The sequence below is a fragment of the Dreissena polymorpha genome, chromosome 1, assembly GCF_020536995.1.
Source record: "Dreissena polymorpha isolate Duluth1 chromosome 1, UMN_Dpol_1.0, whole genome shotgun sequence".
NCBI lineage: Eukaryota > Metazoa > Mollusca > Bivalvia > Myida > Dreissenidae > Dreissena > Dreissena polymorpha.
The window spans coordinates 144,372,459-144,444,547 of record NC_068355.1 but is presented as its reverse complement, the minus strand read 5'-3'; the positions used below and the strand labels follow the sequence as shown (position 1 = coordinate 144,444,547).

Genomic DNA, 72,089 nt, shown 5'->3' with positions numbered 1-72,089 from the left:
TTTTTAAGTGACGCATCATCAACCATTAACTACAAACAAAGACTTTCAATATACATGTATATTGATAAGTCTTTGCTACAAATTACGCTTAAATGATAGTGTTTAAGAACAAAATTTAATTGCCACAGTATGCTCAACGCAATACCGATAACACAAATACTCGCTAGTCAAATTTGACTTACGCGGTTTTCGAAGAACAGCGACGCAGTCCTTAATTTGTCTGTTTGACTGTGTGTTTGTTTTTTCAATACAATAATCAGTAAACAAGATAACACATCTTTTCACACTTTACTCAATTCATTAATACAATAGTTATAATTGTTTAATTTGTAACATGCAGTTCCATTTAAAATGACTATGTGACTATGTCAAAGAACATCAAAGCTGTGCTTTTACTCAATTTTTCAATGAGCTCAATTAATGCAAGACAAATTTCATGCACTTATAAAAAAATTATTATTAGATCTATTTAATTGGTAAAATTTGTTTAGAGGCTTCCCTAAACAACCATATAATATCTTTAAATAATATTTTAATCAGTCAAGACTCAACTTACATCTATTTTATTTTTAAATCATTTATTATAAAGACAAATTAAATGCACTCAATTTTAATACTAATCGATAAAGTAAATTTGTTTTCACTTTATTACAAATAACTACTGCTAATATATATTTACATATTATGCAGACGTTTCACCCCAAAAATGGGGGTGAAACGTCTTGCGAGGAAACGTCTTGGGGGGGGGGGGGGGGGACGTCTGCCACTAGCTGAAATAATTCGCGTTCAGAATAAATCTGAACCAAGAGTCTGCCAAAGCAAAACTCATCAAAAGACTCTAAGGCGGCAATTTATATTGACTAGTCTGCCACCCGCTAGGCACTACTCACCCGTTGGAACCCGTCCCTAGCGGAAGAGTGAACATCCGACATTTGAAACAACTTAAAGGATTAGTCCAACTTGATGACGCTCTCAAATATTAAGCTACTTTTTATATGGACGCCTTAATAACATACATCATTATGTACACACCGGTCTAACTGACAATACCGTAGTGACGTCACCATCTATGTATAGAATGTAACATACATATACGTATGTTAGTGCACAAAAGTTATATGTTTTAAGTTTAGATGATGAGTTTACGTCGAAATGCCAGGTTTTATGATAACTATCTATAATTCGCCTTTTAACAATTTCCAGAGTGGTTAAATCTAAATTTTCTGTATTCCAAATTTCCCCAAAACCGTTTGTTTCGAGGCATTCCCTAATATTTGATAACCAATTGTTTTTGTCGTGAATTCTGTTTCTTAGCGTATCTCTCTTTAGCATGTTATACACTTTTTACGATATGATCGTTATGTAAATTAATCAATTTGTACCAGTATTTCAGCGCATTAATTTGGCGACATGCATGGAAAGCGATCCTACCGAGTTCTCCGTACAGTGCGGATGAGTTTGTAGATTTTTTAACTCCAAGAAGTGATCTCAAAAATTTAGTATGGATTAATTCAATTGCTTTTACTTGATGGAAGCCCCATATCTCAGAGCAAAAATTAAGGATTGGGGTAACAAGGGAGTCAAATAATTTTATTCTTTGCTGGGTTGGTAAATCAATTGCATCAAATATCTGAAATAATTTACTTAATGAAAAGGATGCGTAATGTGCGATCAATTTTTGGGATCTGTAAAAGTTACCATTTTTGAACAAATTTATACCAAGGTATTTGAACGAACTTACAGTTTCGACTAAGGTATTGTATATATATAACTCAAATGTTGTTGCCCTTCCTCTTTCAAATACCATAGCTTTAGTTTTTGAGACATTAATTTTCAGCCCCCATGTGTTGCAATAGTTTTCTACATCTTTTAACATAATTCTTAGTGTTTCTGGTGATTTGGCGAACAATACCATATCATCTGCATATAATAAAAGAAATAATTTCAGAGTATCAATACATACAATTCCTGGGAGGTTGTTGTGGGAAACATTATATATAATATCATTTATAAAAAAACATGGCTAACAGTGGAGAGCTGGGGTCTCCCTGTTTAACACCAATTGAACAGTCAAAAAATGCAGAAAGTGAATTTTTATAACGTACACATGATTTTACACCGTTGTACATAGCTTTTAATGTGTTCACAAAGTGACCGCTCACATTTTCTGTTAAAAGCTTTTGCCATAGCATGTTATGATCAATACGGTCAAAAAATTGTTGGTAATCTAGAAATACACAATATAATTTTTCTTTTTCGCTCACAACTTTTGTAATAATTGAATGTAACATGAATATACAATCAGAAATTGATTTTCCTTCTTAAAATCCAAATTGATTAAGTATTAATGTATCATGTTGTGTAGACCAGTTTTTTAATCGATTCAAGAGTATTTGAGAGTATATTTTTCCAAGTATGTTAATTAATGTGATACCTCTGTAATTTTTGGGGTCATTTGCATCACCTTTCTTAAAAATAGGTGTAATGATTCCTTTACCCCATGACTCTGGATACTCGTGAGTAAAGAATATATGGTTGTATAACGTTTTTAGAAACGGGATTATAATATCAATACTTGATTTAAACATTTCTGCTGTAAGTTCATCTATACCAGGACTCTTATTGTTGTTTTGAGCGTTTACCGCAGAACGTATTTCTAACTCGGATATTTCTACGTCCAATACATTATCAAATATATCGTTTATATTTATATTCTGATATTCACGGTTGTTATCGGATGGTAAAAGCTCACCGAGCATTTCCCTAAAATGATTATAGAGATCGTCGGTTGTAAGCGAATCAGCCGAATCAACCTTTTTTGTTGAACAATTTCTAATTGATTTCCAGAAGGAGCGCGGATTAGTTTTGGCGAGATTGTTAATGTTGAAACCTTCTTTTTTCTTAAATGTAGCGCGAGCTTTTCTTTTTGTTTTATTGTATTTTGACCTCGCAAGTACTAAATTTTCTCTATTTTCTATCGTTTTATCCCTGCAGTAAATATTGCGCAGCCTTTTAAAATTATTTCTTTCATCATAACATTCCTTATTGAACCATTTTTGCTTTTTTGGTTTCGCTGTGCTAGAATTCGCGCAGTTTATTGGCTTTCCGAATATGGGTTTTACAGTAGCCATAAATAACTCGGTGAATTCCTGAACGACGTCATCGTTAGGCCGTATGTTCAGCGAAGCGGTAAGGTTATTTAATAGATCAGTTTCGCGGATCAGTCTATTTTGAAAAACGGGGATTTTATCAGTGTCGTTAAGAAATCGTTCAGTACGTGTCATATATCAATGGGTAAAATGTGATAACAATGACCTAACCAAGTGTTTACTTACATTAATTAACTTTAATGTGACGCCAGTCTGTAATCTTTATTCACGGTCCGCACATCATAGGTGTCAAAGTGGTCATGATACTACCATTGTTGATATAGCAATTATTGAATTAATGATATTTATTGAAAGATTGTACTTCAAAAAGATGTTTGCGTATTATTAAGACTTTTTATTGTTGCTACCTAATTTGCCAGAAACACACGTTTTACTAGTAAATTTAAGTTCATTGTTATATAAATACTATTTCTTTGCTACTATATAAATATAACTTCTGATTTCAGGTAACATCAGTGAACGGTACTGATCCTCATTCGCACGAAGCAGATCATCACATGATTGAGGCGAACAAATTACGATTTTATATATGTTTATTAATGTAAATATGTGATATAAAATCGAGCTGTGTGTATAAATGTACACGTGTTTTCTTTCGTTTGTATGCGCTTTCGTTTGCGTATTGTGTGGGTATATATGATTATAAATGCCATATAAATGTCATATCATAAATACAAATGAAATAAAGAACAACATTTCATCTATGCGGTTTTCATGTTTATTCCATTCGCAGAATGGCACCTTTTCCAATATATGTAATGTAGGAACGAGTGTTCCATGTTGAATCGGCTTACTTAACAAGTCGGTAATTTTAATTGTCGGTTAATTATAGGTGTTAGCCTTTGATTGGCCTATACTACGTTTTGCCGGGGAGTTAAAATAATGTAGGAGCGACTGTCCGGGTTGACAAAAGAATGTAGGAGCGATTGCCCGGGTTGGCATAAAAATGTAGGAGCGACTGTCCGCCCTGTCAAAACATCGTAGGAGCGACTGACCGCCCTGTCAAAATATCGTAAGAGCGACTCTCCGCCCTATCAAATTTAGCGTAGGAGCGATTGTCCGTAGGAGCGATTGTGCGGGATTCGGAATCGAATACGTTTGTGACATTATTATGAGATCAATAAATCATTTCGGCGGTTAATATATTTCTGTTTTGTTTTTGAACTTGCAATAGCTATCGTTTTATTGTGATTTGGTGTATTTCGACGGTGTGAGGTGTATTTTTCAAAGTGGCATTCGTTTTCGCGACCTAGTAACCTAGTGTACGTGAACGAAGGATTTGTGTTTACTTTTCACTTCAAGTTTAACTGTGTGTTTTATTACCCTTTCGTGATCTGTTAAAAACACGTGCTTCGCGCATTTGGACACTTTAAGTGCAATAATTGACGCTTTTACGTGTTCAAAGTGATATTTGCAATTTAACACTGACCAGTGTATTGCAATTTTAACACTTATTGATTATTGAAAACTAGTGCTTTTTCACTTGTGTGACCTTAATTTTTCTTGAAGTGTGATTGACAAGTAGTGCGTTCAGTTACAGCGAACGTTCGCTATAGTTCGCGAACGGTTGCGAACGTTCGCTATTGAACGCTCGGTTCGCCGCGAACGTTCGCGAATCGAAGCGAACCCTCTCGGGAGGTAGTTCGCTATAGTTCGCTAGCGAAACAAAGATGGCGGACAAATAAATATGTTGCATTTTTTCAGTGTAACTTCGATATTTTTTCCTTTCTTTTGTAGTACATAAAACGAATTGGACAATAAACCAATTGTATAGGAGGTTTTGGGGAATCCGATAATGACGCCACGTTTGCGCATCCTTAAATTTTGGCCGTCAACATTACGGCCATTGTTTGCGTTTGATGATCCGCATCGTGATTATGTTTCAATCATATTCGGGACCCTTTTATGAACAACACAATTCTCAGAAATTGAAATTCTTTCAGATTAAATAGAATCCAATGAATGAACACAAAGAAGGACGAAAACAAACAACAAAGTGATTGATTCATAACAAACAAAACAATTTGAACTTATATGTCCGTAAAAACTTTCCTTGTTACAGATTAATTATATCCTCTTGATACATGTAATGTTTTTATTTAATTGTTAACACCAATTTTGACACTCCTTATTTCAGCATTTTTAACCACCCATGGTTTAATTGCCCCTTTGTTCATCACAAACCGATTATCTCGGGAGGCGGAAAACTACAACGGGCGAGGCATGGTCAGGGGTGATAACCCCAAAAAAGGGTTAGGGTAAGGGTTGGGGTTAGGGGTCGGGTTAGGGTTAGGGTTGGGTTGAGGCTAACCCAAACCCTAACCCAACCCCTAACACTAACCCAAACCCTAACCCTCAACCCCCCCCCCCCTTGCGAAATACCATACCATGCCTCGCCCGTTGTCGTTTTCCGCCTCCGATCTCGATATGATCGGATACTGTCCAGACTAAGAAAACAGGGTGTCATAAACCCAGGGACCTATATTTGTATGACTCAGTATGGGGTAATTAACCACATGTGTCTGGTCATTAAGCACAATTTATGATACCTCCGTGTCATCTCTTAGCATATTAAGCCAAAAACTTAACAGTTACTTTAGTAAAATATTTGAACATATTTAAAAAAATAGTAGGCGTACATTTGTCCGAAATGGATTAACAGGAACTATTAAGTATATATATTGGCCAGTATATACATAATACTGAAGTGTTTCATAATGACAATACATTTAAAAATATTGTACAAATTTACTGCTACACAATTATCGTATTAAACGGGTACCTGCAAATGTAAACCGATATAATAACGTGTAAAGATCGTGCGTTACTGCAGTGTTCGAAACATCATCGTGAAAACAAGCAATCGCGTTTGATCATAATATGGATATAACATACTTGGGTAAAATAAATGTATAGATTTATGGTATAATAAAATGCAAGATTTGTATCGCTCATTATCACTACAAAAGAGTTTTCAATATACATGTACATTCAAAGACAGTTCAATTCGCAAAATATGCAGGTGTTTTTTTCCATGTGAATGCTAAAATTTATTAATATTTCCATTAAATGTAAACGAAACGAAAATTCATTCAATGTTAAACAAAATTACAACTACATTTGAAGATTGTAATGTATTGCGCTATTTTAGGGCTTTGTTTTATAACTGATTCAATGCACCTCTTACACTAAATTTCGATCGCTAATGAAAAATAACACTATCGCATCCACATCACTTATAATAATAATCAAATTATTATAGGTTTTTATTTTTAAAATATCTGTTGGTTAGGTACTTTCTGTGTTATTACGCCATCAAAATCGCAATCAATTTTCTGGGAGCCGCCATCTTGAAACGTTCGCGCCGAACTTATCGTCGTTCAATAAGACCGAATCGGAAACGAACGATCATTGGCGAACGTTCGCTGTAACTGAACGCACTACAGTTTTGATCGTATTCTTTTTGTAGTTAGACACACTGTACGCTAAAGTTTCTTTAGCTAAACAGGATGCAGCGTTGTGTTGGGAAGCGTTTACCTTTCATTTTTTCAGGTGCCCAAGACAGGAAAAAAGTGAACCTTATTGCTGAGGACTCCAAAGTTCATCGGATTATGGATACTGTGAAACCATTATTATTCGTCAGACATTAATTTTCGTCTTTTTCTTCCTTCGACCGATGGACGATTTCAAGATCCTAACGAACAATCATGTCCCATATTTGAAACAAATAAGACTGAATTACCGTAGGCATGAGGCATTTAAATCCAGCGTAATCCACGCATATACACAGGGCTCGAAATTAACACTCGCACACTCGCAAACTGCGAGAAAAAAAGATTGCAAGGTAAGTTATAAGCCACTAGTATTTTTTGCAATTAAATAAATAGTGTAAAAAACGAGTTATATTGCTAAATGCGTTTGACGGCGTGAACGCTAAACCGTAGGTCAATTTTTTGAACGTCCGAATACCCATATGTGGAAGCGCGCACCTTGTTTGTAGACTGGTATTCTTATAGTACAGATACCCGGATGGTATTGATACAAAAAACATGAAACAGTCGACTATTCACACTCAAGTTAAATCCGGTTTCGACAAAAAGGGGTGTACATTATACAGTGTACTGACAACTGACATTTCCTGTAAAACGCGAATGCAATAAGGCTGTATAGAATGCGTCGACTTCGTTTAGGTATAATAGTGTTGATTAGCGCTAATTGTTAACAACTTTTTTACCCATTGTGTGTATTGTGTTTTTCAGGGGTGTTGCAGATTATACAGCCAACACGCGGCGAATCCGGATTAAAGACAATACTATTAAACGCAATTAAAATATGAAGATGTGTGATCAACACCTGACTAAAATATATTCTGCGCTTTTACTACAAATTAATAAAGAAAATATTGATTTGTGTTTGGTTTTCCGTGATTGTAATGGAAAAATACTAATTGGCAATTGGCTTCGTTGTTTAAAACACGCGTTAACGGTTATTCAGTCCCACTTATCCGCTAATCATAACAAAGAACGTGTCAATGACATAAAATAATAAGGGACAGTTGCTATCACCTGAAATAACAGACTTGTTAATTGGCATATGCCAAACAAGGCCCACCTCCTGCAAGCGACTACCAAGTGTCACCCCTCTTTCCCCAGCACGATTTATTCGCAACCGCGTTTTACATGTATTACAAACATTGCAAACAAATCGGACCCTTTTTTCAAAACCAGAAATGGACGAATTTAAGTGCTGACGAAATAGTCAATTTTTTTAAAAAGGACGAAAATTCGTGCTGACGAAAATAAATGGTTTCACAGTATTCTTCCTAACGATATAGCTGTCAAATGCCTGCCAATCTCTGGTGAGAATATGTAATGGAAATCGTATAGAACAGTTATTACAGTTACACATTTGTTTCTATAAATGATATAATTATTTCATTTCTTAATACTTAATCAATTAAGATTTGAATTCCTAAGCTTCTTATGATTTAAAAGATACAATTTATTCTTCTTTGACATTTATATATGAAATATTGTACATTTGTATCAAAATTGTCGCAATTTGCACAATAATTGTGAACCACATATATTATTGTATGTATATATCACAATAAAGTTATAATATAAGAACAATACACACACATGTATGGCACACACAAACAGCTGTGTTAAAACATGTTGAATAAATAAGTATATATAGCATTTAAAAAGAAAACTATTTTACACCTAGGGGTGCGCTTATTATGGATTTATTGGTATCAATTGTTGGACAGTACCTTCCAAAAAATAAAAATAATACAATATAAACCACAATCATCACCTTTGTCATAAAGACTAATTTGAACTTCAAGATTATTAATAATAGTTTATTGTACATCTAGAGGTGCAACATCATTACTTGAAGACTTATATTTATTGACTCTAAGTTATGTGTGATCAATCTTGTTTACAGTAAGATGTTAAAGTAAATACAAATTCTCTGTACGTGTGAAAACACATACTTTTATTACCTTCCAGGACAGGATGTACGACTTTCGACTGACGATACGACTATGGGCATTGACATTTATCACCGGGTTGAGTATCGCACAGCCCATTGTAAGGAACAACGTAGTCTTCATACCCGTAAACAAATTTTCCGCAACACAGTCAACATGAACGATAAGCTTTGTACTAGATCTAGATCCATATAACGACTTTCTAAATGCGTTAAGAGCAGACTTGACGGTAACAGAAAACTTAGCGACTTTGATGACGAACAAGTACCTACCCACTAATGCATATAAGTTTCTAGAATGATATCTAAGTTCTATTCAAGGGTTAAATGCTGAAATACAAAAACTGTATAGTGTTTACATTCAGCTTTTACACAAAGTAAACTCAAACAAGTTGATACGTCAGAAGCGAGCTTTGTTTGACTTTGGGTCGGATATATTAAGAGCAGTTTTTGGTGTTGCTAAAGATAGTGATATTCAGCAGATCCGTTCTGTTTTAAATACTCTTCATCAGAGACAATTACGTTAAATGCATGTTAGTTCCCAGTCTTTAACGCTATTGAATCTCACACAAAACGCTGTAAAAGAAAATCGCAACGCATTAAATGACGTAATAAATACTCTTAGTAAAGTTGAAGTAAGGTTACGTAACGTGACTGACGAGGTTAACGCCAGGTTACTTGAAACTAATAATTTTATGGTAGCATATTTTCATTTAGACCTTCTTATTCAAGAAGTAAGGTATTTAATGTCACGAGCAACCCTTATGTTTGAACATTTTGATAATCAACTCACGGCCTTAAGTTTAGGACATTTGTCACCAAATTTAATTCCTCCCTATCAGTTAAAGGATTTACTTTTAAAAATCAAGAATGAATTACCACCATTGAATACGTTACCGTTTGACGTCGAGAAGAAAATACTAGAGTACTATAAATACCTTCCATTATCGGGCGTTATCGGAAATAACAAAATGGTTATGGTAGTAAAAATACCATTAAATGAGCAGTATGAATACTATCAAATGTTCAGTATCATTAATATTCCGCTCACATTGGCGAATGCGACAAAAGGTCAATTAACGTCGAATATGGCCGTAGGGAAATGGGACATTTCATACGCAGGAATAGCGATAAACTCGAAACAAACAATATACGCGTTACTTGAGAGTAGAAAAATATCTAGTTGTGTCGGGGCCCCATTTTGTCAATTAATGAAACCTCTCCATCCGATTGAACTATCAAGCACATGTATTGTTCATATATTCATGAATAAACGAGACTTAATAGCTGAAAATTGCAGGAAATTGGTTAAACCCAATGTACAGCTACCTTACGCCGAATATATTACTAATGGTGTTTGGGTTGTGGCGACACACAAACCACTGAGGTTATCTATCACTTGCAAACGTGAAAATAATGTACAGTCTAGTTGGTCAACGGTTAACCCACCATTTGACATAATTACCACGCATCAAGGCTGTATTGCAATTCATGATCTAATTACGTTGTCGGCCACTTTTGATTACAAATCTAATGTTACTATTACTGATGACTTTGTACAAATCATGAAAAAGACGCTTAATATATATTCATTGTCAATATGGCAGGAGTACAATGAAACAGTGATTGATTATGGGACGATTGAAATACCCAAAACACTCCCTTCTGTAGATTTTATTCCCATGGATTCATTGTTAAATGAAATAGAAACCGCTAGGGAATATAGCAATAAAAGGAAATTGAACATACTTTCATTCTTAACTACGGGTGTGGTAACGTTAATTATCATAGGCATATTAGCCTATGTCATTAAGGCCAAATGTAAAAATAGGTGTAATAGGAAACTCATTAAGAAATTTAGGTACTTTGGCAAAAGGTCAAGGACCTAGATGGGTCCTGACGAGGTTTTGATGGCGAGCATGAATGCTTCAGCTCCGGTTAGGGAGAACTTCACCGATATGTTGGGGCCATCGAAAAATAAAACAAACCTCAATTACATTGCTTTGTATCCTAAAACTCAAGAAACCGAAACTTAGGAATTGTTTTACTCTGATATGTTAATTGTATATCTGTATATTTTCATAAACTGCGGGACACTGGAGACACGTGCAAGACGAGAACGGTTCATCACTAAGTCGCCAGGTGTTGTGACATTCCTGACCAGGCGATTGGTACTACGAAGGCGATTAGTGAACCTAGTGACATTTGTGGCACGTGTAGACTCTTGACTTCATAGTGAATTTGTGTGACTTACATCAGTGTTCCCGTTTATAGTAGGACTTTGTATTAGGACTTTGCATGTATAGTAGGACTTTGAATTATTATATTAGGACTTTGTTATACTATAGGACTTTGTTGTACTTTATACTAAATCAAATTCTACTTATTTACTTATTCATTGAAGGACTTAATGTTGTTTGTAAGGCTTTAAACATTGAAGAACTTAATGTTTATGTGTATAAGACTTATGAATTAAATGACACTACGGTGTGTTGTTTTGATTTTAAAATACCTATTATGTGTTGATGATATGTTGTTGTATGATTATGAATATTGATGTATTGTTGTTTGATGATACCTTGACGACGACACTGCACATAACTTCCCTGACAATGACTTTAAGGACGATTAAGATTTTTTTATGCTTAATTATTTTTTCTTAGAAAGGGGCGTATGTAACACTTTTTTGTCCCAGTAGATTATCATACATGTAAGGGTACATGTACTGGCATACGATGGGATGATCTAGTTTATGTTATGGACTCAAATCGGGACATCGTATGATGTGGTGCCCTTGGCGGTCACGGGTGTTGACCAGGCCACGAACTGCTGTTAATTTGGATTAAGATACTTTTTTGAAAGGATGATGGGGAGTTTGTTTACTGGCCTAGACCATCACGTTTTTCTACAACGTGACCGTTTATATAAACATTTATATACGCATTTTTATATAAGAATCAGTATAAAAGTGGGGTATTTTTAACAAACTTCGGTCCAAGCGGTTTTGAACTCGCACAGTGAACATCCCAATTTAACGGCTTCACGGGATAGTGCAAGAGAGACGGACATTTGGACATTTACTTATTGGACGGATTATATTTGTGTTGGAGTATCTTGTTTATTTTTGTCTATATCTTGTAACAATTATTTAAGAAGGATAATATACAGAACAATATAATCTATACGATCATTTAACCAAGAATAAAAGTTGGTATATTCTACAAAAATACTTGTTGCCTTATTACTTTGCAAACTTGATGGGTAGTTAAACGAACCTGGAACATTTAAGTCAAAACAAAAAATACACAACGCGACTTAAACGAACTTTGAGAACCAATAGATTACATATGGGCAGAAGTGCCACAGATATTCAATCGTTTCATTGATTTGCAGTATACAAATGACACGCTGACCCCAAAATATAAAACCTAGTGAAAAACTTCATAATAACGTTACAACTGAATTTTCATGAACTCACAGTAAGGATTGTTACGTTACTTTTCAGACAAGGTATAGTATCGTGCTATTTGCGAAAACAAAACCATATTTTTCAAAACTAAACATATTTTAATCAATAGATGTAAACAAGAGTGTATTTAAATTTATTGACCTTGGATTAAATGTCCTCAAATGTGTCAATCGCATCTTGTGAGTGATAGGTGACACGCGTGATTCAATCATCACTGGATAATTCTAGGTAGCAATTAGCTGCTGATAATATCAGCTTGATATACAGAAAACATACCTATGATAGTAGATTCGTGTATTTCAATACATTTAAATAAACATGTGTTGTAATAGACTGAAAGGAGGTATGATTTTTGAACTTTCGTAAAAATACTTTACATCAATATAATATGTTTGTGAATTTGTAATATATTCAATACCGTTTACGTAGTTGTTCACAAACAAATGGTAATAATGACTACAAATGAAAAAGTATACGTACAGAGGTACCAGTAAACCTATTGTAAATACTTGTAATTTAAAGAAATTGAAGAGGTGTGATCACAAAGAAGTCACAGGGGGCCAAAGTACTGACTCTGGAAAAGTGACATGCATAACTTTAGTGACAAATCTTTAAAAACAGACATAATAATACACACACTTAGTATTGCTAGTGGGACTTTTCAACACAAAATATGTATAAAAACCGTTTTTTATTTCTTATACTTCTCATATTAAGGATACATATGTAACAGTATTTATTGGGTTGAATTCCTAGATGTGTATTATTTTCGATCCCTGTGAGCATTGTTATCAATCTTTCACATATTCTCAATGACTTACTTTCACAATATTATAATACGGGACACTTGCAATAATCAAAATCTCAGCTATATGACACCCAGAGTCGGTAAACAAATGTACTCATAAAAGCTCCAATCATTCAAGAAGAACAAGGCAGAGTTACCAGGTATTGCAGAAAGAACTCCGCGGAAATCACCATACAAATCATTTTCCAAAATACTGCAAGTTGTTCCATAATTAATGAAACTGAGGCAATCGAAGGCGCATAACTGCATGTAACAATATATCATATTTGTCAGTTGCAAACATGACCTCATCTTCTTCTGAATGCATATGACAGCAACACAGGAAACCGTTTCATCTATCACAACCGCATACTTTGCAAGCTCATCGCTCATTTTGAATTCGTATCAACACCGACATTCGCAAAGTTTTATTAGAATTTCTAAACAAATGAATTCGCGTTGGATATGCTATTGCTTTTATATAACGGGTTCAGCGTTGCAAATTGCGATTCAGTACAATCTGGCATCTGCACTTTATCAATAGTGTAAAAAGCGCTACATTAAAAACTTCTTCAATCATGAATATCGTTCAAAGAAATTCTCTGCATCGCCCTATATTTTTTGCAAAAACAAACATCCATTGTTAAATATGTTCACGCATGCACGCATGCAATTAATAATGTGACCTGCACGCATGCAATTAATAATGTGAACTTCATTTAACTTCACTTCAAAGACGAACGTGTCCTGAGACTGAAACACTGAGTGTGTAATGGGAAAATGCCAATAATCATACCATCAGTGTGTTTATTTACAAGTATGACCATCCTAGATACATCTTGTCTGTGTTCTGTTTCAGTGTTGATTCCTAAAATTGAATGTCATAAACAAAGTCAAAAAATAAAATATATGATCGTTCATAATCCGATTTTTAATCCAATCGGTTCATGCTTTTGTTTAAAATCCTAACATGGTGAGCTAATTGTTTGGATTCAACTCTAGTTTTAGTTTGTTTTTAATGGAACTTTCATTGATATTTGCATTTACAATCGCTAGAAATAATAAAATATGCAAAAAATGCATTCAAGTTGATATCAGTCAGTCAGGTTTTTAATATCAAAATAAGATACGAAATTGTATTGTTCTTCATGTAACTAAGCTTTAATTTTAGAAAATGTTTAGAGGAATCAAAGTTCATAGTTCTTAAGTTTGAAGTCATTTTTGTCACACAAACTGAGGTTGGCTGTTGCAATATATATATATATGACACATTATGGTGCACGTGTCGACTTGTTTGAGATATTTTGTATAGACTTTTTGTGAAACTGAAATAATGGAAACCTGCAACTTGCGATTGCCTTAATCGAACATAATTATCATCAAAAGCCTATTACTTTACGTGAATACTGTCAGATGACTAATGTGAGTTATACTGAAAAAGGATATGTGAAAATTTGTCACATGAACTTTGTACGGTATTTAACAATATGTTCGGAAAAATTAAACAGTATTCGCTTGCTTGCACATTTGAAACAAACAACTCTGAACCTTCCAAATGAAGTTGGTTCGTGCACATTGTTATAATTGGGTATACATGTGTTTGGTTCTGTTAGGAAAAAATTATTATATCAGTTAACGTTCGTTAATGAAATTGTATTCTATGCAAAAACTTCAATGGAGAAGATCGTTGGCTGTGCACGCTGCTGCTCCAGCAAGGATACCGCGTGGAGTACTGTGCGCCTCTGACGCTCTCACGTACGCATCGGAATGTAGGCTTATTGTTGTTTAGTTTAACTGTGATACAACGTATCAAACAAAATAAGATAAATAATAAGCAGTTTGCTGGTGTTTGTTTTAGAAACTAGAAAATAGTCAGAAACATTTCAAATAACTGAGCATGTAATTTAAAATAGAACAGCTATGTATTTGAAAATTGCAAATAATCAAAGATCTGTAAAACTTGATGTCCGCGTCATATAATACGAATTTTCTTATTTGTATATTAAAATGCTGTTTTTTGCCTAATGAAAAGATGCTCTTATTTCTCATAATATATTGTATAAAATACCCTTATTTGATCTTCGAAGGTTTCTATGATTTTTTATCAGGACGAAAAACTAGTTTGATTGTTGTTTTGTATTGTGATATATTTGACGTCTCAAAATCCTCTTTTGTTGGTATCATCTGGTTCTTGTCACCCGTTTCGGAAAGAGATCTTTTGCTTTTTCATTACTGTATCATACAGTGCACTATTTGGTTAAGCTATTTTTACATAGTAAATTATAATATCTCTTTAAAAGAACCATTGTTCACCATTTATCTGTATTCATTCATCTTATCCCAGATGTGCACGAATGCATCTGTGTGTCTACTTTACTTTAAAGGGGCCTTTTCACAGATTTTGGCATTTTTTTTAACTTATTCATTAAATGCTTTATATTGATAAATGTAAACATTGGATCATAAAAGCTCCAGTAAAAAATCAAGAAAAAAAATTAAAACAAGGAAAAGAACATTGCCCGGAGCAGGTTTCGAACCAGTGACCCCTGGAGTCCTGCCAGAGTCCTGAAGTAAAAACGCTTTAGCCTACTGAGCTATTCCGCCGAGTACACATTCTGGACGTATTTTATACCTTATATAAGCAATCTTCGTAGTTTCACAAAATTTAACGACAAAAACAGAACTCTCCAAATTATTCAATCGTTTCGCGTTGCAACGCTTTATAATTTTTAGGTTTTAAAATCGTCAAAAGATGCATATAATGGCTATATTAGAGCATGGTTAATGTTCAGTATTACTGTGTCCTCACAAATATCATAACTAAAACGAAAACTTACGAATCTGAAACAACTTTTTTCAATTTTGTCAATTTACCAAAGCGTGAAAAGATCCCTTTAAGTTCATTTTTATAACCATTCTTCTTATCGTGTATCCTATCGTCGGTCTCGAAACAGGTTTCTTCGAGTTCTACAACCAGCGCCGTCGCTGGACTCCCTCCACCATGGCGAACATCCTTGACCTGCTCATGGACTTCAATAACGTCACCAAGCGCAACAACTACATCTCCATGCTCGTCTGTTACCAGATGCTCCTCATGGTGTCCTGCATCCTCACGCCCGGGACCATCTTCCTCATGGTTCTCGGCGCAAACAACATGGCATACCCTCAGCTGTCTCTCTACTGGGTCCTCATACTAAACCTTATCCCTGTCACTACCTTTATGATTGTGTGTTTCGTTGCCAAGAGCGATACTCAAGTTAGTAGCCTGATAACATTTTATGAGCGTCTAAAATCGTAAAATGTGTACATGTTAAGTATTTGGCATTATTTCTTTTTTTTCCTTTGGGTGCAAATCTAGGGACAATGTTAACTTCGACGTGTCTTTGCATGCCTTGTATTGTCATTGTCAATAAAGAATCTTACGTTATTTAATTGAGTGTTCTTCCTTAACTTTTTATTTTAAATCTTTTTGTAGTTGTCTATTTCTTCAAAGGATCTAGCATCACATATAATTGCAAAGAGCAACAATACTGTTTTGTTTTATTTGTAGTCATGTCCTTTTCCAATATATTTAATACATTTTGCGAATAAATATGTGTTCATCATTTATAAAAAAGATACATCAACGCTTACGTAGGCCGCCATATTGTCCACGGCCTTCTCACATGTAATGCTGTCAGATTATACAACTGATATATACTTTTCTACAGCTTGTCTTTGCCACCATCTTGTCCACGATTTTCTCTTGAGAAATGCTCTCATATTATAGAAGTAAAACTTATTGTTTTCTAGTTTGCCTACGGCACCATCTTGTCCTAGACCTTCTCACCTGTAATGATGTCAGGATATTAAACTGCCGTGACCTGTTTACTAGCAAATTAACGCCACCAGTTTGTCCATTACCTCATCAATAAGGGTTATTTCTGTTTAAAACATGTTCACATGGTTAATAGCTTGCATTTGCCGCCATCTTATCGACGGTCTACTCGTTGGTGATGATGCTGGTGATAGTTGGTCTCATAAAGCAGGCGGCCGAGAACGGATTCTGCTCCGACAAAACCGTCTTCATTTGCTTTGTCACTGGCGGTTTTATCATTTCTGTTTTCTGTCATGCGCAGGTTAACGCCATTATATTAGTTACATGCGTAAGCAAACGCTTTTGTCGTTCTTCACTAAAAGCAGTTCCATTAAAACAGCTTCAGAAACTAAAGCCAGGTGTGTAAAGCTGGCAATCACATTAACGTCGACGATCGAAATTTGAATATCGATGTGGTCTGAATATCTTGCTAGCTCTGATTTCGACCTTTAAAGACGAAAGTGATATGATGCGAATATCATGCTAGCTCTGACATCAAATTCGAATGTCCAACGCGAATTTCGAGCTTGGTTGAGTTTTTAGACTGGTCAACGTTCAAAGGTGAAATGTCGCGCTTGTTCGAATATCGTGCTTTCATTGGGAATCTAGCTTCTCCTTAAATCAATATAATATACATGTACTCATGACACATCTATTTTATATAATACTATTTATATTTATGTATTCTTTTACTATATTAACAATAGTCATTATTAACCAGGTGGCGCAAGAGAGAAGAGAAAACGATTGCATTTCTGTTGGTAAAGTTAAATTTGATAAATACGTAACAAGTGTTATTTTATTTAAAATGCATATGCGAACAGACAGGGGACAGCACGAACGTGAGAACGTGAAATAACGACGATAATAATGCAACAACACAATACTTCAAGATATTACGTAAATCAACATGCTTTTACGTTTTGTTTCGTGTAAAATTTATGCATTGGTTGAGTTTTTCGGGGACTTATGTCCTAGCCGTTATATTATCGTCACGATAATAAGAATTGTTGTTAAAGATTAGTAACATACTGTATCAAAACGTTAAGCTTTCTTAAATAATAATACCTTAGTACCTTAGTATTTCAATAAATAATGTATATATTCTTTGTTGGCAAATCACTGATTTCATTAATTTTATTTATAAATTGTATTTACCTGCAAGTTATCCGGAATAAACAGATTGTAATACAGCACCGTTTAATTTGAAAGATTTGCACCGATGTTAACACTAGGGTAAAGTGTTGAATTATTGAATATTATGTACAAAAGCAGCAGATATCATACAGCAGCTACAAATTCGATTCTAAAAGTCAAAACAACGTGCGTGTGTTTCTTAACTGTTGTACATTGTCTATTTCCCCTTTGACGTCACCAGTAACAACTATTTTAAGGCTTGCTAAGAGATTGACACAATTTGATCTCAGAGATAGCACGCTATTTGCACATCGGCTTTGAATCTCGATGTAATTGATTGCTTGTAATTCCACCTACGGTCGATAACTTTCGATTAATGTTTGAAGTCCGGTCAAAGAGTTAATACGATTTTAAAAAGCTCGCTATTTGTAGTGAGTCTTTCAATATAAATGTTAGTGTTTGTTTGAAACTCAACAATATTATTCACGTATAACAATAATCACGGTTCATGTTGGAATTTCAATGTCACAGCTATTACGATATTCGCATCAGTTTGATATTCTTCGGCTTCCTTTGAATTGTGTTGCCAGTGCTGGATCAAAATTGAACTTAGAACGATATTCGCGTTTCATGTTTGAAATTCTTTTCGATTTCGATATCAGTGTTGGCTCAACATTCTACCTATCTCGATATTCGCGGTTCATGTTTAAATTTCGATTGTAGAGGTAACACGATATTCGCACCTGCTAGATATTCGTGACTTCATGTCGATGTCAGAGCTAGCACGATATTCGCGTCTGCTCAATATTCAAATTTCAACTTTAAACGTCGATCTCGAACTTCAATCTGGCTCAATATTCGCGCTTTAGGTTTGAAGTTTGATCTCAGAGTGAGCTTGGTATTTCCATAAGTTTGATATTCACAGTTCGCCTTTGAATTCATATGCAAAGAATTGCTCAGTATTCAACTTAGCTCCATATTGGCGATTCATTTTTGAATATCTATCTTCGATTTTTAATCTCATTTTCAACTTCACAAGCTTATAAACTCCTGCGATTTTTGTTTCAAAACCTAATGGTCACCACGTCGCCAACGGGTATTGATCAAATATATGTTAACTGTTCAAAGATTAATTGCCATTCCGATGTTATAAAAATATGCTTTGCTAAACAAATGAAATATTTGATGTTTGAGTGCAAAACCGAAATGCCAGTACAACGCAAAACATTTTAAGTTGGTTTTATTTTTATGGCATTTATATTGTGACATTTCATGCGCAGGAATTCTGGTGTATCGCTCACGGTTTCCTCTACTTCCTCGCTATCCCCTCCATGTCAATGCTGCTGATGCTCTATTCCATCGGGAACCTGCACGTAGTTTCCTGGGGAACCAGGGAGTCACCGAACCCCACTGCAGGTGCGACGCTAGGTGACTTGATCCAGGTTACGTCGCATTGACAGGGCTCAACATTAACCTAAAAACCAACTTGCCCTGCCGGGCAAGTACTTAGAAATCTACTTGCCCTGAACGTAAAGCCATTTGCCCAAACATGAAATATCACATTAACTGTAAACCTCATATTTTTAATAAAGATCAAAATGATACACCACAATATAAAGAAGTGAAACTTTTTTTACTTTTGCACATTTAACAAAATGATAACAGCAATTCAAGTCTAATTTAAGACAAAATGTAATGCTCTTTGTTCTTTTTTTGCACTTGCCTGCGCGGACAACTAGATTATAAAATAACTTGCCCGGACCCAACATTTACTTGCTAGGGGCAATAGGACAACTGTTAATGTTGAGCTCTGATTGATTAAACTAAGAAACATATAAGAGCTAATTTGATTAAGTAAAGACGCCATGACAAATACCAAAAAATATATGCCCACTAAAGTGTCTTAAACGACTTCAAAATGAGAATCTGTATCAATACATAAGTATTCCGGTTATATTCATTATGTACACAACTGACAGTCAAAGGAGCTTCTTGTGTTCAAAATATATATATATTGGTATCACTGTCCCAGTTTTTTTCCTGCGGTTTAATGTAAATTTTTAAGCCAATTTACGTAAATGCAGTTCAAATCCATCTTACATTTGTTTTACAAGATAAATTAGAACATCATCACATGTAATAAATGATGCGAATAAAACACAACCTTTCAGCAAAAAAACCCTAGACAAGTCTGTCAAAACCCCGCTTCCAAACAAAGGGGCTGTGCAAGAATGGCTAGAAAAAAATCGGAATGGCCGACAAGAAGAGGAAGTTGGGATATATGTTTGCTTTCGGTAATCTCTTTAGGTAAGTTTATCTTCGTCTGGATCATGGATAGGTAAACACATTTCAATTTCCACTTAAACATAACATCGTTATAACAACTATTAAGTGTGATTTCAAAACGGTGATATTGGTACTAGAAATACTAAGATGGCACCCGGTATGCTCCTTCGAAGGGGCGCCGTGCGGTTCAAGTGGTCGTGGGTTCGTTCAACGCACCATACGAACTTTTTCTCCTAGTTTTAATTCGAAATCGGAAGAATATGTATATCTGATTAAAAATAGATAAAAAAAAATAGATTGTTCACTTTCGAAACCTTTTGCATGAAAACAACCCCGGATACAATGAAATGTCGGTTAAGTCATTTGCATTTGAAATCCATATCATTTACAACTAAGTTATCCCGACTTGGATACTCTAAAATATTACTCTCGAGTTGTTTCCATGGAACACATCCTGACATTATTTATGTCCATAATTATTGCTTAAAGTGGTCATTACACTTGACATAATGGCAAAGTATATACTTGCATGCATGAACTTGGTATTCATATAACAATTGGAAAATATTGTTGACGTTGTAGGCCCTATTAGACTAAACAGGTCGTTATATGTTTACATGGGTCATTTTGTCTTGAAAACGAAACTATTAATCGTTTCCTTTCATCATATAGTGCTATAAAGCTACACTCTGTACAGACAGACAGACAGACAGACAGACAGACAGACAGACAGACAGACAGACAGACAGACAGACAGACAGACAGACAGGCAGACAGACAGACAGACAGACAGACAGACAGACAGACAGACACTCAGACAGATAGATAGATAGATAGATAGATAGATAGATAGATAGATAGATAGATGGATGGATGGATGGATGGATGGATGGATGGATGGATGGATGGATGGATGGATGGATGGATGGATGGATGGATGGATGGATGGATGGATGGATGGATGGATGGATGGATGGATGGATGGATGGATGGATGGATGGATGGATGGATGGATGGATGGATGGATGGATGGATGGATGGATGGATGGATGGACTGGACGGACTGGACTGGACTGGACGGACGGACGGACGGACGGACGGACGGCGGAGGACGGACGGACGGACGGACGGACGGACGGACGGACGGACGGACGGACGGACGGACGGACGGACGGACGGACGGACGGACGGACGGACGGACGGACGGACGGACGGACGGACGGACGGACGGACAGACGGACAGAAGACAGGACAGACAGACAGACAGACAGACAGACAGACAGACAGACAGACAGACAGACAGACAGACAGACAGACAGACAGACAGACAGACAGACAGACAGACAGACAGACAGACAGACAGACAGACAGACAGACAGACAGACAGACAGACAGACAGACAGACAGACAGACAGACAGACAGACAGACAGACAGACAGACAGACAGACAGACAGACAGACAGACAGACAGACAGACAGACAGACAGACAGACAGACAGACAGACAGACAGACAGACAGACAGACAGACAGACAGACAGACAGACAGACAGACAGACAGACAGACAGACAGACAGACAGACAGACAGACAGACAGACAGACAGACAGACAGACAGACAGACAGACAGACAGACAGACAGACAGACAGACAGACAGACAGACAGACAGACAGACAGATAGATAGATAGATAGATAGATAGATATGAAACTGAGCGCCATCTTGGAACGCCTGGATGACCTTGAAGCTAAACTCGTTGATCCGCCTGCCGATAACGTGACCATTGAAAACGAGTCGCGGGGTCACGTGACATTTTCGGAAGCATCGGACTTGTTCGAAAGTGCCAACAACAAAAGTATGATTTTCGCTTATTTTACAATGAATGTAGTTTTTAATTTAAAATAATAAATGCCCTTAAAATCAACAGCATTGTCTTGCAATATTATACGTTTTTCAATGCATGAGACATGTTTAATGTAGATTGTCAGTTGTGTTATTATTAAAAAAGATATGTAACATGAAGAAGTTGCTTTTAATAAGTTTTTTTAAAGTCATTCATTAATACAAGTTGAACATAATTTTCAAAGTATGTAATAAAATTGTGTTTCCTTTTTGTTTGTTTTGTAGGATTTATTATCATTAAAGAGTAAAGAGTAACTATGAAACTATAAAAAAAACTATTTCTGAACACAATCAGTTTGCTACTTACGAAATTAAAGCTCACTTCCTGTGCATGGTATAATGATAGCACAATTGCTGGACATCTTTATTTTCATACTCCTAGAATAATCAGTGTATGCAGAGGGTGTTTACGAAAATGTATATGCATTGCATGATATACCGATATATTTTAAAAGTATCTGATTATTTATTTCTCTTAACAACGACTATGCAAAACATATCTGTAAAATTACTCATTTAGCCTGGGCTAGTATTCAACTCGTCATCGAAATCTTATCTTGTCTATATACAAAGACACGACTATTTTTAATGCAAAAAATTGTCATATTTTTAATGCTCAAAGAGTGCTATTTCTTGCAAGACCAAACTCAGTCTGACGATTTTTATTGCAAAATTCAACCGTTTTTCAAACCACTATTGTTTTAAGGAAAATAAGCACTCATGTGTTTTATTGCAAACGCGCAGTTGTTGTTTTTTGCGCATAGGGCTTTTTTTTCAAATGCAAAAACGTGTCTTTTTAAAAGACGCAAACGACGTTAGCAACCGGACGCCACGCCCACCGCGCCACTGGACACAGAACCCATACTTCCGGGACAGTCTCTCCGAGAGCATCCCATTACCGGCAGTGGAGTTCTGGTGGGAGCTCATCGATACGTATTTGTTTCCAATGGTAGGCGATTTAAAGCAACAAGAGAAAACACAGGCGGAACTGATTAAACTCAGGTTTGATTTATTCTGGGTTTTTTGTGACAGCAGATGCTGCTGTTGTTGCTATAAAAAAAACTAGTTTCTTCTCTAATTAGACCCTTTATATAATAAGATAAGTGTTTAGATTACATCTTTAAAAAAAGATTTTATAAAAAATGATTGTTAATATACTAATTTTAGTGAAGCAAATTTTAATTATTAGCCATAGCGTACACACATTTTTTTTTTTGGGGGGGGGGACTTTTTAAATATCGTTGCCTTTCCAATAGTATCAATTTTGCTTCTAAAACTTTGTCTATTAAGTTTTCACAAACAAAGAAACAGTTTTTGTTTACTCTACACGCACAAAAAACAAAATCTTAACTTTAAACTGTTTACAAATAAGGTATGTCTTCTTGTTACTTTTCAACGGCAAATTGTAAATTCAATAAAAAATGTGTATCATAATGTGTCTTGGTGCTTCATTACCAGGAACAAGGTGTCTCTTTTCTTCCTCCTCGTGAACGCGCTCTTCGTGACGATCGTCTTCTCCCTTCAGCAAGTAAACGCCGACTCCGGCGGAAATATCTCTATAAAGCTGCCGTGCGCCACCGGGATCCGCGAGGGGTCCATTGAGCCCATCAGCATCGCATTCACCGCCGGGTTTGGGGTCCTTCTCGTATGTATACAACACATGTCTTTGTTCTTTGCAAAAACGCGCTATTTTTAATGAACGAACAATAGAACCATCACCGCGGCGTATAGTATAGGGCGTTTGCCTTTGGATTGGGAGGTCAATGTAGAATATAGCTCACCACATGTTCTGCTATTACCGGTTGTCCGGCCGATCTGCTGCTTAATACGATTTCCTTTCTCCCAACCGTCCGGCTTTTATGATAGAAATCTGGTATAAACATGACCATTAATAAAGGTGTCTCATAAAGTTATATATCGCGGAAATTTACATCGGGAGCTGCAACGATTTAGTAAACAAGCGCACCTATGAAGTTTGATGCACACAGCGACACAGCATTATTTTGTTTTGTGTTGTTAAATGTTTGGATGAAAACATCTTAGAACAAATCACCTTGTATATGTTGTACTGTATAAGAAGGCGCCTTTTATGTGATATGGACAGCGACAAATGGACAAAGAAACCTTAAGTACACAATGAAATGTAGTCTGGAGAAAAACGCATTAACTATTAATGGTTAAGTTGCAAACGCATTAAATATAAAAGTTCGCATTGAGATATTGACAAAGTCATAGTTTTGCATGGCAAATATGACAAAGATGTATAAAATATACATGGTTAAATTGAATTTTGGTCACAGAAGTTAAAAATGTTGCATTGAGATATGAACAATTTAACAATATTGCCTTTAAATAATGTGAAAGATGCATTAAGTACTCAAAATAACATGGCAATACGGACGTGGGGGCTTTAAATATAAAATTTTGCATAACAATATGAACGTGGACGCAATAAATATACATTTGTGCAATGCCATAATGACAATTTGGCATAGCATTACGTAACACTACTCATTATTAAATATTCAATATTGTTTGCAATCCATTCAAGACGTATATGGTTCACAATGCTGCCTTGTACATGTAGTGTTGACCAAGACCCATGTTATATACGATAATGCATAGGAGTATAAACAAAGACGAATCCAATATACATTGCCATTTATGCAAATCATCCGCAAAGACGCATTGAACATAAACATTTGCAATGTAATTGTCACAAATTAGACCAGAATGTACAATATTGCATTGCAATATAGACCCGTTCAAATCGAATGTAAATTGGATTTCTATTTGATTATAATTTAAATAAAACAAGTCCGTTTTGACAGGCCATTCAGTTTGTATGCATGCTCAATCACCGAATATCAACGTTCCTCCAAATACTTTCAATAACGGAAGTTGGACTATATGTATGCAAGCCGAAATTGAAGCTGAACTCCAAAGACTCCGATTTAACGTTCGAGCAATCACTGGAATTAGTTCGAAGCATGCAGGTTGGTTATTCTTTGTTTCAATACTAACCAACTTTTTTTCCAAACGAATGGGCCGATTACATCTGTATATCATGCTGTGAAAGGATATTTTTTCTGTATAAAATCATGGGGCCCCATAACGATTTGGATCGTCACTATATTTTTGTTTCTTTTCAAAAAGTAGTGAATGTTTGCTTTTAAAGAAGTTTTTTAAGAAAAAGTGTGATAAAGCATCGTGTTAGCACGATCAATGTAAATACAGGAAACGTTACTGATTGTCTCGCACCACAATTTTCATTATGAAGATTAAGGCTTAAATTGCATGGAAGTATGTTATCCGTTTTCAAAAGGTATGCAATACCTTAAGTACAGGTCAATCCATTATATCCAGTTTAAAAATGCCCATTTACTGTTTGTGGGAATTCTGCCAAGTGTGCATTCACCCATGCGGATTGATGCAATAGTTGTATGTCCAATCAAAGATAGCAAATTTACTTACAATACTTGCATTTGCCAAGACCTTATCATGTTCGCAAGTCCTTTCCCAACATGTATGCCGACCTGGTCAGTTAAAGCGCTTAAAGAATCAAATATGTTATTGTAATTAATAATGAAATGCATGTTGAATAGTTTGATGTTCATTTAATTCACATTTCAACGCATTACATGTTTGTTTGTTTTTGCAAAATTGTTATTATTGTAATAGCGTAGGTCTTTCCGTTAATTGACTGTCTTGGTCGTTATTTATGTATAAATGGAAAAATACACAGCTTTGGAATTTGTTTGCCATGAGCCCCCACCAATACGCAATGCGTAATAGAAGTTTATACTTGCAGCATAGTCTAATTCTTTCAAACTATTTGTCGCTTTGAATATCCTTTGGGGAGCATACAGTTACTGAAGGGCGGCTGACATACCCCGGCATGCCAAAAAAAGCTATTAAAGCTGCCAGTAAAAACCATTCAAGAAATACCCATTTGACGCATTTTAGACGGAAAAGACGACGACACTACAGCTGACACCGCTGATACCGACGAAGCCAGTTCGGCGCAGGATGTGGCGCGTAAAAAAGAGCTGTGGTCTAATCTCACCCTTCGGCGTCGAGAACAACAGTTCAGGCCGTTGAATACTGTAATGGAGGAAAACTTCATGTAATACTAAGATTTTGTGTTTTATGTTTATAATCTCATTCAATTTGCAGCTTGTAAACTTTTCTTTTTATAAGCATTTTTGCACTTGCATTTTTACAAACGAGAACCTCTGGTTTACGTGTCTGTATGGTGATTTATCACTTTATATTTACTAAATAGTGATGAACAAGCTAGTTTCAAATAATGTTGGTTGATTGCAGCTGCGTCTTATCGCAGTCTTCGGCATTCCGCGTTTTAACTTATAATTAATTAAATGCAGCCATGTAGTTAATACGAGTTTGCAATACTGCAGTTCGGAAATATATTTTTTAGCTCACGAAAACAACATTACGAAACAAAACTGAATTTAAAACATTTTGAAAACATATTTTGTTATCTTTTTACAGGGAAGTACACCGCTTAGTGCAAGAATTGGACACGCGTTCATCCGTAAACCTCGCTGCCGGAAATACTATTGAGACTCTTGGAATCACTACGACGTCAATGGGAGAGGGAGAATCACGGAGACAAGAGCTGAATTCCAGAGAGCGTTAAAAAGAGTGGGTAACAAGAGTTTCAACACAATCGTCAAGATGTCAAAGGATATCAGGTATTACAATACTAAAACATAAAAGGCCATTTATGCAAACTGATGCAATTTGACAAGTAAGTTCGATAAGGATACATTTTCCCAAATTATTACTGTAACATTTACTTTTGGTAGTCCACTACGTCTATCACACCGTTGTTTAATATTCTTCATCAACTTTGTGTTGCAATACGCTAAATAGTAATTCTATCAATCGTTTATACTTTCAAAATTATTTCCATTATCTCTAGAATCAAAAGATCTATTATGCAACGAGGCGAAGTCATAGGCAAACGGCGTATAGACAATTCTACGTGTTAGACTGTTTCCATGAGCATTTCCGGCTACGAACATCCATAACAAATTGACGACGATGTTCATGTCAGGTGGTCATGGCATAATGAGTGCACTAATTTTACAGCATTCGAAAAGAATGTGAAAGCAATTTAAGTATGATTGTGAACAATTGGCAAAAACTTAAAAGAGAAAACCATTATAGTTTATTTCATGAATAGAATTATTGAGGCTAATCCGTGACCAAAAACTTAAACGAAAACGAAAGCTGCTGGACACATGAAATAATAGAACATGTTTTATACTTGTGTTTATACCCACGCTTGATGTGTGTAGATTAAGCAAAAATAACGCCCCTATTATAGCTGAAATAAATGTCACACAATTTAACCATTATGTAGAAACGTTATTAAAGAATAAATTTGTTTTAGTTATATAAATCCTTCTTTAACATTTATTTTATTTTAAATGTATAAATAAGATGGAATCTCTTAGCAGATTTTTTTAACGGTCTGTCGTTGAATTCTACTTAAAAGTTTATAATCACAATGACATATTCTTGATTATGTTTCATATATTGTATTACAATGATAATAGGTGTATATCATATAGGGACTGGAATATAATCGAGATTTGTTGTATCGACGTGTCCCCATGTGTCAATGACAGCGACTGCATTGTCATTGATTTCATTATACTAACTAGATGTTATAGAATAATACATTATGACTTTTGGCGTCATTTTATTTCATCCTGTTCATGGAAAAATCATAATTTAAATTGTATACTTGATTAGTTCAACAAGGGCTCAATCTTGTAAGTGTTAAGCATATTCAATGCGTACTTACATACCCCCAAAAATATCAGTACGTGTTGTAACAATAGATTATTTTATTGGCCTACTTTGAATAATATTATATGTTTGCAATGGAAAGGATGGGTTATTATGCAATGTGCCTGTTTAGTGTGTGGCTTTACATTATGTGTGTATTTTAACATTTTTGTTAACAATACACATTGTACACATAACCATTGACCGATGATCACAGATATACAGATCATGATAAATGTTTTCAACACGCAGCAAAGAGACCGGTCAAAATAATACCTGGCAGGGATAAAACAAGAATCAATATTCGCCCAATAGAATCTGTTTGCTTTGTATAAAAAATATATTTTATAGAAGTGCAGTACTTAAACGGCCATTTTTTGCTATATTATCACAGTATGATTTTATCATTCAATAAACCATGTTATTATAATTATAAAACAATTAAATACACGTATGCCCCGAATCGAGTTTGCCCCTGGCTCAACCGGATTGCTTCTTCTGCATGGCCCACGGTGCCTAACCAATATGGATAATACCTGAAACTTGTGTGCGTTTCCAGCTAATACGCGAAACGGCACCGGATCATTTCAGAAAATAATAACTGCTTTTAGGGTAGTGTGTTCTTTTATTTTCAATATTCTCATCTTTAAGTTAACATTTTTCACAAAACCAATATTCCACGAAACAACTAAGTTATTTATTCAGTAAGTAGTATACTCGAGCTCAGTAACAAAAACGCCAATTTGCAGTGGGAACACACATTTCCCAACAGTTTTTGCACAAAACCTGTGGAAACGTAAGTACAATGCAGATATTGGTCCATATAAACAACGAAATCGAAACGTCTGAGCTAGTTTCCTGATGTAAAATGCCATCATGAGTGACGGTTTAGGTTGTAGAAAAACAAGTATTTTATATGTCGATTGCTGCCACCGGATGATGCATAAAGTAGGCACCGGATAAGGGCCGAGACTAATGAACATAAGTATAGTACGTTCAAAGAATATATTGGATTCTGTTGATATGGTAAATATTTAAAGAATGTCTTGGTTTTAGTTTGTTACATGAAAGGGTCTGTTATTTCTCGTCCCTCCGCCTCTGAACGCTCTGTCTAAACGCATAAAAATGTCTGAACTGTACCCTGAAAAAGGTTATTAAAACTATGCATTTCAGGTTACAAATTTGTTCATACAAACTTTTATGTAGGACGCGTGCTATTAAACGACCAATTCATAAATAATATGTATAACATAAAACACCCCTTTGATTATTTTAATATTAAAATAATATAAACGATTTGATAACGATGTGATTTTTTACACCAGTTCAGAAGTAATAATTGTACAATCTAATTGCTGTCGTATTGATTATCGTTTTTTTTATTAACTAGTTATGTTTACTTTGGAGTGATTGTTATTTTCAATTATAATTGTATTGAATATTAGGAAAAAATAGTGAAGGATCAATTGTGAACATTTGTGGTAAATTATTATTAAAGTTCATGATGAATGACAATTTACAGTTCGGTCATGCTCGATCGAAATACGCCCACGCACATATACTGGACCATTGTTCCTATGTCGAGTTTTCCGCAAGAGGGTTCGACAAAAATATAACTTTCTTTATGTTTCTCTTAGTAGACATTACTTCTTTTGGATGGAGAATTTTACAGAAAAGTGCGAATATACATCGATACAATCCGAATCGTCAACCCATATCAATTTGAGCACCAACTTCAGTACTATATTAAACATATCATGATGAAAAGCATGTTATCATCTGTGTATGTATCAATCTATTTCTTGTAATATCCAGTTTCCGGAATTTAACCGGTGCCAGTATTTTATGGTTTCGTCTGTTATCCGGAGCCCGTGAAATCGATATGCGACCCTTTTAAAACGCAAATGCTCACGTACTTTTATGTTGCCTGTAATTTCCATCGATTTTATTATATATCGGAATGATTCCAACAGCATTGTAAACTAGTAGTTGTATATTTTTTTTCTGTTCAGTTACAAAAAAATGAAGTCTTTTAAACTATTGTATGACTATGAGATAGTTATGGTTCATTTGATTTTGTTCGTTTTGATTAATTATTTTATTGTAATGACGAATTTTGAGGTAAACCATTAGCTCAAATACCTTAATGTTCCGTGAGCAATAGTATTTGGCATACTTACGCAGTTTTGTTCCCATTTTCACTTCCAATACTAGGCTCATCCTGCATTTCGCCTTGTTTATTTTCTGCTTTGATCCGGTGCCGTTTTGTGTATATGCCGGAAACGCACAAAAGTTTCCGGTACAATGTATTAGCCGTATTGGTTAGGCACCTTCAATTATCTTACCAGTGCCATGGCTGGCAAGAAATAAAATGTGATCTTTTATAGGTTTAGATTAGGCTGAGCAAGTAAGTAAAAAAAATCAGTTCGTCAAGGTCTCATGAGGACCCGAAAGTCGTTGGCCCCTAGGCAGTCGTCTACTCAGCCTAATGGGAAATCCGGGAATGGTTATTTCAAAACACATGACACAAGTGATAACGTAAATTAAGTGGTGCCGATGTAAATAAATAAAGGTCCATTAACATAAACCTCGATTTTATAATTTTAAATATAAGAGAAGGTAATATTTAGCATATCGTTCACCGGAATAATCAATCAGAAACGCTTTGAAATTGCAACTGGAATTACGGCCACCCATCTGTCTTTGCAAAGTGGTACACATATGGTTTGCAAGAATTTATATGGAGATAAGACGAAATTTATATTTACATGAAAATGATTTCTGATAATTTACATTCAACACGCAACCTTAAAATGAATGTTATAACGAAACAAATATACATTTAACGCACGGAATTGAAACGCATTTTAAGTAAATAGTTCCATCGTGCTGAGCAGTAATGTAGAATATATTCGGTATGATCGAGCTCTCAACATACCTCGGTCGTCACTTAGATCAGCAAATAGGTCATTGCTTTTTTAGAAAATTTAAAATGACATACTTACGAAAACATTCAGTTAACACAACCTGACTGTTCATGTCTTAAATAAAGTTGTATACAAAATAAGTGTGTGGAATTGTCTACATGTAGTGTTGTCGAGGAAACAGTTCTTCAGGTACCTGTCACTAAATCATCAAAACGGCCATTATGGTTGAATTAATTCGCAATTTAAACGAGATAACAGAACCGATTAATACAAGTCTACAATTAAGTTTGATGAAAACACAACGTGCTAAAGTATTGATTTAGTTATTTAGGATGAAATATCTGACGTTACAGTTAAATCACTATTCCTTTAGGCCAATCAACATCGGCTTTAGACTTTACAGTTACCTTCATCTTCGTGCAAGTGAGTACTTGTGTTTTACTATTTTATTAAGGATGAAACATGCTCGGAAATTAGCTAATAACAACAACAGATAGATAGCTTGTAAGGTATCAGTGTTTATCACACTTTATTGCGGATTACAGGTAGTTTTATTTCAGTGTGACGCATCGGTCCCCAGATGGGAAAGTGTCACCTTTACGGTAGCTATTTCGTTTATTGTCGCAGACTGAAAGAAAAAGAAAATGTGTTATATGGATATGCATATATATGTATGAAAATCTCACACCGAACGATAAACATAATAAACGAGGCCCGGGTGTAAGACATTTGTAGGGTTAAAAACAACTGTGTGAGTCTCGCTCTGGGAAAAGGTGGTTTAATGCATGTGTGTGTAAAGTGTCTTCGAAGATTAGCCTGTGCAGTCCGCACAGGCTATTCAGGAACGACACTTTCCGCCTAAACTGGATTTTCGTTAAAAAAAGTCTTCCATAAAACTAAAAATACATACAAGCGGAAAGTGTCGTCATTGATTAGCCTGTGCGGACTGCACAGGCTTATCTTGGACGAAACTTTACGCACATGCATTAAACCCATTTTCACTTAGCGCAGCTAATATTATTTTCATTGACCGTGTTGTGAAACCATTGCTCAAGAATGACGTTCGATGATGTATTGAATATGAGTTCGTATTTCATTATCTTTCCAGTCAAACTGCAGAGAAAAGAATATGTATGTCGTGGGGTAAAGCAGTGTAAAGTTTATATTACTCCACCTCCCTAAACACCTTACTGGGCATCTATGGACTGTGGAATGTGTGGCATTCTAAACAAATAATACAAGCCCGTCATTTGTATGCCCAGATGGCCTTCAAAAGCTCTCGAATGCTCGCACTTAACCCATTTATGCCTAGCGTCTAGAAAAAAGCCTTCGCAAACAGCGTAGACCCAGATGAGACGCGGCGTCTCATTTGGGTCTGCGCTGTTTGATTAAAAAAGTTTCTGTAATATTCTAAATGCAGAAATAAATATACTAGACATCCCTAATTTTGGAAATAAATTAATCCAATTTAGAAGGATGGGAGAGTCCACTAGGCATAAATGGGTTAAACTTGACTCTTGGGAGCTGGCAGAATAGTTTCAGGATAGTAAATTTCCTCCATCAATCCCTTATTCATAATTAATTACAGTCCAACTGTTGTTAATACAGCAATAAACACTGTCGTCTGTTTTAACGAGTGACCGAGTTTTTTTATTTCTAATAATAGAGCAATATTCAAGAAAAAATAAATAAAAATGTGTAACCATTAATAACACTGCTAGAATAGTGAAAGAGAAAGTCTTAAGTACAGAACATCGAAAAACTTTTGTTGCATTTTAAGTTCCATGGTGGATTCCTGTTTGAATATATTTGAGCGCGGTAGAGAACTGGCGACATATCCAACCAAAATCGCAAACAATATTATTGTCAGCGGGCTGGTTATAATTAACTGATTGCTTTAATTGCTACTGTTCTTTGTGTTAAATGCATTGTCAAATTTCTTAAAATATCATCTACAAAATACAATGTTGACGTCTTTTTACTCATGACAATTTAAACCCTGACGTCACTTCCCTTTAATTTCTGAACGCGAGCCGCATTCTTTGATTGATCAAAGCTCTGATATTTTTCCTCACTAAAAAACGTTGAAACTTAATAATTGTCCTCAAACATTTTTACTTCGAAGCGACTGTTATCAATTTTTAAAAGAAGGATGCCACTTGAACCAAGTGTCTTTGCGTTATTCATACTTCAAAATGTAGCTTTATTTGAATAATGATTTGACAGTGGCAGTAAAAGGTTGCATTGTGATTGTGCCATGCTATGTGAAAAGGGGGTTTAATGCATCTGCAAAAAGTGTTGTCCTAGACACAGGCAGCAGTATCATAAATTTGCCCCCTCCCCGGGACGCTACCACCCCCCCCCCCACCCCGAGCTTACCCCAGGGGTTCCAGATTGTTAAATGTACACCTATTGTGTATGGTTTGACTTTTCAAGAACGAATATTGACAAAAATACACAGTTTGAAAAAAATAACCCTCGTATAGGTATTATATATACTCAAGGTATGAAACGCACTATATGCCTATTGCTGGAGATTGTGGAACACTGGACGTTACCTTTTTCATCGAAAACACACATATTACCATGCATTTGCCGACAAAATGCAACTGGATTCGTTAAACGACAGTAAAAGCAACGATATTACACTACTAACCGATCTCCTGCTCCTGATGAAAAAGGTCACGTCCAGTGTTCCACAATCTTTCAGCGATAGGCATATAGTGCGTTTCATACCTTGTGTATATATAATACCTATATGAGGGTTATTTTTTCAAACTATGTATTTTTGTCAATATTTGTAGTTGAAAAGTCAAACCATACACAATAAACGTCTAGGTGTACATTTAACAATCTGGAACCCTTTGGGCTAACTCGGGGGGGGGGGGCAAATTTATGATAATCCACTTTAAGCGGAAAGTGTCGTCTCTGATTAGCCTGTGCGGACTGCAAGTCTAATCTGGGACGACAATTTCCACACACGCATTAAACCCCTTTTCACAGAGCGAGGCGCAATGTCTTATCTACTCACCTCAGAGGTAGACCACATCCTACGTCATCTTCAAAGCAGTGCCCGAGACTATCGTTACAGTAGCATCTTTGACCTGTTTGCTCGTCCAAGAACCACGCACCGTGATCCTTCCACCCACCGATCCAGTCACAATCCCTTGCGGTCGATGAGTCCTTGAATACAACTTGTCTAGGTTTTGAACATCCTCCAGGTGCCGGGCAGGTAGCGACACCGTTGTTACAGTAGCACTTGTTACAGTTTGTGTCCATAAACCACTCACCGTGAGCCTTATAACCACCGACCTCGCGACAAGGCTCTGGAAACAATTAACAGTTATATACAGTCTTAATATCAGTTTACACGAGTATATGTTAAAACAATAATTATAACATTTCCTCGCGTTTATACATAAGTGATTGTTAGAATTGATGTAACATATATACTGTACTGCTTCTACAAGTTAAATGAATTAAATCATTACATTTCGCCGTTTTTGTATCAGTATTTTCTTGGTTCCTGAATTAATATAGAAAATAAAATGGATAATTAATGGTAACGGTTTCAATATTTTTAATGCAACGTCATATTTGTGGCGTTTTATGAGGTTTTATTAATGAGACATAATCATTTAACAATATTTCAACTTGTAAAACAGCAACGGACACTCGCTTAATAGTATAATACAAATGGTACTCGGTACCTGGCATAACATGTATTTAAAAAGATCAGTTATTCATTGAAAATAGAGACATCGTTATACAATGTTCATTCGTTATTTAGTAGGATTCTACATAATGTCAAACGTACCTTCCTGAGCTTTCGCCACGGAAACGACGACACAAACAAACACGATACATAAGAGTTTTGCGTTCATGATGAATAGTGGACGTCTTATCCTGAAATCAAGCAATCTAAATATTTATTCTAAGTATTATATTTATTTCCAAACTTATCGGAATATAATTGGTGGATGCTATGTAAGATAAAATAAAAATCAGCAACACGTGCTTTCGATTGTCGACAAGAACGATGTTATCAAATAGTATAAAACGTATTAGTGATGTTGTATTAGTTTTGCTATTATAAAATTATTTGCTTTTATTAAAAGATCATTTTGATTCAAATAAGCTGTGGTTGGTGTATTTTCAAACCTGAGTTATATTTTAAAGAAACTGACTTCAATACATTCATGGCACATTTTAAAAAGTATATATAATTTACACACACACACACAAATACCTTACCCTTTTCACTAGTGTCCCCTATGTTTTGAATGTTTTTAATGTAACATTACTTTATTTTTTCGACATTATTTATAGGAAAAGCACGCGTGTCACCGATGTCTGCTGGTACCTAAAAATAAAACTTGACGAATTGTTTTGTTGTTGTTTTTCTAGCGAGCCTCGTAGCAGTTTAATACTAATCATTTTTATCTGTTTAGCTTCGGGTAAACCGATTACATGTCATACAAACGTGGTACATTTAGTACCGTTTTTTACAAGTAATTTGTCAAATACGAAATGGCAAGTACACTGAAAACAATCGTGCTCTTTTCTCTTGCTAATAAAGCAAATTGGCAGAACGTGGTATTATTTCGCGTTTTGATTGTCATTTAAACATTAATATAGGATATTTGTTGAATGGTGCAACCACAAGTGAACATATTTTTTTCTATGATCACGATTGAATTAAAATCGATATTCCATCAAAGACAACACGTGTTCTTTTTATTTTGTGATTGCAAAACACTGAAGTCAAATATGCGTTGGATTAAGGTTCTAACCTTAAGTTATGTTTTGTATTGACCACACAAACGGGATGACCCAAACGTTTGAAATCTTGATGCTGCATAATAGCGTGTGTTGTTTATTTTCGTGATTCGAATAATGTTTAATCAATGTAACAATAAAGCTATACTGGTTAATAGCCTCGCTCTGTAAAATGAGGGTTTAATGCATGTGCATAAAGTGTCGTCCCAGATTAGCCTGTGCAGTACGCACAGGCTAATCAGGGACGACTTTTTCCGTCTTAAATGTATTTTCGTCAGGAAGAATCTTCACATAATCGAAAAATACCATTAAGACGGAAGTATCATACAATGCTAGTTAAAAAAATCTGGATTTAACAAACGCTTTCTGCATGTACAAAATATTGCCACACACTATTGTTCCTCTTTCTGTTTCTGTGGAATAATCGTCCTATATTCTGTCTGCAAAGTTTCAATAACTTATATTTTTTTTATAAGTATGTATAAAACAGTTAATTGGACATGAAGAATAAAATAATTCTCAGATATTAAACAGTTTTGTTTGCATTGAACGGAAATGCATTTGTAGCACGTTTTCTTCTGTTTAGTCGGTTCTTACCGTAAGTTCTGTTTTGTATTGACCACACAAACGGGTTAACCCAAACGTTTGAAGTCTTGATGTTGCATGATAGTGTGTTTTGTTTATTTTCGTGAATCGAATAATGCTTAATAATGGTAATAATAATACTTTTTCTACAGAAACATGAATTTCCCTGATAGTTTGTATGAGACGCGCTCTGTGACAAGGGGGGTTCATGCATGTGCCTTAAGTGTCGTCCCATATTTGCCTGTGTCGTTCGCACAGGATGAGGGACGACACTTTCCGCCTTAATTTGATTTTTGCTTAGAAAATACTTAATTGAAACTAAAAATATCATAAAAGCGGAAAGTGTCGTCCCTGATTAGCCTGTGTGGACTGCACATGCCAATCTTGGACGACAATTTACGCATATGAATAAAAAAAAAAACTTTTCACAGAGCATGGCTCATTTTTATTTTGTATCAACTTCAATAAAATACCGTTATTATTCGTTTGGATTTGTATTATGCTTCAAAGCCGGATACACATTCAGAATAAATCCACAAATATGAACTTAGGCCTTTGAATAACGTATTCACGGCCGTTAATCACGCGCGCCACCTCTTTTTTGAGATGCATTAATAAATGAGCCAATGCAACTTCCGAGGTGGCGCTCAGGCCCGGATGTTTTGAAATTTAACGGATAAGTTTACAGGGTGATTAGGTTTAATATGATTTTCAAGACATTTCGCAGTATTTTAACAAATCGGCCAATGTAGTGCGATTCAGCGATTATAAATTCATCTAAAAATGTACAGAAACATTCAATCACAACCCATTTGGAAACGTGAGGACCATTATAAGTTGTGGCATGGTAGAATTCGTAAATGCAAATCGATGTATTTTGCCTGTGTCACGAGCAAATTCCCTGCCAATTAAATCGCTCATTACATAAAACGATTGCTTTGAACCTGCACAAGTTAGTGCGTGCACAAAAACGTCGACTTCTAGCCGATCTAATAGATAAATTTATATTTTTCAAAAAGAGATGGAGCCAATGCCAAGGAGGTGGCGCTCAGATTAGGAGGTGGCGCCAATGCACATTTATAGCTAATTTGAAGTGAAATATTTTATGCTATGGTTTCTCAAAGACCTATAGATCTATAGGTCTTTGGGTTTCTATTACGCTTACAGAACTTACATTATTTTTGTAAGTTGACTACTTCAGCACATTTGAGTCGCGTGCGTTTTAACAGCACATTTGAGTCGCGTGCGTTTTAATTAGAAAAAGTAGTTTTCTAATGATGTATTGATGGATTTAAACGATCGTCTTTGTAAGATAACAACATTTAACATAATTTATACAAATATGTTAACGGAAAAAGACCGAGCTATCTTCATTTTTTTGGAGTTAATAGTTGGGAAAAACAACATAACTGAGCCTAATTAAGATTTGTTGACCTTGGTCTTTTAGTAAATTAAACATTTGGATTAACGGCCACAAATCATAGTTTCAAGAAGAAGTGTTATCTTATTCTTATTTCGTGAACTTTCATCATACTCTAAACAAATATTGATGTCGATGAATTATTTTGATAATATTGAACTTAAAGTTATTGGTTTGATTGAGTATTACAAATTGTTGGTATACACCGTACAATATGTTTCATTCATGTTGGTGACTTCTTAATTGAGTTGATCACTTATATATTGAAAATACTACATTATATTTATTACATATTGTGTTTATGTTCTGTAAAGATTTGGGCCTTCGTATGTACGTTGAAAAATAAATTTAATATAACAAATATCATTATCCATCAAATCTACGTCATGTGATAATGTCATTGCGATACGACTGTTAATTGATAACATCCTGCATTGGCGCCACCTCCTATCATTAGCGCCACCTCCTAAGCATTGGCTCCATCTCTTTTGGAAAACTGCAAAATTATCTACTACGTCGGCAAGAAGCCAATATTTTTGTGGATGCAGCATCTAATGTATGTTGTACGAAATCGTTTGATGCCGTTGGCGATTTAATTGGGTGAATATTTCCTCGTAACACATGAAAAACTCATCGGAATGCTTTTTAAACTCCACCATGCCACAGCTTATAAAGGTTCTCACGTTTTTAAATGGGTTGAGAATGCACGTGTCTGAACATTTTTAGACGACTCAATCTTCGCTGAATCGCACTACATTGCCCGATTTTAAAAATACTGCGAAATATATTGTACAAACATATTAAACCTAATCACCCTGTAAAGTTGTCCATGAAATTTCAAAACATCCGGGCCTGAGCGCCACCTCGGAAGTTGCATTGGCTCATTTATTAATGCATCGCAAAAAAGAGGTGGCGCGCGTGATTAACGGCCGTGGTATTGCTTTTTGAGGATTAAAGACACTGGAATGTTTATAAGCATCGTCCTTATTATTTTAATGGTGTTTGATAAAAATCTAAATTGGTATAACCGATGACATAGATACAATATTTTTTACAATACATATAATTAACTCGTATTTTAAAAGTACTCTATTTTTCATTATTAATTTTGATGAATTAATTATGCTTTTGCGATTAATACAACACATGCTTATTTAAAGTGTGCGAGCACAACGGCAATATGTTCATTGATGCCCACGGCCCACGGCCCACGGCCCACAGCTACACCACAATGTTCTGTCATCCATTAAATAACAACACACAATATTGTACCAGCGTTATCAGGCGGTATTCTGTATACGTTTTACTTAGCTTCTAAAAATAATTATAACAACATACATAATGAACTAAAAATCTCCCTAATATTTATTGAAATAAATATAATATTTCATATTAAATGTATACATACAACTCCAGTTGCTTATGAAATATGGATAGTATACTGATATTATCGTTGTTATAGGTTAATGTCAGTAAACTAAGCAAAAGGAAATCACTGCTATATTGACTCCTACAGATAAAACCCCTATGCTTAAACCGTTACGATTTGCTGACCCTAGCTAAAGGCATTTCTTAAATTTTGTGTCTAATGAGTACCATGTAATGTACAGGAACTCGTTATTTGTCTTTAATGGCATAACAGCGGATTGTTATAAGTTTAATGCTACACTTTTTTTTTCAAACAACTTACTTAAACATAGATGAACTTGTGTTTTATTCATAAGTACACACACAGTTGTATATCGTACGATTACCGTAAGTCGACCATGACCTAATTTCGACCACTTTGTTTACATTAAAGTTCAGTTCAAAGAAGCGAAGTGTTAAGTTAAGTTGGCCTAATCCATTACCACTAGAGTGCTGTCCCTTTCCAGGATGTGACGTATCGACTTAAGGTAAACAACGCGCGGAGTTAATGTTCTTGTAGTGTGTATGAAACTATCGGCTTTGCGCAGTAAAACATGCTGTAAATAATCATTTTTGACATTGATTTAACGGGAATTAAATAAATCTCTGAAGGTAAATAGTATATTGCTGAATTTGTTGCGTAAATTCAGAAATTCTTTTACTTGTTTCCTTAACCGGTCGACTTACGGTAATTGGAGGGTATATAAAGACAATATGTTACAATAAAGTGAACTTTCATATTTGCACGAATGCTAATTGTCTAGTCCTTGAGGATGATTCATTATTCGCCTATATACTTCAAATATAAACAAATGCTTATAAACGTCATACATAGAGGGTTTTGTTGGATTTGGTGGAATATCGATTTTAAATCACGAGTATTCATATAAAATGATATTTTTCAATGATCATGAGTAAATTTAAATCAATATTCCACCAAACTAAACACATTTTCTGTTTACTTTATGCTGATAAATGATTATTTTGGTATTTTTGCCATTCCGGACAACCTAATTTTTCGCTGGGAGCCCCGAAATGTTATAAGATGTGTTTTCAAAGAAATCTAATGCGTATGTTTCAACGATAATTTTCAATATTACTTTTCACTGTTTCGAAACAGTGAAATATCAGTTTAAATTCGCTGATATTTCTCTATAAACCATCAGAAAGCCTAAAATAAAGATAAATATGTTATACAAATTATTTATATTGATATAAAATTGTATAACAGCTTCGTTTACGACTTGCACTTATGTTCCTATCAGAAAAACAAGATCGTCTTCCAGAAATCTTCGTATAACGTTTTAACAGGTCGGTATGGACTATTTAATTATATATTACTGACGGTTTGCTTAATACAAAACAATGCATTATTATATTCAGTGAAAAGCCTTTGGTATTATCGACCCTTACTCTTCATGTATTTTACCAATAGGTGATATACGACAACTTTCATGATTACAGTTGACAAACATAAATACTGCATGTATTTGAGTTAAACTCTTGAGTATGACGAATGATTTGTGATTGTGCAATTTTTATAAGACACATTTATTAACCAGACTCTAAACAAATTAAAAAACAACTTTAAATGTGAGGTTATAACTTGTTTTAAAGATGATAATGCATACCTATATCTTTTGTTTGTAAATTTTAATGACCGCGAAAATTATGGTCTCTCGCGTGTTATATAAAATGTCGAAAGTTTGGGAATTGGACATTCAAAAAATGTTCAAGCATAATTCCAAAACATTTGTATTAAAGACTAGAACCCGGTTTGTGTTGCTAGTATATATCTAGAAATACTTTGACAATAATAATAGTGGTCCCATTTGGTGCCCAGTCTTGCATTATAATTTATATTTAGCAACCAGTAACTTGTTGAACTGATATGCACATGGATTGATACATAACGACTTGCCGTTGCAAGTGTTTCTCAATGATGATTCTGAAGTTGAATATTTATTCTCATGTTCTCCGTCTGGCTCTGAATCGAGCCTGCTCGTCCACCAGCAGTTCCTCGGCCATACCTTTCAGTCGGTATGGGATGATGTGAAGCATGACTTTGCCTGGATGGCTGATGAGGCCGATGGTGCGATGTTTCACGCACAGCTTGAGGTTGCACTTTTTCGGTATTCTTTTATAGTGCGGTCATTGCTGTATTCGTTGCCTCTTTTTCTTGCGTAATAAGTTGCTTCCTCCACCTTTGCATATAGTATGGGCGGACTTTTGTCGTCGGCTTAAGGTCCGGGATCTTTCTAAACGAGACTGGATTCTGGTTGAAGCGTACAGTTATAAAGGTCGATGTTGTATGCGGTCCACCTTTTCAGAACTGCGGCCCTCTCGGTCAGGAGGTTCCCGTCAACGACTGCTATAACACTGACCTTGGGCTGACTAGTCTTCGTGAGGGTCTTGGGGGTGCTGTAGGCCTTCTTACTGTTCAATCTTCCCTTGTCTCTTTCATCTTCATTCTCACTTTCGTGTTCGCTTTTTGGTATTCTGTCATAGAGTCCTGGCTGGTGTACTTCTCTTGCCTCAGCTCTATTCGTTTGTCACATAGGTCCATGACCTCGGTCGTCACCTATGGCTTGTTCTTCCTTCTCTCTCTACCGAGAACTTCTACGAAAGATGACAGCAGGACTTAATTGATGCTTTTGATGATGATGTCAATATCATTGTCTACGATGTTCAGGGCTCCAAACGTGCCACCTATATGTGCTTGAAATACCTCCGCTATATCCGGATCTTTCAGTTTCTCCAAGTCAAATCTAATGCGAGGGTTCTTGGGGACGCGCTTGTTCTATAGCTTAAGCTTGATGGTGGTGAGCACTAACTCATGGGCACTGCCAATGTTCGCGCCAGGAATCGTTCTTGTTCGATGTGTTAATGATGGACTTAAACCGTTGCGGCGCCAGTATGGATTAGTTATCACATTGGTTTTTAACGAACGAGTGATGGGGTTATTTAAGTTCATGTCAAATATATGTCTCAGTATTTGTAGGTACGAACACTTGTAACTTACGCAACATGGATTGATGCTTTGTCTCGGACGCTGTGAACAAGGTGCCTAACCAATACGGATAATACCTGAAACTTGTGTGCGTTTCCACTTAATTTTCAATATTCTTATCTTTAAGTTTATATTTTTTCACAAAACCAATATTTAACGAAACAACTACGTCATTCATTAAATTCGGTAAATTGTATACTCGTGTTCAGAAACAAAATCGTAAATTTGCAGTGGGATCCTACAGTTAACACCAGTTAATGCACAAAATCCGTGGAAACGGAAGTTAAATGCAGATATTGGTCCTTATAAACAACGAAATTGAGCTTATTTCCTGATGAAAAAGGCAACACAATACTTTTGAACCCATTGCAATTATATCGGTTTAGTTTGTAGAGAAACAAGTATTTTAAATGTCGATTGCTGCCACCGGATAATGCATTAAGTAGCCACCGGATAAGGGCCGAGGCTAATGAACTTAAGTATAGTACGTTCAAACAATATATTGTATTCTGTTGATATGGTAAATATATAAAGAAAATCTTGATTTTAGTTTGTTACATTAATGGGTCTGTTATTTCTCGTCCCTCAGCCCCTGAACGGCTCTGTCTAGACACATGAAAGTGTCTTAACTTTACCCTGAAAAAAGGTTATTAAGACTAGGCAATTCAGGTTACAAATTGTATTGGTACATAAAACATTATATGTAGGACGCCTGTTATTGTAGAACGACCGATTCATCAATAATATGTATTACATATAGCACTCCATTGAATTTTTTAATATTAAAATTATATAAACGATTTGATACCGATGTGATTTTTTATACCAGTTCAACAGTAATTATTGTATAGTCTTATTGTTGTCGTATTGTTAATAGTTTTTTATAAACTATTTATGTTTTCTTTGGAGTGATTGCAATTATAAATTATTCTTTTATTAAATATTGGGGAAAATTAATGAATGGTCAACTATGAACATTTGTGGTAACTTTTTTTTAATTGCATGATGAATGACAATTTACCAGTCCGGTCAATCTCGATCGAAATACGCACGCACATATACTAGACCATTGTTCCTACGTCGATTTTTCCACAAGAGGGTTCGACAAAAATATAAGTTTCTTTATGTTTCTCTTAGAAGCAATACTTCTTTTTAAAGGGAGAATTTTACAGGAAAGTGCGAATATACATCGATACAATCCGAATCGTCAACACATATCATTTTGAGCACCAACTTCAAGTACTATCATACGATGTGCGCATGTTGTTTATAAAACCTGATGAAAAGCATGTTATCATCTGTATATGTATCAATTGAATTCTTGTAATATCCAGTTTCCGGAATTTATCCGGTGCCAGTATTTTATGGTTTCGTCTGTTATCCGGAACCCGTGAAATCAATATGCGACCCTTTTAAAACGCAAATGCTCACGTTCTTTTATGTTGCCTGAAATTTCCATCGATTTTATTATACATCTAAATGATTCCTACAATATTGTAAACTAGTAGAAGTATATGTTTTTTCTCATCAGTTACAAAAAATGAAGTATTTAAAACTATTTTATGACTATGAAATAGGTATGGAACATTTGTTTTCGTTCGTTTTGATTTGTTATTATATTGTTATAACGAATTTTGAGGTAAACCAATAGATAAAATACCATAATGTTCCGTGAGCAATAGTATTTGGCATACTTACGCAGTTTTGTTCTCATTTTCACTTCCAATACTAGGCTCATCCTGCATTTCGCCTTGTTTATTTTCTAACAAAGCATTATGAATTTCGCTAATATTACATGGTGGTGGTTCGCGTGTAAATATTTTGGTAAGAATTTTAATGTTTATTTTGATCGCTGTAGCCTAATAATTTGCAACGGACGTTTTTTTGTTATATTTATCCGTGTATCATGCACTGAATAGAAACTGGTCATCAACATAATCTCGGATATAAAATGACTAATTTGTCTATTTATTAGCATATGATATGCTTTCAAACTAAGGTTGTTCCTCCAAACGTTCATGGTATTTCTTTACTCAGCGTGGTCTATTTTCTACGAATTTGCTGTCTGTATAGGAAACATTGATTTCAGTCGATACGACCGTCAGGAAAGTTTATAGACTATTATTTTTCTGGAAAGATTATTCAGACGTAAAAAGTGTTTTACTTGTTGATTATCGTTGAAGTGTTTTAACTACCACAAATCAAAATTAACATAATTCAGACTTGAAAAGCACATTTTACCTATTTTATTTTGTTCTGTAATTTAATTTGCTAATAAAAAAAAATCACTTCTGATATAGTACATGGAGTTAAATTGGCTGTTATATTGACTACTACGCTGGTGTTATATGTGCTGCAAGGACGCAGTTGACTGTGTTCGTTTATTTCTTTAATATTGACATAATTAAGACATTAGAGGCTGAAATCAGTAGGGATATGTTTCGTTCTGTTGATGAAACATATGTTACTTCTTTTATGTACCCAGTTTGTTTTGTTCTGTTATAAAGTAGTGGATTAGGACAAGAATTTATCTCCCGATATTGTCTGTAGTTTTATTGCTTACTATCATTAAACTATACTAAAACTGTGAGCCTTTGATTAATATGTATTTTAAACACTAATTGGTAAAACTGCCCCATATTTGAACCAGAAGTATTTTAAAATGTTTTGCAACAATTACGATGATACTTTTGTCAAAACACACACACATATTCATGCACTGTTAGCCAATTAATGTTAGAACCACGATGGACTGATTGTAAATTGTATTGTTAATTATATCAAACATATCAACGTAGAAGGCAGGTCTGAGTTTTAATTTCAGTTCATTCCATGCTTGGACACGCCCTCTGAAATCACTGAAGATGTGGAACCACAAACATAGATATATTTGATGTGTCGACTTAGACTGCATGTTAATTCCGTGCCGGAAGAATACATCAACTTACGTGTAAATATATTCTTTTACATTAAACATTTTCAATTGAAGTATGTTTTTAAATTTCAATATGTCTTTTAATTACAAAAGTATTATGTTAATAATGAAGAAATGTGTTTGCCTTCATTATCACGTATTCAATTTAGTTAAAAATCCTGGTTATTATATTTGGTTACGGAGGGTGGGCGGTGGTTTCGGTAGGCGTCGTCAAGCAGATGGTTTCCGGCCAATATCTGTATTTTGCCTTGACCATTGATGGCACATTCAATATGGCAAGCTTGCATAAAGACCAAGATAAGGATTATATTAAGGGGTTTTCATTGGCAAGTGTATAGATGCCAATGCCGATGATATGAAGTGCCAATACAAGAACCTTAACCATACACTTTCTTAAATAAGAGTTATTTCCCTTTTATGTTGATGTATTATGTAATTTTGCAGTGCTTGATAGTATGCAAGATATGAAGATGACACTGCACATATAGATATCAATGAGGAGAAATGCGATGCACAAGAACAATATCCAGCAAGAAAGGATTAACCATAGAAATAATCTTTTTTAGTAGATTTGCACACATCAATACAAAATGTATTTAGAGGGGGGGGGGGGGGCTATCAATTAGTCTAATTTGCTTGTGATTCTTGCCTCCTTGTTACCGTATGCGCCAGTTGTATTATGCCATTAAGTATGAAAATAATCTTTTAGCTAGGGAAACGTCGTGCCTCAAATAAGTAGCAGCACATTTTTCTAAATTTCAAAAAAATATATAAATATGTATATATATATATATATATATATATATATATATATATATATCAAAGTTTACAAATATGAATTCACTACATAGTTATAACTGTCCTGTATATCAATAAAGTACCTGTTTTACAACGTCAAATATGACAGGAAATGACGTCATGACGTCATACAGACAGACAGACAGACACACAGACAGACACACAGACACAGACAGACAGACAGACAGGCCAAAAACAATATGCCCCCGATCATTCGATCCGGGGGCATAAAAACTACATGACATCGAACCAAGAGAGCAGGAATTTCTGATCAAGTAAAATATATATAATTTTATATATATATATAGCCTGTACAGTCCGGTTAAGCTGATCGCTTTCTGCCTAAACTGGATTTTCGTTCAAACGATACTTCCTATAACCAAAAGTCTTATCTGAGACGACGACACTAGACGCAGTCTATCTGAGACGACGACACCGGACGCAGTCGCATTTTATTCATTTCTCCCAGAGCGAGGCTCGAATGTTTACTGTACACATGTCATTCGGTTTAAATTATGGTTAAATATACCGTACAAGTAAGCCCTAACTTATTATAAACTACCGGCATTGTGCAAAAAAATAAAAATAAAATAAACATGTGTAATTTAAAAACGTTTTTTGTGCCTTTTTCATATCCAAACGCTGCAATGTTGTTCGTAGGTCCGCATTCCTCGAAAAAAATGCATACTGTTTTAACGTGATTGGCTCCAGAACTCGTTTTTCGTATAACAACAAAGTGCACAATATATACAGTGCGACACCTAGAACTAAATGATAGTAATATGAGACGCTGAAACAAGTGGCTGACGCTAGTTATTTTAAACCTGATTTATTTTAGAAATCAGGAAAAGCTTGTCCTCAAACAGTGATATGAAGCGCATGTCGTGAGCACTGTTCACGACCGCAATGGACTTGGACTTAGTTTTTGTATCGTTAAATCATCAACATCATCAGAATTTCAAATGTACGAAGATTAAAAAGGTCGCGTAATGTCTTATTTACGTTGACAATTACGTCACTGATCAGAGTGAAAGAGGGCACGCTTAGTGAACTAGTGCGGGAAAAACACAATATAACTATAGCCTTTTGTTTAGTTGCTTATATATGTTGAGACAAGAAGATACAAAGATACATTGAAAAGTATACTCATGTTTCAAGTCGAGAAGATCTGCGTAAAAGTATAAATATTTGCGAGGATTACACACTGGAGTTTTTACTGCCCAACCTTTCGAACGGTATCTTCCAAATGCACCAGTAATTGTGCAGTGCGCATTGTGATTCTACAACTCATCGTCGTTGCACAGGTTTGTCGAGTTTTGGAGGCTCAGTTGGTCTCGATGACGGTCTGTATCCAGTCGTAGAAGTGGTTAACACGCATGTAGACGCCGGGGTACTCCGGTCTGGCGCATCCAGCGCCGAAAGAGACCACGCCTACCAGGGTCCAGTGGCCCTCATGAAAGCAGGCCAACGGACCTCCGGAGTCGCCCTAGAACAACATGAAAGCTCCCATATAATTACATTAAGTACTACATTTTACGTAGTAATTAAATGCAAAGATCTATAGGATAAAACATCTAATGTTATTGATTCTGACATGAATTGTTAGTTCATGCCATTTTATATTTAAGAAGTTCATGAATTTCTTTATTAGCGAGCCTTCACGAATTTATTGGACGAGTAAAAAAATAAATTATGATCTAATATGACAACTCGGACAGGTCTTTTATCTAAACGACAAAGAATCCTTCTAATGATGACAAAACTAACGTGTGTGAATAATTTCTTAAAGTTGTTCATTGGTGAGAATTCATAAGAGTATGTTGACGTATCGATCATTTGATAAAAATTAAGGCATGAAATTCTTGAAAGGAATCGAAAGATGCCAAATATGATGGCAATAACAAAACATAATATTGAAAACACGGACAAAACTAAATGTATGAAGTTTATAATTAAGCGTATTAACTGATTATAACACGTAATTAAGCATGCGGGTATTTATTCCTACTTGACAGGAGTCCTTGCCCTCAGCAGCGGCGCAAATAGCAGAGGTGAAACTCTTCGTTTCGTTCTCAGGAACGTAGCGGTCGGCGCAGACGGAAGTTGGCACGATCTGCACACTTGCATGGTGCGGCATTTCAGGGCTAAAAAAGGCCCCTGAAAAACAACACCGCTCCTGGTGTAGTGTTGTTAATTGGTTTGCAACTGGGAAACAGTTCTCAAAAAGAAAAGAACTCTTCTTAATTTGTGAAACCACAAAATATCTTGAAACCTTAAAACATTTTGTCCATGATTGTTATTTAGTCATATAAAAACAAGAGTGTACCTTCCTGCAAGGCTCCCCAGCCCGCAGTGACGCAGTGGGTGTGATAAGGCGGGGTGTAGTTGGGCTCGATACAGATGGTGTTCACGTACTCGGACATGTAAGCGGGACGGCTCAACTTTACCAGGGCGATATCATGAAGAAAACTCATCCTTTGGCGCCACTAAATATTCACAAACACAGCGTCTGATACATTGGAAATGACATTACAATCGCGTGATATACTAGTATTCGAGTTGACACGTGAAAACGTCTGATACATTGAAATGTTCGCACAAGTCTGACTTAGTGACATTGACGTCTGATACAAAGGAGGTGTCACGTGCACACATCTGATGAATTGGACTCCATAGTGACCACCCCAGAAAACCCGATACCTTGTGAACAGTGTAAAACCATTGGAGCAGTGCTCGTTATTTTAGCATGAACTAACATAGGGTAAGTATATTGGAAAAATTTAAATTTTCAAAGTCCAATTTGAAACAACTGTGTATTAGCATTGATATTAAAGGTATTGGCCTACATGTAGAACAAATCTTGACAAATTTTATTAAAAAAATGAGCGAAATGTGGCTCCCTGAAGTAGAAGATCGGGCAAAATGGGCCATGTTCAGGCATTAAGAGGAGAAAAACTGCTATAATTTGCACGCCGCTGTGTGTCTTGTTTTACATTCGATAGATTTGCGTAACACAAGAGCAAAAACATGGCAAAAGAAGACAAAAATATTGTAAAAAAAGGACTTTTATTTTTTATTTTTACGTTATAAGTAATGGAAACAAATAATGACAAATACCCGTACATTATTACTTTTTTTGTTCGTAATTGTAATCGGAGTTAGCACAACAATGCTGTGACTGTTTAAAATGTACACGTACGTTTAATAAAGCATGTCCGCAGTGATCCTGCGTTGGAAGACAGAAGCAACTGGCACGTGGTGCTCGGAGAGCATGTCCAGGGTCAAGTGGAGGGCACTGAACAAAACGTCACCGTGGACAAGATAGTGCGTGAGTGGCTGCTCCTATATTAAACTCCGGCATAACCATTCCAATGTGTCACAGACGTGAATATGGCATATGTCATTGCCAATGCATGTTTACCCCGAGCCTTTCCATTGTGCTCTTACATCTTTCCATTTCAGTGTATAACAAAAATTTCCAAACACATGTTCATCATTACAGTTCATTACACGCTTGTTCATATCTAAATGTATATCACACTTTCATCAGCATCTGTCAGTTACACACTCGTGCAGGTGTCCTTTGCACTTGGAATGTATTGCGAACGCGACACACCAACTCCGCATGCTGATAATTTTGGCCATTAATTTTACAATTCCCTGATCGATGATAATATTACTATTCGGACAAGCCGTATGAAGATCAAATGTTACCTATGACCTCAACGCGTGACCTAAATTTTGAGATACATATGTGCTGCGCAAACACATCGTATCCACGTGGTAAGCAAGTTTAGCATTTTATGTTAACAGTGTCTGATTAATGGTGCAAAATAGACCGGAAAACAATCGGAGCGAAGTAAAGACGCACATACATGTGGACAAGTGCATTGCCTTATTTACCCCAAACCATTCCTTAAAGGGGCCTTTTCACAGATTTTGGCATTTTTTTAACTTATTCATTAAATGCTTTATATTGATAAATGTAAACATTGGATCACAAAAGCTCCAGTAAAAAATCAAGAAAAAAATTAAAAAAAGGAAAAGAACATTGCCCGGAGCAGGTTTCGAACCAGTGACCCCTGGAGTCCTGCCAGAGTCCTGAAGTAAAAACGCTTTAGCCTACTGAGCTATTCCGCCGAGTACACATGCTTGACGTATTTTATACATTATATAAGCAATCTTCGTAGTTTCACAAAATTTAACGACAAAAACAGAACTCTCCAAATTATTCAATCGTTTCGCGTTGCAACGCTTTATAATTTTTAGGTTTTAAAATCGTCAAAAGATGCATATAATGGCTATATTAGAGCATGGTTAATGTTCAGTATTACTGTTTCCTCACTAATATCATAACTAAAACGAAAACTTACGAATCTGAAACAACTTTTTTCAATTTTGTCAATTTACCAAAGCGTGAAAAGATCCCTTTAATGTGGTCATAAAATAATGTTGTTTAATATATGATATACAATAAGGTTGGGAAATCGAAGAAGAAACAGTTTACTTGTATTTTCCCTGGACTTTTTTGTTTTGGTGCCGATGTTTGAGTATCGACATTTTCGGTGACAATCGAACTCACCTTACGCAGTGCGCGGCGGTGAGAAGCCACTGCGAGTGAATAAGTGACGCACCACAAAAATGGGGTAGCAAAGACAAGTCCGGGAATGTGTGCGATGATATGAAGTGCAGTGACACCAGCCACGGCCACTCTCCCTGAAGTAACGCCGAGCCGCCTACAACGCGCTTCCTAGAGTCGTTTTCCGCAATGTAGGTATCGCCACACGAGTCCATGGGTTCTTACAGAGATAAACGTGTATATAAAACTGACATTGTTGGATTGCTCCTAAACATAAGCAAAGTTTAAAGATTTCATTCAAACACTCACTTAATTTGACAAAAAACGGCACTTGTCAGGAAAATCAAGCCGTCTATTGATTTGAATTGTACTCGTCTTTATCTAAAAGGGCAAAAAAGTAAAAATAATCCGCTTCATGCGAAAATGGGTCGTAAGCATTCGCACAGTCTTGGCATGAGCTAATCTGTCCGCTCTAAAATCATGCAAGATTTCGGGGTATCCTACGCGGACAGGATAACTCCCGGAAAGATTGCACAATTTCGCAGGCTGGTCTGGTGCCACGCTGGTTGCCTAAGGCATTAAAGTCATCCTAGCATGACACAGCACATACGCAAGACGTCTTTTAACAATTATTAAAATAAAATATTTAATGAGTTAACGTTATCGTTAGGTATTTTAAACAAATGTATCACAATAATCGTATACTATACATCGGTACTTGCAAAATACAGTGACTTACCATGCGGTGCCAAAGCATCTGAAAACCAAACATAGATCGGGTCAAAGTCGCAGTACATGTTATATGCTTTGTAATGGATAACCATTACTTTTCTGTTGACAGACAGACAGACAGACAGCGACCGACAGACAGACAGACATAACATTATATAATTCACGTCATTTCACAACACCTTATTTAATTGTATTAAAACCGAAACCAGTGGGGAGTTTTTTAAAACGATTAAACGCTAGTTTTGTTTTACTTAATTATATCGACTAGTTTATTGAATAGAAAATCATGAAACATATGAGATTATTTAAAAATCAAAATGTATCTAATTCTATCGCCTGCTAGTTATATTTTACCAACTAACACTACATGCGTATGTCTTAATCCAGCAATCAATACGTGATATTAATGATAGGTAACACGTACTACAGCCTTCGAATGTCACTTGATACTCGTCTGTTGCCATGGTTACCAAGGGTTTCATCGATTCTTGATGGCCGTTCAAGTGGGACAGTTCGGTCTCCAAGCGGGTAAGCACGGCAATACATTGGGAGCGGATAGGGAACCCCGGTCCTTCTAGCACTAGCGAGTTTTCACCGTACGGGATCTTAAATTCCTGACAAAAAGCATGTTTGCGTATTTAAAATAAAATTTTTAAAATAAAAACAGCGGCGTATGTATCCCATATTCATATTGTTTTTTTTCATTTTAAGGCAACAGTATCCAGAAGGCGGTTTTATCAACAATTCGTGCGGTTATCTTAATTAAGATTCGTTAGATACTGACATACAATTAAGGAATGTGTTACCGGTATAACAGTTTTATCCAAAGACAAGCATCTGCAATGTCGTAAGATGTTTGCTCAACTCTTCGGCTGTGAGAGACCAGTCTTAGCGTTCGTAAAAATGGTGTCTGCAGTTTAGGACGTGGTTCAAGGAAAAGAAAATTAGCATGAACGAACAGGGTTAAGTGAACCCCCATAGGCGGGAAATATTGAAAGGCTATCGACCTGATCTACAAAGTATATGTTATGTTATAACCGGCTTGTCGACTTGCTGAGATAGGATCTCCCAAACCCGACGAGGGCATAACATTCTATACCCGTCAAGACGCAGCTTTGATTTCACATTTTTAAAAACATTTTGTTCTAAATACATGACTTTAACTAATTCATTTTACGTGTGTTAATATCAAATGAATTCGTCATATCAAGCCCCGAGTCTCTTCACGCCATCACTTACCTTACTGAAAAATGTTCATGTCAATAAATATGCTTGGTTATTAATAAACACGGTCTACCATTAAGACGGACGTGCACGGACACACCAGAAGGTACATCGCCTACCTGTGGCTTTTCATTTTCCTTCACGAATTGACCCATTTCGAAGTTGCATGTCCTGGCATATGCCACCTTAAACGCGGGGGCCTTCTCGGTAGCCGGAGCGGCCAGGGTGATACGCATTGATGTGACAAGCCCCGAGTCTCTTCACGCCATCACTTACCTTACCGAAAAATGTTCATGTCAATAAATATGCTTGGTTATTAATAAACACGGTCTACCATTAAGACGGACATGCACGGACACACCAGACGGTATATCGCCTACCTGTGGCTTTTCATTTTCCTTCACGAATTGACCCATTTCGAAGTTGCATGCCCTGGCATATGCCACCTTAAACGCGGGGGCCTTCTCGGTAGCCGGAGCGGCCAGGGTGATCCGCATTGATGTGACAATCTTCTCTTTGTCAAACACGAACTTCCGGAGCTGGTGACTGGGACACTCTGTGGAGCTTGGTACGATGGAGCCCTTGCAAGTTTCGGGAGCTGCCGCAACCAGGATGTAATATCACAGTTAGTGAATGCACGTGCGTTTTAAAATAAAAAATGACATATGATACTGTGTTATCGACATTCTGCCTGATATATCAACTAGTATTGGTTCCGTTAAAGACTTTGTCACGAATTTTTTTAAGCGGGAATATTTTTATCGTTTGACAAGGTGGCTGAATTAATCGACATCGTTTGTAATAGATGTTCCTTTAGGAATGTATTCCTTAACCAAGTGGTCGATTTTGTTGTATTTATTGATCCACTTTATACAGGCGTTTTATTATTGTCAATTTTGTGACCGCTTTCTGTCTCTTTCTGCCACATAACTAGACCATGTACGATGAACTTTGCCTTAAATGCGTGCCATTTTTGTGATTTATCATTCATATATGCTTATACTGAATAAATGTCTATTTAACCCGTAATTACTGAGGAATTACCAATGCTCTGAAAGTAATATGGTTCTTATTAAACATCAGGTTACTGCTGAACATTGATTCACTGTTGAGAAAAGTCTCCAAACTGTGTAAATTTCAAACTATTCTTGGTCAAAGATCATCACATCATATCTAATGTTCACAGGCTCAAATGTAATTACAGCAGCCTAGCAGTTCAAACTTCATGGCAGTGTCCTCTCCTACACGTTTTGTCGGCACGATGCGCACGCATCTAGCGTTGAACACGCGATCGAACATCACCGTCGTCGTCGTATTAGAAAACACATTTCCGTAATATTCCTGTGAATATATTGATTAACTTAATATAGATTACCATGAATTTTAGTTCTCGATTTCGGACAGAAACGTGATTGCTTTGTGTACAAGCTATAATCCCCCGCCCCCTGAACGCCAGAAAATGCTTCCATCCTTCTATCTTCTAACATATATCGATGACATTTATTTCGTGTTTTCAATGGATTGAGTTCTAAACTTCGTCGTTAGATGTATGACTCATACGATTACAATAAATAAAAAAGTTCACGTTTAATTACTGTGTAAAACAAATCACACTATCCCAACATTTTGGATCACAGTCTGAACATTTAATACCAGCGCAAATATTGTAATTAGGTAAGTTAGACCATACATATTTAATTCTCTGTTAAGCATCCGCGATCAAGGTTTTTGGGTGCCTGACTGAAAAACATATACAACATTTACCGGGTAAACTATGTGGACAAATCAAGTAATGAAGCGTATACACAATGAATGAAACGTTTCATATGCAAACAACGCACATGTTTTTTCGAAAAAAAGTATTCTTATTGTTTTATATTATGGCGAATAGTTAGATACATAAGTCATTCTGAAAAATGAGACCATGATACTTCCTTTTCTCAATCTCTTACCGCAGAGTTGTTATTAATATAGCCTGTTTTAGAAGACTACAACCATTTGTCTTAGAATGATGTTTGCGGGAGGGCCAAACACAACCTTAGTCTTAACAATCTGAATTATTTTTTATCTTAGTGTAGTATAAGGACATGCCGTTTTAGGAATAACTGTTAAAATATGTATCCAATCGTTTTTTACCCATCGAAAATTTGAAAATACCCAAACTTGTTATTCTGGTATTATTTTGGAGTTTGATATTTATTGGCAGGTTGTTTTTAACAAAAACTATAGTGGTAATAGTCATATTAGACATAAGTTTAATTTGAGTAATAAGTAAATATATTTGAAAACTACAAACCAAGCATGGAATACCAACCGATCAGTAATTAAAAAAACTATTTTAAAACTTGTTCTAGGCATTGGTACAGATTACTTCCGAATTGTAGGCACCTTGCGTTCTTTGTCTGCGCTCGTCGTCAAAAACCTGCGACGAACAACATACATTATACTGTAAGGTTTTACATATAACAGCTCTGATATACACGCGTCAAAACCGTGTTTAAGATTGTTTATTCTGTCGTTTTTGTGCCCTCCTTTGTGAACGTCGTATGACTTCCAATTTCGTCCCTTAAAAATGTGTGCGAATTCTCTGAAATAGAACCCTTACTGTCTTTATACGATGGTGGTCAGATGACAAGCCGTGTATGATCACCCTAGGTCTCCGATTCAAAAGTACAACCCATTTCTAGAAATTCATGCATTTCAACGTTATTTTGTCTTACTGTGTAACGCCAATAAGATACGTAACAATCAGCTTCATTTAACAATTTGGATTATGTTTTGTTTATATAACACAACGTCTTGTTTATGGTTATTTGCATATTTGTACGGTCACACATGTTTGGAAGACAATATTTAATTACACTATGGAAAGACACGTGACTTTTAAAAGAACAAGTCCATGTAGACGGGATGCAGAATCAACGGGGTTTCCCGTGTTTTACACACGGGCTGGACAGAATGTTAACACACCATCAAGAATTGTTTTCGCCAAAATCTCAAGTTATTCAAGTACATTTGCAAAATCCTTTAGTGCATAAAAGACAGTTTTTCTTGCAGTTTGTGCCGAAATCTGAAGGTAAAAGAACAAATCCTTGAACACATCTGACATTGTTGACAAAATTTCACAGCCGTGTACAATGAAAGCAGTAGATACCAGATTTTTTAACAAGAACACAGGCTTATTAAATAAAGTAATTCCAATCTATTTCACATTGCCATAAGCAGCATAAAATTCTGTCTTTTGTGCACTAGTTTAAATTCTTTAAAAAAAGTTATTTGAAATAAAAAACACTCACCGTATTATCTAAAACAGGAAAAAGACACAAATTGAAAATATGGCAGTTTTAGTCTTGGTCTCTGCTTCGCTAAATCTTGGCAACGTATGATGAGAAAACAAAACCAAAACCTCCATGTGGCAACTTTAATTTTCTCAGACGACTTCGATGTCAATACATGACACTGCAAGAATCGCACCTTCATTTACGAGATTGTTTGTAAAGAACATTACGGTCCGACTTAAAACAACGTTACTACCCAGTCAGCAAGCCCATATCGGATAGATATCGGAAACTGGTCGGAATATCGGCAGATAGGTCCGACGACGGGCCGACGTCTGTCCGATGAAAAATCATTACCCCACCAATTGAGTCTTTTAATGATAGGAGCTACTTGTGTAACTAAAATGTTATTGAAATTTCCCAAATCACTTGGATATGATCAGTTTTGTATGTTTTTTAAACAAAATCAGAATAAACAACGGTCCTATAACGGACCGATGTCTCTAAAATGCAGTGAATACATTAATCATAACTATGGTTATCTTATCAGCATTTTTTTTATATTTTTACCCATTATAAAACACCATACATTATTTACGTAGCTAAAAGATTGATAAAAACAAATTTGATACAATGTAACAAATCTTGTGCTGGAACGATGTTTAACTTTAATAGTGTTTTGTAACCTCGCGTTTTACGTATTGTGCGTACCAAATCGGGCGCGTTCTGCACAATTTCGTTAAAAAATACTATTAAGTCTTGTCCTAGTTATTCGCGGAGTTAGTATTGTTTTGTTATATACATAATTTGCAATATTATTTTTAGCCTTTGTAAATATATTTTAAAAGTTTTCTTTGAAAATTCTGAGAGTAGATTATTCGTTCAATACGTTTTTGGGCAGCTTTTAAAGTACAGACTTGACGAATTTTAAGTTATGTATGGTTATGCGGCTATACTTGTTTAGACTGAAATTAGATCAATGTTGTTCATATTCGAGGTAAAGCATTTTTTAAATTATTATTTCATATAGATTTATATTCAATACATTTTGTAATAATGCTTAGAAGTGTGTTCAACTTTGTATGTTTTAGTTTTCTACCATGAGCATATTCTGATCGAAGAATAAAGTGGTTAACTATGCGGCATTGTTTAGTCTTGCGTAGCAAACGATGGTCATAGTAGTAGAAAATCCCGGGAAATGAAACATCACGACAATTTCCATTGAATCAGCCGTACCTGTTCAACAACAATGGCAGAAGGAAGAATTCGCACCTTAAAGTGGCCTTTCCACAGAATTTGGCATATTTTGAAGTTTATCATTAAATGCTTTATACTGATAAATGTAAACATTGGATCTTAAAAGCTCCAGTAAAAAATCAAGAATAAAATTAAAAAAGGAAAAAAAAGTTACCGATACCAGGGCTCGAACCAGTGACCACCGGTGTCCTGGAGTTAGTCTGAAGTAAAAACGCTTTAACCCTCTCGGCTATTCCGCCGTGTGTTCACCGATTTAGTATTTTATACCTTATATAAGCAATCTTCGTAGTTTCGTAAATTTAAACGACAACAACAGAACTCTCCGAATTATTCAATCGTTTCGCGTTGCAACGCTTTATAATTTTTAGGTTTTCAAATCTTCAAAAGATACATATAATGGCTATATTGGACTATGGTAAATGTTCAGTAATACTGTTTCCTCACAAATATCATAACTAAAACAAAAATTTGCGAATCTGAAACAACTTTTTTCAATTTTGTCAATTTACCAACGCGTGAAAAGATCCCTTTAACAGAGAATGGAATGGAGCCTTTCAACATTACCAGGAATCAACCAGTAAATGGAATGCAGTTGAAAAGATTATTGAAACTGACATATCAGAAAAAGACATACGCTCACTACACTGTATTGAACATGAACTTGCTGCATATATACATACATATGACAATAAATATAGAGAGCTTTGAGAATCTTTAGCAGCATCAAAAACTGGTGTGTCTACTGAAACTGAACAGGAACTATCCGGATTACATAGCAATCGGACCCAGGCACCCTTAAGTACAGTCAATTTAAAGACCATTTGATAAACACTATTCAATCCAAAGTATCTGTATTTTCAAATATTGCTGTGAAACTTGCAAATGTTGGTACTTTTAAAACTCATCCCTTTGAAGAGATTCATATCTAGTGTTTTATTAGTCAAAGTGAGGATATTTATATTACTGTTTTCAACTTAAGATCCCACAAAAGTTACTTTCAAACCTTTCCAAATATTGCTTAGAATATTTTATTATCTGTACTTGTTCCACATTACAGCTCCGATCTTAAGGCAAAAACACAGGCAATATATCTGTAACATAGTAAGACCACATTGTAAATAGTTCTTACTTACAATTTCTACCTTAAGGATGCTGAATTTTGTTACTTTTGTTATATACTTTGAATTTGTATTTATAGTGCAATTTTATAAAATAGGTGCCAGTTCTGTCCAGTTGACAACTCTTGTATGTTATTTTCTGTTACTCTTTAAAGATGAGTTTCAACCTTAAATCTGATATTGTTGTGGAAGGGTTTTTGGTAAAGCATGCTCTTTAGTTGTAAAATATTGTATATACAGTCCTTGTTTTATATACCTGCCATATATAAAACCTTATTTTTTGTTGCTGAATGATCAGTATTATAAGCATGCCTAGCTGTAGTTTAGGAATAGGAGTTCAATATATTCTACACTTGTTTGAATACATTCTGTATATCTTTCACTACTATTTTGTTGTGGTTTTATAATATTCTAGTTAATTCCAGAGACGAGCTAGTATATATATATATATATATATATATATAGCAGTAGTAAACAATACCAAACCGATAATGGACCGATGTTTTACCAATATTCAGAATGATATCGGTTAGATATCCCTTTTAGAACTAATGCGTTATCGGACCGATGTCGTACCAATGACGGATAGACGACTAAAATGATAACTGTCCGATATAGGACCGATGGATAACCGACAAGATATTGGTCCGACTTGAAACCGATGGGCAAAACGTTATCGGTCAGATGCGCTCGATTGGTTTTAACTCTTTACCTTAATTCGACTAATGTAAGAAGTAGTAAAAGTAAAGGTTCAACATACGATTAACTTATTGGACATATTTAGTTGTAACATTGATTTATTTCAGAGAGGCGGTCATGTTTTCGCTCTTTACTAATGACATGGAATAAGATTTGAAGAATGAAACATACGCCGATTTTAAATTAGATCAAATACCTGCTTATCCATTATTATTTTCTTACGACGCGTCTTTATTTTCTGAAACAAAGGAGAGTCTACAAAAAGCTACAATTAAGAAACCTACTTGATGGAATGTTATAGTTAACTTTGAAAAAGCACGCTCATGATATTCTAAAAAGGTTGGACAAGAAGTTAAACGTTACAATTGACATATAAAAAAAAACAAGAACAAGAAATTTAGAACAAATTTCAATACTTTGGAATTATCATGTCAAGCGAAGGATAGTTTGGCCCGCAACAAATACACTATATCGCAAATGTATAAAAGCATTCAGTAATTTTTCACGATAACAAATAACAAGAGTATAAATATCGTGTCCCAAATATTTATCGCATATGTATTATCCATTTTGAACTACTATTGCAATTTATAAATTTAAGGAAATTTATGTTCACTTATGTTTTACAAATATGATTCTGTTTGCATAGCCTCTAAAAGTTGTTGTTTTCATACTAAGCTGAATGTAAAATCATTGAGTCATTCAATTTGAATTTCATTTCACATTGTTTCTTTTCAAGAACGAGGACATGGTTCCTTTTTAAGAACGTAGACATTAATTAAAACATTGGATTGCATAATGTAGAAGAACAATTCCGATACAGTAACATTTAAATTATATCTTGAAATTATTAAGAATAATTTGCTAGTTAAAAAGTTGTTTTAACTTAAGAGTTTTTTTTAATATGTAAAGAATGATTATCACGCTTCAATCTACAAAAATGGAGGTAACTAAAATCCCAATGACTTATTTATTTCCTTAAGAGTTTCCTCCCTTTGTTTTTGTATAATTCCTGTTATCTGCAAGGCCAAAGATAGAAATGTTGACAAAACCGTTCATTTTGAAAGTGTACGATGATGGGATCGTGAACGCCAGGGATATTTCTGAAAGACTGAATCTTCCTCTATCGTCCTCTATCCACTGTGAATAGAGCTAAGTCTGCTGTGAAGAAATATAATTCGGACAGAGAGTACATCATCAAAAGTCTGAAAATCCAAGAAAACTCAAAACATTTTACAAACACCGACTTGGCTATTTCATCAGGACAATATATTCAGAATTGGGAGCGAAAACGTTTAACTTAAACGAATAAATAGTAAAATGGTTTGCAAAGAGACGGTCAAATTGCGCTTCATAATTTAACCGAGCACTGGAGAATGCAATCAATTCACAATTACTGAAACCTGAAAAACGACAACGTCGTGTTTCACAAGCTCGTTGACCGCGACAATGTGTTTTTCTCTTACGAATGTTCGGTGTGGCAGCACCATAGCACAGACAAGATCTGGCCAAAGCAATTTGCTCGGCCTTTATTCAAGCCCCGTAACCACAGTACCAAGCTCCACATGTGTGTGCAGGGGGGGGGGGGGGGCATAACTGATTGGAAATAACTTTTTGAAATACAACAGATTAAACACCGCAAACAACATCACGCGCATAACAGAATGAACAACACCAAAACGACTACCGATAACTCAAACTGCAACAACGCGATTTAGAAACACGTTTAACATAATAAACAGTAATACTGCAAATACTGCGAAGAAGAATACAATCAAACACGCAATTAAAATTAAGCATGTAATATTAAACGGTCGGTTTAACCTGGCCCTCACAAATCTTGCGTTGAGATCCTTGTATAACCTTAGTCAATGTTAAATAAAAAATTGTTTTCTATATAAATTAAATCATCATATTCACGAGCAAACCGATTACACTGAACACATATCCTCCGTAATTGACTTAATTTGTGTACGCAATCGGAATAGTGTTTTACTTTCTTAAACACGAGAATGTTTTTAGCACTGTCGTGTTTGTGTAGCATTACCAATTTCAAAACCAGTATGAACAACGTTTTAACGACATTGCTGGTGTAACGTCATTAGGGATTGTTAACAATACGACTATAATAACATTTTAACATTTAATCAATTAGATCGTCCAAAATGCGAAGATTTTGATGTTTACGAAGAAAATATTAAAGAAATAAAAAAATATTGCACACTTCAAACACATGTATTAAAAACAAAAATGTTTGTAAACGTTCTCTTATCTAACATAGAGTAACAATAACATAAAGAACAAAATCGACAACGGAAATTTATAAATCACAAAGCAAACCAATGAAAGAGTGATATGAAGGGTTCATATTTTCTCCGTGTTGTTAATTAGGTTATTATAATTGTGTGTAATTAAAACAAAAAAAATCAACTGACAATTGCGCTAAAGACTAGTGGAAAACTAGAGTTCCAACTTGTAACAATGGCCAAACAAATAGTTTGGTAGCGAATTACACATGTAAAGCACAGGTGGGTAGCGTGTGGCTATGATATTAATTAGTGAAAACATCATTTTGAATGATAAATAATCATATTATAACGAAAAATTAACTTTTCTGAAAAAAATATTTCACTATCAAATATATATATATATATTTGATAGTGAAATATTTTTTTTCAGAAAAGGTAATTTTTCGTTATAATATGATTATTTATCATTCAAAATGATGTTTTCACTAATTAATATCATAGCCACACGCTACCCACCTGTGATGTAAAGCTGATATACTGAACATGTGTTTGCAAGCCAAAGTCCAATGGACAAAAGCAACCACAAGGTACCATCTATGCACAATGCAAACGCCCACAGACTATAGTCTATGCACACAACCAATGAGGAATTCATTTACTTAATTGAATGCCTCAGGGTAGGAAACTCATCAGATCCTAATGGAAACGATAATCGTAGTATCACAGCGTGAATACATGATTGTATCATTTAAATAAATATTGTCTACAAACTTACAACATGCCTTCTTGGCAGAAATGGGTTAATCGATTGGTAACTGTGGTTTACATTACAGATTCTAGAAAAACAAGGCTTCACATATTTGAGAGATTCAAAAATTGGAACGCTTAACAAGAACTCATATTAAATCGCTTAGTTGAAACACATTTGTTTTAATAGCAGTCCGTTTATGTGTTGCCCTTTCATTTACATTTTTGACTTAAGGCAGAGAAACGAACACATTATTGTGTTTATTTATTTTTAGTTTTTATGTTTTGTCTGTTTATGTGGATGATGACCAAACCATTGATAAGTTTCCTACATGTACATGCAATAATGTAAACCACAGTTACAAATCGATTAACCCGTTTATGCCTAGCGTCAAGAAAAAAAGGCCTTAACAAATAGCGTAAACCCAAATGAGACGCCACATGATGCGGCGTCTCATCAGGGTTTGCGCTGTTTGCTTAAAGGAATTTCTGTAAGAAATATTCTTAATATAGAAATAATTATACTAGACATCCCTAATTTTGGAAATAAATTGATCCAATTTAAAAGGATGGGAGAATCCACTAGGCATAAATGGGTTAAATACCGAACCACCCCTCCCACACATACAATACAATACCCCATCAAAATGGAAAAATCTGACATAAACAACTAAATAGCTGGAAATTGCAGCTATAATCCAAACTGCGCCCCATATTTCTTGAGCCTTTAAAGCACATTAGGTTGGAGTAATGGAGCATACTTTTTGTCCTTACATAATACAGCCTCAGGCGCGGAAGGGCCTGATAAATTTCGAACGACACACACACGCACGCACGCACGCACGCACGCACGCACACACACACGCACGCACGCACGCACGCACGCACACACACACACACACACACGCGCGCGCACACACACACACACACTTATTCTTATCAAAAGCGAATTATTTAAATGACAACTAATTATATTCTACGTAAGTATGCATGCCTATTGTCTTTTAAACATATTTTATTGCCAACACCCATACCAACGTGCACTTAAAGTATCAAAGCATGTCTTTTTGTTAGTGTGTTAATGGATTGGAATGTCATAATAACGTTATATTCGGCTCTTCATTATTTTTAGCGTGGTCCTGCAAACAATATAAGTGTGAGTCTTAAATATGATTAAATTTATCAATGGAACCGTCATTTTGACGTTAGTCTTTGCGTAACAATTCATAACCTAACTTGAACACCTTAAATAAGTGTTTGTAATTAGTGTCTTCGTATAACTTATCCGAACTGGTTCTTCAATATCCTATATTTCTATGGTATACCCATTTACCCGATGTCACTTCCTGTTAAACATTTTGAATTTTCTCCAGAAAGTTAAGTTATTTCTTAATTTAACTCATCGATGAAGACCGTCTTCTCTTTATTGTAATATACTACTTATTATACATGGTTTTTCACCACTGTAACTACATTCATTTTTTAATAGTTCGTTCTCTAATCATGAACATAAACGACGACAGGTTTGTAGTTGTTCTATCCCTACAAAAGTGACATAAAACCAAGCATATGATATGAGAGAATGGCGTTATTTAGACGTTAAATTATTATGCAAAACTGCACCTTAAATGACGTGCTTAAGATAAAAGCACCGGCTTAAACATCATGCAAATCAAATTTATAAACAAAATATTATATCCTGTTCACGTTAAATCGTAAACAACTGTTCATATCCGTGTTTCCTAATAGACAAATCGATGAAACACGTGCGTCCTAAGTGAGGTCAAAAAGATGACCGTTGCATTTCATTAGATATGAAAAGTGGTTATCAAGAGATCCGCAATGTTATCTTGAAAACGTGTGCCGGACAAATTGAAAACTCTGATTATCGCGTATAAGTGGTATGATTTTCAATGGAAACTCATAAAATGTGAATGATCGGTGATCGAGAGATCCGCGATCTTTGCTTGCAAACCGGAAATGAACTGATTATCTCTTAAGTGATCGAATGTATATAAATATTACCAGGATGTTTTCCAGTATGTTCATCATTCACCGAATTGTGTTTGATTTCGCCGATTGTGTTTGACCTTAACATCAGCCTTGAGAGACGTGTTTCTCCATCAGCCAGAAAGGTCTGGTTGTTTGTCTGACTTGCAAAACTTTCCATTTGTCTTTAAACGGTGCTTAAGGAGGTTACATACATCCTTGACCTGGTTATTGGTCCAAGGACGAAGCAGTTGTATGTTTTATTGTTCAGTCCCGTATTGATCTAGAGGGACAAAGGGTAGAGAGAAGGAGAACGTGTTTACGATGGCATTTGCAATTGCATTGAAGACAATAAAACTAATTTAAAACTATGCTATTTTGTGTGGCAAAAGAAAGGCATACAGAAACAAGCTTTGTAATTTGTCCTTTAACAACCTTCTAGCGGCTTCTATCTACATTGCACGTCGATGATCTGAATTTAAATACTAGATGTTGGTATGTCTCTAAATCTTTTGATAAGGACGAAATGTAGATGGTATTCATTTTCATTCCATCGTGCCTAAGAAAGTTACGGTTCTGGTGCTGTGTTCCGTATATAGTTATAAAGTAGTTACGAAGTAATTAAATTGAAATATCTGCTCTTTTATTGCTATTTACTTTGAATTATGATGATATGCTGTTAAATTGTACGGGCCCTTATTTGCTTGCTGAATACTTCTGGATCAAGTGTAAAGTTTGGAGCTCCTTAAAACCGGTTTAAGCCCACACTGTGTTTTTTTTCATAAACCTTTCCAAGGCGGTGACCGCTGATTGATTTATTTTCCGTGTTTTCGTCGTATAATGTTTTCCGAATTCTTTATTGTGTAAATATGCAATTTAAGTGAAATGTTTGAGCTAAGTTTGAGGTTTACGAGCTCCATATGACCGCTCCACTGCGGAAACCCTATGTGTTTTTTTGTTTGTGCGGTTTGCTTTGTACATGTATGTCTTGTCAAGATCAAGACCGTTCCAAGGCGATAGACCCTATATTTGTTTTTGTTATGTGCATGTATGTCTGGTCAAGTTCAATACCGTTCCAAGGCGGTAACCCTATATTTGTTCTTGTGTGTGCGGTTTGTTATGCAAATGTATGTTTTGTCAAGTTCAATACCGTTCCAAGGCGGTAACCCTATATTTGTTCTTGTTTGTGCGGTTTATTATGTACATGTATGTCTTGTCAAGCTCAAGACCGTTCCAAGGCGGTAACCCTATATTAGTTCTTGTTTGTGCAGTTTGTTATGTACATGTATGTCTTTTCAAGTTCAAGACTGTTCCAAGGCGGTAAACCTATATTTGTTCTTGTTTGCGCGGTTTATTATGTGCACGTATGTCTTGTCTAGTTCAATACCGTTCCAAGGCGGTAACCCTTTCTTTTTTCTTTTTTGTGCGGTTTATTATCTGCACATGTATGTCTTGTTTAGTACATTTGTCTTGTTTCTCATTGTTCTTTGCGCAATCGATTTCTTCACATCAATAAATGGCCGCCATATTTCCATAAATAAAACACCGCTATGTATAATAAGGGTTTGTTCTCCTGATGGTGCAGCTCAGAACGCTATGTGAAATGATCGTTCCAGGGGGGTGTTTGACCCTCTTGTTGAAATGATTTAATGATCTCCTTGCACTGATTTTTCTTCAGTCGGTTACAGGATTAGATAAGGCTGACTGGTTTTAATTCTAATAAATGTAACACATATTGATTTGTAAAAATATAACACATTTTAAATAAAAGTTAGTTGTAACGTTAACAACATATCTACTAGTTTGAACAACACCATCAACTTTAAAATGGTAAAACCATGTTAAAAAAGCGTATTAAGCAAGGTTTTCTTTAAAAAATCCACATTTTTTAAGTTATATATATATATACAAGCTGGTGCAAATAGAGTTTTGTACTCTTTATATTTTAGCTAAAATGCTATTTCATACATTTTAATACTCAAGTGACATGTTTGTTTGTTCAAATAACTTTTGGAATGAAAGATACACATAATGGTCACTTGCGATCATTCTTTAGTGCAAGTAAACATCTTAAGTATTATTTCCGAAATATATATCAAAATAATTAAAATCTTCAGGATGAAATTTAGATCCGTGTGTGAATCCGGGTACGGTTTATTATAGTCTTCCTGTTGTTTTAAAATCGAAAGTGTTTTGTTTTTAAAAGCTAGTATGTTTAAGTATGTATTTAATTTAAGTAGCAAAACATCAAAACTGATGTCAGGCAGAGATATAGATTGTTTAACTACTTATTAAACTCATATTAGATAGATCATTGTTGTAATGAGATGGCTATTATTGATTGTTATATTTACCAAAAAAGAATCCTAATTTAGTACATCTGCACAAACAAACCACTTCTAAACATCCGTAATTAAGGAATAAATAGACGATATTGGCCAGGTTTTTTTCATCGACTGCAGATGACTTCTGGCTTATAAGGTAAGTGGACACTTTATGTTAGTTCGTGCTATTTATTGGTGCTTTCTTTCATTAAGATCAGTGTGGTTTGTCAATCGTATTTTACATTATTTTTTAAACATGTTTAAAGCATTCAATGGCATATGCTCTTTGAAATATTGACCATTATAATACGCTTTTAGAATTGATTGTCCTTAGTTATTTTCAACGCCAATAATTGCAATACATTTCGACGACGATTCAACATGTATAAACTGCAAATATGCAATATATACTGCTGTTTGATCATTTACTTTTATGAAGCCTGAAACAAAAGACTACTCTTGCAACAAGGAGGTAAATACTGTCCACCATGAGGGTAACGTTGCTCTTCGCTTTCTTGGCCATCGTTCTGACAGCCTCGTGCGGTTAGTCCACACTCATCGTTTCTCTTTTAATTAGTTTGTTAGTCATTTCAAAACAATTGGAACGAATAAAAGTATACTATAAATGTGAAGATAATATAACACGTTTTCTTATTTTTATATGAATTATTGAACTTATCTTAACAAAAATCATATTTTAATGTGGAAATAAAAAGATACGTCATTCCATGAGCATTTACGATTCGCCAAATTCTGCATGATCTGGGACTAACTGATAATATGGTTGTGCATTTAAATAATCACTGAAATCATATATATATATAAATATATAATATATATATATATATATATATATATATATATATATATATATATATATATATATATATATATAACTTAAAGCGCACCAGTTATAAACTCAGTTTAAAGCCGATGTTGAATAAACACATTGGATAATTGGTTTTATTCGACTAACGTCAAAATCACAAACGCCATTATATGAATCATACCGATGGACGCCTCATGTTGCGCAACTGTATTTATATCGGTTCTTTTTATTTTCATTCCAGTCCTCGGATACCCAGACGAATACGGCACAGGGGACAAAGGTATTGGTATCGGTCAAATTTTCAATCTGACTAAGCGAATTTAATGCTCCAATCGAATTAAAGACATGTTTTTATATCACATTCAATCGCGGTTTTCCTTTAAACACTATCATTTATTTTTGTTCATTAGTTTACAAATCGAGTGAATATTTTCTATGCATAACACAATGAGTTCGGGTATAACTGATATAATGTGACAAACGTACTTACTGAGCATACAGCACATAAACGCAATACTTCTTCTTTTATTCTGTTAGACATTCGCGGCATGGATGCCCAAGCAAACAGAGACGAATATGATGGCGGAATGATAGACGAATATGACAGCAAGATGGATGGGAAAATGGGATTGGGTGATGGAAGTGTGGGAAAATAATACTTCTGCTATTGTAAATTTTTGGGTTGCAAGCGCGGGTGGACCAACGTTGGCAAGTGCTCTAGGTTTTGCTTCATCCACCCTCTCTGCCGAAATCGATGCTGCAGATATATAAAGCAATAACGAACAGGCATGATTCTGGTAAGAATGTAATAACAAATGATACTAGAATATTATTGTTGGTTTAGACAAGATTCAAGTTAGCGCATTAACGCGATGCGCTTGAAGCCAATACGATATGACTTAGTATTTCGGTCTTAACTTATTGAGTGGGTTTTAACAAATATATGGTTCAGCATGTGCATTGTACATGATTACACTTGCTATGCTTAAAATGTACAGTAAAAAGCCAGAAATTGCATCCTTAAAGATAATTTTTATAAAACATTGTTTAAGCTAATGATTTCGATTCAGCATGCATTTCGATTTATTAAATTTGAGTTATGCATGCCGACTGATGGTAATGAATGAATGTATGCAGATTTTAGAAATGGATAGGTAGAATTATAATCAAAATATGTTCTTTATACACTTATTATTTTCAAAGATGCTCTTCGTGAATATTTTGTTTTCTTCAACTGCATAATACAGGTAGATCTAACTTTATTGTTCATTCAGCCAATGATTTGCCATTCACCCGGTTAAGTAAGTCCAAATGTCACTTTATTTCAGGACATGCAGCCTAAAGGGCGGATTTGACTGGCAATACGTATAAAACAATAAATTATTTTGATCTTTGCTGTCAAAACACACACATATATATATATATATATATATATATATATATATATATATATATATATATATATATATATATATATTCGATTGGTGTTGTGTTTTTAATTTAAAGTTGCGATAAAAAAACACGTACATATACCACAAATATGTTAAAAGTTTAACAAAGCTGCTGTGTTATTTAGGGTTGCATATGAACGGCTATCAATAAAATACGAGGGATGTTTTATACATTCGCGGAAGTTTAACTAATAAGATACGTTGAACAGGTCTTTCATAGACAATGAAACACAAGTACATCAAAGTAACAAATGAAATCTTCGCTTGTTAAGTGATGTTCACTTGCTCGTGTTCAACACATTTGACAAACATGTTCTGAATATGTATATGCAGGCCTACGTATTGACCTTCCAAATGCCCTTAACCTCATTATGTTCTGCAGTAAGGTTGCTTGATAATTTGCGTATTTTAACAATATTACTTGTTACGTGCAATAAAGGAGAACACCCGGCGCTTCTTACAGCCGCTGTCAAAAATATATCAACCAATCGACGTTTTTCATTAAACACCGCGTATTTTGTAGCAAAAGGGATGAATGCTATTGGATGTCATCGTTTGCGATTTTCTTGGTTAATATGAATATATGTTGTTTACAAAAGTCAAAATCACTTTGTTAAGAAGCATCGACAAGTAAATGGTCAATTTGAAATGCTGATAAGACTCTCAAACACATATCTAAAACAAGTTTTGTCATATTATTTGTTCTAAACAAGTTTTTAACGTAACTTTGATTCCGGCTGATGATTCAAATACCAATTGTTACAATGTTCAGGGGAAAAGTTTATAACTTCACAACACAGTATATGAACTCTACATTTTATTTACACACTACAAGAATAAATATATACACCAATAATGTTTATTTGTTAACTGTCTTCACAATCTAGGTAAAATCCATTCTCTCTCAAACTGCCATCAACTCTCTCCCTACTACTTGCATCTTTACATCTCTACATTCAATTCTACTCTCCCCCAGCTCCCTCACAGAACCTGGCTTTTCATACAAATCTGCCCACCCTCCCATATTTGGATGCGTGGAAAGACACTGATAGGACCTAACATTTAATTGATATTTATTATCGCAACTGTTGAAATATTTGTCAAGCAGACTTTGCAGAGCAACACACCAGACTAGTCTTTATTATGAAATGATGACCACATGGTATCCTGTTCTGATAACAAATGTCCACCATGCCCCGATGGCATCAAACAAAGCAGTTTATATCCAAACACTTTACATGAATATAATATTACTACACAAATCTACAGGTACAAATAAACTACATGACATATGTATTATTAATACTAAGATTAGAAACCTTCTTCAAAACAATGAATTTTACTATGAGATGATGATACATTGTGATAATACATAATATTATACGAATCATCCCTTTAAAATTACTTATACATGATTAGTAACCCTCTTCAAAAAAAGGAATATTACTTGTAAATTACTACATAACATGACAAGAAACATCCATATACATTGACTTATATTGCAAATAACTTCTCAATACAAAATAAACAGATGTATTCATCAATATAATGAATTGTTAACAGTACTGTCCTTTAAATTATCAAGAAACACATTCAACGAAATAATATTCTTCGAAACTTGATCTCCAACGTCATGCATTATATTTAAAACATTGGAACAGTTTGATTACCGGTACTGCAGTCCGTCAGAAATTCGGCTTCTCAATATCGCATGCAGCAACAGTCAGAGTGTTTTATAGCACACATTTTGAACATGCCACGCCACGTCGTATAATCGCTTGTTCGAGCCATTATCCTAATTATCGCGAGTATTGCACTTTAGTTAATTATCAGAATGTTTGTACTTTTACCCTACAAGATCGTTGTCGGGAATGTGAAATGCATTTTGCAGAATGTGTTCATTGGGCATTCTTATTAGGCACAATGTGCATGCCGACAGCGATATCGAATTGAATGATATACCCAGACCAGATGTCCTCTCGAATTCACCTATTTCCGGGCTAGGCGTTTTTGAGCAGACCTTTGCAATACGATAGTTCATGTTGATGCTTCATATTTTAACAAGATGCCACACGGCAGCATATAGAGCCCAAGGTCATGAATGTCATATATATTTAGAAAAAATAATGTGCTGAATTCGTATCTTTACCTAAGTTTGTTGACGTCTCTCATTTCAAATTAATAAATTTGAATCTGTTTCACATTCAACAGAGTTTTAATAAACACCTACGGGCAATATTCTCAAACGTGAGAGAAAAAAAAACGTTGAAGAAAACAAGTTTCCCGTTTAGTTGTATGTTAAACGCTCGCGTTGATAATTATCTCCAGAAATATTAGAAGTTTCGCTCATTGTCAATTAAAGGGACATTTTAATTTTTAAAAGTAGTTATTTAAATTTTGATTCAACCTATTGATACTTAATAATGAAAAATCGGATATGGGTACATTGTGTGTGCTATCAATAAAACATATGACAGTCACTACAAAAATCGTATAAAATATGCTCTGTAAGATACGTTATATATTATATCATTTCAAATTAAAACTATAAAATTGACAACTATCCAAAGAAATATTATTCCTTTGAGTGAAGGAATGATATATTATAATAACCATGATAAATTGTTCAATATGACTTTGCCTTTTAAGGAATAATTTATCATAAAAGTTAAAATAAATATATCTAAAAAAACGAGATCAAGGATGGCTTCCTGTCATGTATGGTGTACTTGTAAGTCAAACATATTCTTCCAAATCATCTCTGTCATTACACAAGTCTATTAGTATCTTATTTACAGTGAAATAATTTGCAGTTCATGTGTGCAGAGAATGGTCCATAATTTAATAATAGGCATTGTACTGTTTTTCAACGTATCTTACATAGGTATATCATGCATTGAAGAAAGCGATTTATAGAACAAAAACCTATCAAAGAATGACTGACTTGCCTTTAATAGTAAAAACGTTTAAAAGTCTAAACAAGACCACTTTCTGAAATAAATGCAAAAAACAACAACATAAAATTGTTAACGTATCTTGCATTTAAGCTTAGTGGCAACTAAACTCTTTTTGACTTAAGTTGCTTGCTAATTTAAGCATAAAAAATAGTTTATATTATACATAATGCACTTTGACTGTCAAATCATCCCACGTAAACCATACAGGAACGATATTTTGACATTTTATGCCACTACAAATGTTAACGTATCTAACAGTGTGAATATTTCTTAGAGAACAACTTCGTGCCTAGTCTGTTGCTCAATATTAGTTTAAAAAAAAAACTATGAATTAGTCGATGCTTAATTATTGCAGTGGCTTTATCTATAAAATTCCATTAATAAAAATACACATTCTACATTCTTAACAAAAAAAGAGAAGTTTTGCAAATTGCTGCACGTACTTATAAACAAATCACTTTAGTTCATTGTTTATTCTGTTAAAGAATCCAGCTAGATCATGATCAATCTTTGTGTGCCAAAAGTCTAACATTATAAGTAGCGCATTGGTTGCCTTATAAATCAAGTAAGATCACAATGATTTTTAAATAAATGTGATATATATATAAATCGTATTAAATCTAACATGAGGAGCACTCTCGTTGTCAAGTTCTTTTTTATTATAATTTTTGTGATTGTTTTTATTATCTAAACTGTATGCAGTGTCCAGAAACGATCATGTACTTACAAAGTGACAGCTATTAGATATGGTAAATTTAAAAAAGACAGAGATCTTCATTAACAGGATTATAAATCTTTGTTAAAGTCTACATTCTCCATGAAACACTGACTGTGCAGATTATTGAAACAAACTGCTTATGGTCATTGTGCATTTC

At 35.1% G+C, this 72,089-nt stretch overlaps 2 protein-coding genes and 3 long non-coding RNA genes across 7 annotated transcripts; 2 read left to right on the top strand and 3 right to left on the bottom strand.

Moving 5' to 3' along the window:
• Nucleotides 1-31,364: 31,364 nt before the first annotated feature.
• Nucleotides 31,365-39,451, bottom strand: LOC127867356 (uncharacterized). 2 transcript variants are annotated; one of them, XM_052408455.1, is made up of 4 exons: nucleotides 39,322-39,451; nucleotides 34,665-34,753; nucleotides 33,879-34,173; nucleotides 31,365-31,475 (listed from the first exon to the last, which is right to left on the bottom strand). In XM_052408455.1, exons 1-4 carry the CDS (start codon nucleotides 39,327-39,329, stop codon nucleotides 31,463-31,465), a joined length of 405 nt encoding a protein of 134 aa, XP_052264415.1. In that variant the 5' UTR covers nucleotides 39,330-39,451; the 3' UTR covers nucleotides 31,365-31,462. The 2 variants fall into 2 exon arrangements, with proteins under 2 accessions (XP_052264415.1, XP_052264409.1); XM_052408449.1 differs by having other exon boundaries at nucleotides 34,665-34,768; nucleotides 39,322-39,396.
• A 74-nt stretch (nucleotides 39,452-39,525) lies between these two features.
• Nucleotides 39,526-45,590, top strand: LOC127852961 (uncharacterized). Its single transcript, XR_008036381.1, has 3 exons — nucleotides 39,526-39,650; nucleotides 44,873-44,998; nucleotides 45,428-45,590. It is a non-coding gene; the product is annotated as an uncharacterized LOC127852961 (long non-coding RNA).
• A 1,515-nt stretch (nucleotides 45,591-47,105) lies between these two features.
• On the bottom strand, nucleotides 47,106-48,204 carry LOC127855725 (tryptase-like). The gene is made up of 3 exons (XM_052391552.1): nucleotides 48,108-48,204; nucleotides 47,790-47,938; nucleotides 47,106-47,267 (listed from the first exon to the last, which is right to left on the bottom strand). The coding sequence occupies exons 1-3, from the start codon at nucleotides 48,202-48,204 to the stop codon at nucleotides 47,106-47,108; spliced, it is 408 nt and encodes a 135-aa protein (XP_052247512.1).
• A 2,356-nt stretch (nucleotides 48,205-50,560) lies between these two features.
• Nucleotides 50,561-51,703, bottom strand: LOC127853893 (uncharacterized). Its single transcript, XR_008036786.1, has 3 exons — nucleotides 51,517-51,703; nucleotides 51,100-51,117; nucleotides 50,561-50,580 (listed from the first exon to the last, which is right to left on the bottom strand). It is a non-coding gene; the product is annotated as an uncharacterized LOC127853893 (long non-coding RNA).
• Nucleotides 51,704-65,902: 14,199 nt separating this feature from the next.
• On the top strand, nucleotides 65,903-68,236 carry LOC127853883 (uncharacterized). Of its 2 annotated transcripts, XR_008036785.1 has the most exons (5): nucleotides 65,903-66,134; nucleotides 66,417-66,520; nucleotides 67,048-67,086; nucleotides 67,344-67,603; nucleotides 68,135-68,236. It is a non-coding gene; the product is annotated as an uncharacterized LOC127853883 (long non-coding RNA). The 2 variants fall into 2 exon arrangements; XR_008036782.1 differs by lacking the exon at nucleotides 65,903-66,134 and having other exon boundaries at nucleotides 66,145-66,520.
• Nucleotides 68,237-72,089: the final 3,853 nt, after the last annotated feature.

What these genes read in the sequence shown, in the direction of transcription:
- LOC127855725 (XM_052391552.1), bottom strand. Translation starts at nt 48,204, where the DNA reads ATGTCCGAGTACGTGAACACCATCTGTATCGAGCCCAACTACACCCCG. An exon ending in CTGGGGAGCCTTGCAGGAAG is followed by an intron (nt 47,939 to 48,107) that starts GTACACTCTTGT and finishes GTTGTTTTTCAG; the next exon opens with GGGCCTTTTTTAGCCCTGAA. An exon ending in AGGGCAAGGACTCCTGTCAA is followed by an intron (nt 47,268 to 47,789) that starts GTAGGAATAAAT and finishes ATGTTGTTCTAG; the next exon opens with GGCGACTCCGGAGGTCCGTT.
- LOC127867356 (XM_052408449.1), bottom strand. An exon ending in CGTGGCGAAAGCTCAGGAAG is followed by an intron (nt 34,174 to 34,664) that starts GTACGTTTGACA and finishes AATTGTTTCCAG; the next exon opens with AGCCTTGTCGCGAGGTCGGT.